Below are 60948 nucleotides of genomic sequence, written 5' to 3'. Positions count from 1 at the left end.
ATTGGGAGGATGGATGTGGGCGCTGGGAGGATGGGGGCACCGAGAGGATGGATGGGAGCACCGGGAGGATGGATGTGGGCACTGGGAGGATGGGGGCACCGGGAGGATGGATGGGGGAACTGGCGGGATGGATGGGGGCACTGGTGGCACACGGGACGGGGCACTAGGTAGACGAGGGGATCAGGCCCCGCCCCCTGTCTTGTCCCCGCCCCTCCAGAGCCCCCGCCCCGCCCCTCCGCCGCCGGCCCCGCCCCTCCCGCCGCCGCCCGGCCGCAGCCGGCGCAGGGAGCGGAGCGGCGGGATCGGGCCGGGGCGGCTCCGCCATGGTGGGTCGGCTCAGCTTGCGGGAGGTGCCCGACCTCCCGGACATGAGGAAGCGGGGCGACGCGGGGCTCGATAGCCCCGACTCCGGGCTGCCCCCCAGCCCCGGGCCCGCCCCCGCTCCCTGGCTCCTCTCCTCGGGCAGCCCCGACCGCGCCGCGACCAACGGGCTACCGGAGCCCGACCCGCCCGCGGCCGCCGTGGTGAGTACCGGCACCGGCCGCCTCCGCCACCCTTCCTGCCCCGGGGCCGGCGGGACCCTCCTCCCGGGGCCGGCAGCCCGGAGAGGGGCGAGGGACCAGCAGCCCCGGGCAGCCGCCGCCGCTGGTCCCGGTCCCGGTCCCGGTCCCGCCGCGGCGGGTGCTGGGCCCCGCGCCCCGGGGGCTGCCTGCGGCCGGTGGAGCGGAGAAGCCGCTGCTCTTCGGAGCCTGCCGTGATGCATCGCCCCGGGGCGGCTTCTCCTGGGGCTTTCTGCCCCCGGGAGCCGGCGGCGCTCCAGGCCCCGGAGCACCCGCTGAGGCAAGGAGGGTGGAAAACCAGTCCGGCGGTCCTGAGGTTACTGGGGGGGCTGGCAGCGGGGCGGGCAGCGTGCGGACAGGCTGGAAATTGCTGAGCCCCGTTTCCATCCCTTCCACCAACGTCTCCTGCTGCTGTCGTGTCCCTCGACGCACCCCCACCGGGAGGGAGCGCGCTGGGGAACACGTACAGTTCGTACGTTAAGCTGGTTGATAGTACCAGTTTTTTGCAAAATGATTTTTGGATGCTGATGCAGAGCTGTTGGTACAAATACTTTGGAAATGGCAGGTCTAGAGGAAAGATCCCTTTTCTACAGGGGTGCTGCCATGCAACTGGAAAAGGCCGTAGGAGAGCTGTGGGTTGAACAGGAGGGATGCTCGCAGCACCCTCGCCCCTGGATGGTGAAGCACGTGGCTTCAAAAACACCAGCAGGTTGCTTCCCTTCGGGGCCGCTTTGGTTTCCTTCTGGCTGTGGGACGTTGCCAGGCCAGTGTTGGCTCACGGCGCTGCCCGTCCAGGAGAGGAGCACGGCGACGCTCCGTGATTCGCCGCTCGGTGGGAATGAGTTAATCCTTCCCAACAGGTTGTGTGTGAATTAGGTTGGATTTAATGCCTTCAAAGAGCGGCCACGGTGTAGCTGTGGAGCAAGGAGGTTGCTCAGGGTGAGATGCCCTGCAGTAATTTCCTGCTGTGATCTGTCCGTGGCCATATCTGATGAATCCAGCAAGGCGAGCTCTCTCGTAGGTTCCTACGTTAGCTATGAACTGAACGTGAGCTCAGCCAGCGAACGGGCTGTAGCTCTTGCTGCAGAAGCTACGCTGTACCGAGGGGCTGTGTTTCTCTTTCGTTTCCTGGAGTGGCTCCTCTGAAGTAAACTCCCAGAGCTAGGACTTTCCCTTCAAAAAAATACACCTTGACACATCTTTGATGCTGTAGACCAGCATCAGGTCAGACCTGTGGGTGGCACCTGTAGGCATGTCTTGGACTAGCAGATCCTCTTGCATGTAAATGTGAACCTCAACAGCTCTGTACCGAGGGCTAAATGAATGCGTTTTCTCGAGAATGTACTGAATTGTAACATAAAAGGGATTATTTTTGCATTTTTTTTTCAGAATTCCGTGTTCTCCCCCAGCCCTGTTCTCTCCAGCTGCCCTCCAAGATTGTGTCCTTTATCCTTTGGCGAAGGAGTTGAGTTTGACCCTTTACCACCAAAAGAAATAAGGTAAATACTGTGTTGGAGTCATCTAGTTTTGAAGGAGTTAGCATGTAAAGGAGTAGTTAGGCCTTATCGGTGCCGGTGAGTCAAGTTAATTTATTTGCAGAGCTATTGTTCCACGCAGCTGTACATTCCTGGACATTTGTACAGGCTGAAGGAGTGTTCAGCCTCTTCTGGTCCCATGTTTTTTTTTTTTCCAGGAAGACTTTCTGTATTTTACTCTCCTGCTCTTACTTCATTGCACTGCTCCAAAATGTTGCCTTTCAACTGATTAACCAGAAGGTAATCATGAGGGAAGATCTTCAAAGCACCCATCTTTCTAGGGCTGTTTTATTAGGGGAAAGGAATTTTGCTCTCGTAACCTCATGGTTTTATAATAAGCACTTTCTATCTTATCAGCTGTGGCTGGTTGTGTGAACTAAAAGAAAAGTTAGTATTCAGAGAGCACATAATTATTTTTTTTAATGCGCTGCATCACTTCAGAGCCTGTGAATTATTCCTTTGAACATCATGCTTTGCAGTAATGAGAAAGGAAGACTCCCAGTTGATTACTGTGCCAGCAGAGGTAGACTGATACAATCAAACGGAAGCCAAATGCGGGGGAGGGTAGAAAGAGATGGTGCCCTGGTGGGGGGAAGGAACCTGCGCCGTGGCTGGAATTGAAGGTAGTTCGTGCTGTGGAGAAACTAGCACAGAGTTGTCGCAGGGTGAAGGAGATGAAAACTTTCTTTTGCAACCCAGGCACAGAGGGTTTTCTTGCCGGCAAGGTCTGATGTGCAAATTGTAGTATTTTCCTGCCAGTTGAATCTTCAGAAGTTTGCCTTCAGAGAGTGCCCCATGCCAGGAGTGGTAGCAGAGAACTCCTCTGTGACTCTTGGCAGAGGAGAACTGAGAAGATAATGTGTGCTTCCACAGACTTGGCACTCCGAGGAGTTAGGATGCTTATGTGCAAAGCCTAAATGTGGATCTAGGCCTCTGGGTTTAGGCACTGGAGTTTGAAGGAGAACTCAGAACAGAGCTCAGGCTTAAAATGATGGACATGAGGATTAAGATGTTTGGTAGTGCTGGCAGCTGGACAAAATGGTGACAGTGCCGGGCGTGCTGCTAACGTAAGGCTTTTTCCTCTTCCCATAATTGAGCGAGACACCAGCAGGTGGTTTGTGCGTGATGTGGCAGTCCCTGTGTTGAGGTGGCAGGTGTAGGGCTGAGGAGCCATCCCAGTACCCAACGGCTCTGCTTTCTGGAAAATGCAGCCTGCTATTCCAGAGCAGAGCTCCCGCACGTCTCTTGTCTTTCAGATACACGTCCTCGGTTAAATACGACTCGGAGAAGCACTTCATCGACGACATCTATATGCCAGTGGGCTTAAGCGTTTCCTCTTGCAGTCAGACGGTCATCTGTGTCCCAAACTGCACGTGGCGCAACTACAAAACAGAGGTGCGCTTCGAGCCCCGCAACAAGCCCCAGCGTTTCACCAGCACCACCATCGTCTATCCGAAGCACGCCAAGACTGTGTACACCACCACGCTGGATTACAACTGTCGTAAGACCGTGCGGCGGTTCCTCTCCAGCATAGAGCTAGAAACGTCGGAGTACCTTGGGAACGACTGTGTCCTGGAGGGTTGCTGACTGACGGCTGTCTCTCTTGCTCTGATCCATCCCAGTCCCGTCTGTTGTACTGTGCTAACTCTCCACTAGCGAAAGTGGGTACAGACCCTAACTTTCCGGTCAGGCTAAGGGAACCTTACCTGTCGCCACCTCTTTCTCAGCTCTTAATTCCTGCTTTAAGCGTCAGAATGGCCTGAACGCGGTTTTCTGTGGGAACATAACTTAGTAAGGAACTTGTTTCTTCGCCTTTAAAGTCCTGAGTTCCCTCCCCTTCCCTGCAGCGCAGAACCAGGTGAAAATAACGGGAAATATTTTCCCAGAGAAAAAAGACTTGACAGGTAAGAAAGAGTGTGGAGCAGTGCCTGGCAGGTGGAAATCCATTTGACGCTTTGTGGTGATGTGCAAAAACCAGGGTGGTTCACTCTCTTGTAGAGAATCCACCGGGTCATTTGGTTACAGATAGCCAGAGCTGTCATTCGTTTCTGTTTGGATCGTGAGGCTGTTTTCTCTAGAAGAACCATCTCCTGGAAATTGCTAGAAAAAGCTAACAGAAAAAAATCTGGAATTGTGCATTTAACAGATACAAAAATGTTATCCTGTGGCATTCATGTCTGGTTTGAAGGTGTGAGTTGGAAAGAGGAGGAATTCTGAGTAGAGCAGGAGATAAGCTGCTTTTGCAGCTCCAGGCAGCAGAGAAAGGATCAGGTAATTCAAGTTTGTTAGATGAATGGTGCGAGGTATCTTCTGTACTTACGATGACTTCTACAGCGCTGTAGTCTGTGTAACGCGCTAGCATTTGTGTGCGTGTAGTAGGACCTGTAGTGAAGAATATCAGGCCAAAAATTATCCCTGTATTGTAAAGTCGGGCCTTGACAATGTGGTGGTGGAAAAACACCAGTGCCAAGTTTTTACCGACATGGTACTGTCTGCACTAAGGGAGCTGTAACTAGGAAAGCTTCAGAGAATGCGCCGTGTGTGGAAAAGGAGCTGCCAGGATCGGGTGTGAGCTGCTGTCACGGTGGGGCTTGTGAAGAGGCAGATGGTAGTAGTGAAGGACAGACAAGTTTTTACTGCGTAGCAAAATCCACAGCTGTAGCTCTGCTTCCCTGTTGAGCTTCTCATTGCTAAGGTCCGTGTCCTCTCTGGGCTTTGGTTTTCGAGATGTCGGTGGGATGGGGCAGCATTTGCTGAATAACCCCTCCAGTCCCAAGGGCACGATTTAGGGACCAAAGGGAATAACTTCGGCTATGGTGAAAGTCGATCTGGATGTTACATGCGTTGGTTTATAATGTGCTTTGATGAAAAGAAGACCGAGAGGTTTCTTACTTTCCTGAGATGGTTTTTTTAATGTTGACAGAGAGCAGCGTAGTGTGGAGAGCATCTGCTTCTGGGAGTGTGGCTTACGTTGGTGGCTAGTGTGGTGTAGCAGCTCAGAGACACGTGGTAGACTTGATGGAGATGGCTTTGCCGTGTATTCCAAAACTCCTCTGAGGTGTGGGTCACCTTCTGGTGCAGCGTCAGCCCTGGACCTGCTTTTAAAGAGGGCTTGGCTAGCGCCTGGCGAACAATTTCACCCTAACCAAGGATGAAATTTGCCAGTGGTGAGTTAGAAACCAGGGAGCCTGTTCTCGAGATGTACTTAGTGCGTGTTTGTGCAAGTGTGATGAATGGTGTGGAAGTGCACTCTAGTGTGAACTGAAATGATTTGGGAGGCTAAAAATGCAGCAGGAAGGAAGGCTTCAGTTTGTGTGGTTTGGGGTGGGGTTGTTTTGTTTTTTTTTTTTGTTTAATTATTATTTATTAGCTCGGAACAGAATGTCCTCGATCTAAGCCAGATCCTAAAAATCCCAGGGTGACAGAGGGTGCCAAAGCCAGGTAGGCATTGCTCCAGAGTTGTTAAGAGCAGCGTGGTCTTCTCATGAAACATGGGGGTTTCAGACCACAGAACTTAGGAGGTGTGTCTTGAATACATGTTGCATTTCTCCCCTAAACATTGCCCCGATACATACTTGTTGTGTAACAGAAGGCACAGCTCGGCCCCCAAGTGTGTGGGGTTTCAAATGGACAGAACTCTTCTTTGGGAAAGCTGTTGCATCGTTGCTCGCTTCGCAGTTTCATGTACCTTGCTCCTGAAACATCTGGTGCTGGACACTGTTGGACACAGGACGCTGGAAGAACACGGACCCTGGGTTGCTCCGACCACGCTCTTCCAACAAATTCATTTGCAGGAGATCTAAGAGAAGATTATCTTAAGTTGTAATCGTTAATTGTCCCTAGTTAGAAATTAAATGACCCTTACACTATGGTTTTAGGATAAAGCACCTGATTTTTATAAAGCAAACAAACTTAATTATGTACCTCTTAAAAGTATTTTAATTGGTAGAGATGCCTTTTAAATTATTTATGTTCCAACATTTGCAAAGCTCTGATTAGCTCTGTGCAAGTGTTCTGATGTCTGTGACGTTTCCCACCCCCCTTTTTAATTTTCAATTTGTCTTTTACTTTATCGATAATAAATGATCTGAAAACTGTCAGAAGTCTCTTTATTTCCATTCAAAGCTTTTCAGTGTTTATTATGGTATTTACTTAGAAATAAATACATAATATATCCTCCAAATCCCAGCTCCCCTCTTGTTTCTCTTGTGTCATCTGTTGCTGCTGTTTACGTATTCCAGGAAGGCGTTTCCCATATAAAACTGTCTGTATTAAAAAAAAAAACCAAAACCACGACACCAAATGTTGTGGTTTTATCAGTTTAGTAAGACATTGAAAAAGTGCCTCGAAGACAGCTGAAAATCCTCTCCAGTAAGTATTTGAGACGTTCATCTGGTATAGTTTTATTTTTAAAGAGTTTCTGGTATGGATTTCAGCGTATCCTACAAGTGAAGCACTTAATCCTCTTCAGATATAACACGTATTTAACCAGACAGGAATTTCTTTTTAATTTTGGTTAAAAAAAGTAGGTGCTCAAATGCTACATTAGTAAATACAGCATAAAATAAGACTAGAATGTGTTATCCATTAAACTTTGTAAAAGCAAAATAGATGGTTACAAACTATAGTTCTGAGAGAATCGCGGTGGTGTTTTTCTGGATGCTTAATCTGCTCTTTAAACCTTTCTGAATTTGCAGGCGTGCTGATATTTTTTAGTATCTCTAGCAGAGTAAAGTGGATGGAATTGCACATCAGTTAATTCATAATGGGATATTTTGCTTACTTTTATTGTTCATCTGGTTATCTGCTTGCAAAAGCTCTAGATTTGCATGTTATGACATTATTGGAATCTAGGGAGCTTTGAAGCTGTTCTGAAGCATGCTGCTGCTCTTGCAAAAGTCTGTGCAAGCATTTGAGTATCATGCAGTGTTTAAAGTATTAAACAGGAGAAAAGGCATATATAAACATTAATTGCTGTAGAAAAGACAGTCCATTTGAAGAGCCATTAAGAAAAAGCTTTAAAAATCAGAACAGTATCTTTCAGGAAGGCTTCAGGAAAAACTTTCTGTCCTTTCAGATACACCATGTAGCTTCCAAATACTTCCTTTAGCGTGGCCTGGGCTGTTTTCCTTTAATGTTGTGGTAACACTGCATGAAAGATGTTCCTTTATCAGGAGCAGTTGATGTAGGGGAGGACGAGGCAGCCTGATTGACAGGGTTTTTAATTCATCCTGTCCAAACGGGCTTCTAGTTAGTACATACCATGACAAGGATAACCCCATTGCTATAGATGTGCCCCATTTTCCTCCTATATATGCTGTGCTTCTCCAGAATGTCGAATCTGAGGGTCTGATACAGTGAACTTTCACAACAAAGTAAAATACTGAATTCAGGATTCCGATCCTGATTTTGCAGCTCACTCAGTTTCAAGCACTGGGTAAGTTTGTGTGCCTGCAAACCATTTTAGCCTCCGAACAAGGTATCGGGTCATTCAGCTGCCCACGCTCGGTTTCCCCATCTGCCACAAGGGCTCTGCTTGCTGGTTTCAGGACCAGCAATTCACGATGTGAATACCTGAAAAGCTCAGGTGTAATGCAGCGAGCATTGCTTTGAAATAAACTAACAGCAGTAACCAGGACAAACAGGCAGTATGGAGCTGCATCCGTATTTTAACTAACAGGTTGTCTTGTTTTTAAAATACAAATGTCCTGTTCTCCACACAGATGCAAGACAGGGAGTAATCAGTAGAAAGCGAGAGAACTTGTTGAGGATTTTGGTTGATACCACTGGTTGCAGCTTGGATACTGTGCTAGCTCGTTCAGCGTTCACGACCAGTTCACACTTGCTCCTCTGGAGAACAGCTGGAGCAGTTCTCCTTACATACTGTGTGATCGCTGCTTGTGCACGACGCCCTGCGATGAAGTAATGGAGAATCCCTGGCAGTTGGGCACGGCTCAGGGGGCAGGTGTTGTTGGATATACAATTCGTACCGTTTCCTTCTGTTCATCTTATAGATACGCAGCCTTTCTGCCTCTGCTACGGGATCTTCAAGAACCCCGTCCCACCGAAGGCTGTTGTTAAGTTGGGCAGAAAGACCTTGATCTGTTTGACTAGGGTCCAAAGTGGTGGAAGTTGATACTACAACCTTGTTTGTTTCTGCATCCTTCTGCTTTTCTTCTGTGTTATTTTGGGCTGAGTCAGGGTTCCTCCCAGGACTTGGGATTTCAAGCAACGGCCGGGAGCAGGCCTGCTGCTTTCTGGTTTTGTGGTGGTGTTTATCTGTTAAAAGGATAAACGCTGTTAGCAAAAATGTATGCATTGCCTCTGAGGCTTTCCTGCTAATTTCATAAAGAGGATGATGAGACAACTGCTTGCTGTGCCTTTATGTGCCCATTAATAAGAAACCAAATTTATAACAAAATATTAATGGCCTAAAAATCTTAGTGGGAAATACATATTTATCTGACTGGCTAACGTAATGATTCTTACACCTGTAAAATGTATTTATTGAGGCTGTTAATGCGTTAATAGCACTTCTACGCTGGCATCAAGTTCACCGTGCTTGCCTAACTCAACTGAGGCAGGAAATTGATTGCGGATTTTTTTTTTTAAGCTGTTACCCATTAATACTGCCAGCAACGTGATTTTTTTTTTTTTTAATAGTACAATTTCTGGAAACTTTCAGGCACCTTTTGTACTAAGATATTGGAAGTGAATGGCTGTTCCTTTACATGGAAGATTTTTTTTAAATTAACCTCCCCTTTCTGTAGCTGTAACAGCAACTCAACCCCACTGATGGGAAGTTAGATCAGTGCCGTGACTCATGTCCATGGAATGGCGAATATTTAAACAACTATACTGTAGCTTACCAAGAGAAAACCACTGAATATTTACAGCATCCCAAATCTCAGGCGGTTTAGGCTATTTCCTACTTCGGGACAGATGTCTTATGCCTCCTACTGGTTATGCTGTGTAGTTACATGTACTCAATCTTTTTCCTTTTTTTTTGGACAGATTTGTGGCTATGTATGAAACTACATGTATAAACAGGCTACAGGTTCAGCGAAAGGTTTCGAGGTGCCATAGATGATTTCCTAGGGAAGGTTTTTTTGTCTCTCCACAGCAGTTGTCCTGCAGGATGGAGGGAGAGCTGAGCACCTCCGGCTGACACGGACTCCGAGCTGCCTTCCTGCCGGTACACACGCTCCGGTGTCAACTGCACAAACACACAATATGGCACAGCAGTCACGTACCAGCCTGGTGCACACGTGGCTTCGCCAGACGACCCCCTTCCCTCCCCAGGCCTGCCCAGACCCTGCATGGGGTGTTTTGGGGCAGCTGCGAGGAGCGTGGTGGCTTTGGCGGGGACGGTGGCCCTCACCCACGCCTGCTGCACGGCCAGCCCAGCTCACCTGCCCGCATGGTGGTGGTGGTGGTGGCGGCGGCGGCAATCCTGCGTGGCAGCTGCTGCTGCTTCTTTCTCCGTGGTGGCTTCGTGCCGGGGGCCTGTGGTGGAGATGGGCAAGGGCAGCCCCTTGCCCCCTGCCGCCTGCCCGTGCTGCTCTCCTGCCTGTGGGGCCCTGCAGCAGGCCTGGCATGGCCCCCCATGGCCGCCCTTGAGCCTGGCAGGGAGTAAGGGAAGGAAGGTCAGCAGCCCTGGTGCAGCCTCGCTCCTTATCTGTGATCCCCTCTCCATCTTCCGCCTCCTCAGTGCCTTCCGCCTCCTCAGTGCCTTGCCCCTCCATCTCCCCTCAGGTTTTGCCCTCCATCTCCTCTCCGCTCAGTCCCTTCCCCCTCCACCTCCCCTCGGGTTTTGCCCTCCCTCTCCATCTCCTCTCTTCCCTTCCACCTCAACTTCCCCCTTCACCTCTCCTCCCTGCAACACCTTCCCCTCCATCTCACCTTCCCCCTTCACCTCTCCTCTCCTCAGCACCTTCCCCTCCATCTCGCCGCTGCCTTCCCTTTCTCCTCCACTCCCCTCAGCACCCACCCTTCAGCGAGGTCTCCAGGGCAGCCATGGCGCAGCGGCAAGCCTGGGCCTGCCTACTTGGCCAAGAGCCCAGCGCCATTGCCCTGTGTAAACAACCCTGTCCAGCACAGGTTTCCTTCCCTGTGCCCCTCTGCATGTGTAGGTACTGGGGCTTGCCCGAGGTAATACTTTCTGGTGTGGCCATATTGGCTTGTCCAAGGTAGTACAGCCCTGGCAGCAGGTGAAGTATTGCAGGGCTGCCGGGTTTGCAGCATAGTGCTGCTGCAGAGGGAAAAATCAAGCCTGACTCTATGGCAGGGAGACCAGCTATCAGAGTCCTTTCCACCCCTTTGTAGTGCCTCAGCCCGGTAAATGAAGGTGCTGAGGGAAACTCCCCTCTCCCTTCCCTCCCCTCTGCCTTTGCTTCCATCAGAGCAGCGAAGGTTCACGTGAAACAGCTTCTGAGGTAGCAAGAAATCTCCAGAGGGTTTTGGGGCTGGTGCGATCCACAGATCCCTGCCCTTGCTGCTGTGTTGTGGTGGTGAGCCTCTTAATAGCCTCACCAGCAAAGGACATTAGTGCATCTCCTTCAGAGGTGAGCCTGGACAAAAAATATTCGCAACAGTTGGTGAAGCAATGCACAGCTTATTTGTCATTCTCTCCCTGGAAATAACATCAGGTTTAATCCTGGTTTGGTTGCTTTTTCCCCCTCCCTGCCTGACTCTTTCTTTCTCTCCTTCTGATCTATTTAGATGAGAAATTTGGCAGACGCCCGCGGTTGCATTCAGACAGGTTGTGATGAAATCAGGCTCCCGGGAGGCTGCTCCCACGGCGGATCCCCGGGGCTGCAGGCAGCACTTCTCCGACTGCCGCTAATGGTCTGATTTCAAAGTGTCAACAGCAGGGGTTTCACAGTGATGGTTATTACTAACACTGTACAGCAGCCAGCAGGTCTCCAAAGCCTGCGTGTGGATGAAAGGGATGGTGACACGGGGCAAAAAGGCAAGGAAAATGGCAACAGCAGTGATGGGATGTAAATAATTCATCCAGACTGAAAAGTGAGTATAGTATTTTTGGAGAAGAGCTGAAGGAAGGGGATTACTTGTAGCTAGTGGTGGCTGTCATTAATTTTATTATGATAAACCCTGACTTGCCAGCCAAAATTAGAGCCCAGTGGTAGAGGCTGGCCCGAGCTACACACAAAGAAAATAATCTTCTGACAGCTTCTCCCTGGAGTACCAGGATGGGTAGGACCAACATTCACCTGGTTAACCTGCCCCTTCTGCTGCTGCAGTCGGCTGGGTAGTGAGGCGGTCCCCAGCAGCAGATAATTTTGTTCTGAAGGGGCATCATCCCCAGGCAAATCCCTTACCTTCTCACTGCTTTCTGTCACTTTTGTCCCCCTTTTTTGTTTAGACTGAGAGTCTCAGTCTCTGTCGTGACCAGCGCAGCTCATCTCGGTGGATGTTCTACCTGCAATTTGCAGTAAAAATACTAAGAACAAACTTTTCCACAATCCCCTGAAGGTTTCACTGCATCTTGGAGGCACATACAGTTTGAAAATAAACGTATCATGAATTCATGAAATGGAAGTCCAATTCGTAAACCCTTGCCAGGAAGGGTAATTGCATTCAAGCAGTAGATCTAATCTATATGTGTGGGGATTGTTAGATTTGTCTTTCAATTTCCTTGAATATGCCTACTGCCCTCTTTAATTTTCACTTGAGTGTAAAATGAAGTAAAGGTACGGTTGTATTTGCTTCCTTTGGTGAGGGGTGTTATGATGACCCCTAATTCAGTATAAAATCTAGGTAATGCAACAGGCAGGTGCTTCTGAGAGGAGATTTGTGAACACGCCCTACATCCTGACTGGAAAAATTAGTAATTTTATAAGCAATTATATAGATCTGGTGACATAAGGAAGGAAACTTGCAAGTCTTAAATTCAAAGCCCAGCCTAAGCTGGTGTCAGAAAGTGAATTGTCACAGTTGTAGTGTATATGTTTATGTGTATTTTTATCAGGACACCAAAGTAATGCCTAAATCTATGTAACCCATGGCTGCTGGGTTCTAACTTATATGGCTTTTCTTTGGAGGGGGTGGGGGGTGGGGGGGATGTTCTTGGTGCACATTTTGGCTTCAAATGCAACTACACTGAGAAACTCCTCTAGATTTCCCAGTGGAACCAGTTCACTTCAAAATGTGCGTAATTTTCCTGTCCCACAGATGCACTGAAACTGCATGTAGACCTACTGCACTGGGCTGCTAAGGAAGTCTTCTTGTGAAATGCTATAGTTGATGCTGTAGGCTTACCTTGGACAAGGAAAAGAGAATTAGACCTGAGACTTGTTCGTGCAAGGAAAAAGAGCAGTGGATCAGAATGGGGAGTTTATCTTTAAAACAGGTAAAAAAGCAGCTTAACTTGCTATGAAGCATCAGTATTCTTTAAATGCTTCTCTTGTCTTACACATTCTCAAGCAGGTGTGCTCTATAGGCAAGTTGGGGTTTTTTTTGTTCAGATTAGGGACTGAATCATTGACCTTTTTATTGAGGAACAGTAATTACAGGGACGAATAAAAATCAAATCAAATCACTGAGGACCAAATAGTAGAGGATTGCAATCAGAGTAACAGCTTGGAGAAAAATCCTGGCCTTCTTGCTGTGAATTGTAAAGCAGCTAGACAGAGCTGGAGCGGCCAGGGTGATGGGAAGGGCGTGCCAAACATCTCTGACTGTGGCAGCTCCTTGCCAGTTGTCAGCCTGTGTCCCTAGGAAATGGTCTTTCAGAGATAAGCAGCCAGCCAGTTTGGCTGTTGGTTATTCTAAGTGTTTAAAATTGCTCATAATTAATACTCTTATTATTATTTGTATATTAAAACATTACTTGTCCATCTCAAATTCTTGTGTCAAATGCTGGACAGATAGACGACAAGAATCCTTACCCGCAGGAACCTCTGATCTAACCAGAAACAGCAGCCGAACTGTGGAAAGCAGACCAGCAGCGCAACGCCTCAGCTCTGATTGCCCGGCAGCACACGGCTGAGAACGGGAGCCCAGACCCCTGCTTACCAGTCCAGTGTCCAAACTGGGAATCATGTCCTGTAGCACTCCAGGATAGTTACAGTTAGGATTGCTGTGCTGTACAGTAGGGCTGCTTTAAGGCGTCTGTAGTTCTTCTGGAGGACACCGTCATGCCCACGGGTTTAGCGTCCCTCTGAAAACGGTGGTCTTTATTTTTCATTTCTTGAGAAATGTGCCTGTCCGAGGGCGACACAGAAAGGCTCCTCCAAGCGTGCGGTTACGTGCTGTGCCGTGCTGAAAGGAGACTGGATCGGCCTGGGGCATCTGCGGTGCAACTGTCAGCGTCGCGGAGCGGCCTGCAGGAGAAGGTTGCTATCCGTTACAGTCCTTGTCGTGTGTATGTGTAAGACCTCTGGCAGCTGTGATCTGGTGAATAATTCAGTGAAACCTGTCATTGATAAAAGAGAGATTTTGAAGGGTTCTTCGGGTGGAATTGGAAGTGCCTGCTTTCTGAGAAACGAGTATATTAAAAATCAACTTCAAGCTACCAAGATAAAACTCATATTTAGCCTTTTTAAATTTTTAATGTAATCTCATATTTATTCTCTGTGACTTCCAGCTATCAAGGCCCAGCCTTGCAGTTGGACTCTGAAGCATCTGTGGGGATCCTGACGAGCAAATTCCACAGCAGAAGGGACACAGGCTCTGAGATGCATTTGTTTCCTGTGCTTATTGCTCCTGCCAGTACAGCTGGTTAAATAAGGTAATTTATCTTTTTCCTGAAGTTGGCTGAACCGTGTGCTTAATTTATTTATATTATTGACTGTGTGGAGGACTGCCCTGCTGCGAAATGTCATCTTCAAGTGCTTTCTTCCACAAAAACACAGACTCTGTATTAATGCAAACACTGCTCCTCTAATGTATTTTTCAACACTTGCCTAAACCAAAAAGCAAAAATATATACTCAGACTTGAACTCGATTTGACTAAAAGGTGGCTTAGGGTCCCTAAGCTTGTCCTGTGAGGTCTCGTGGATGTGTGGAAGTGATGGGGCTCGCACGGCCACCAGGTTTCTCAAGAGCAGGCTCTGAACAGGCAGTAAAAGCACAGGCTGCGGATTTCTTTTCCTTTCTCTCCCTCCCTTCCTGTCACATGGCAAATTTACTCAGTGCGTACACTGGACATTTAGCCAGTAATGAGCCCTAATTTCTCTATTCACAGGCTAGTGCAAAGGAATAATTGTTTTCCTGTTATTTTCTCTTGGCTCACTGTATGATCCCAGGCTGTCACCTCACCAAGTGCTTTGCTCCCCGCTCCCCACCCTCCCTGTGCTGCATGGGACAGTCATTAGCACTCGTGCAGCTCTGCAAAATGCAAAGCAAGACGTGTCTGATTCTGATGAAGCCTGAGGGAGCAGGCTACAAGCAACTGTTGAAAGCAGAAGAAAAGCCACACCAGCCCCTTGGTCCCTCACTCGCTGTACAGTGGGTTGGTTGAAGCAGGTTGGGTCCACGTTGGGTCCACGTTGGGTCCACGTTGGGTCCACGCTGTACCTGCTTTGCAACCCTTCCTGCAGACTGAGCTTCTACTGCCATGAGCAGCCTGTCCGCAGCAGCCCTGGGAGGAATAGCTTTATTGTAAAAAAAACGAGACCAGATTTTGCTGCTGATCCCAGGCAACCTTCAGTAGCTGGTGTCTGTTACTAGGACCACTCTGCAGATTTGGGCCCTTAGTTTTTAAAAGCTATGAGCTCCCTGCAGTTGTCCCTGTCCCAGCAGGTCACCTTGCCTCACTACGGGGTGCTCCTGTTTGGAATTATTTTGGTTTTCCCCTGCAAAATCAATTATTGTGGTGGGGCTGTTTCTTGCTGTGATTTTTGTTTTGTTTTGTTTTGTTTTGTTTCTTAGGGTTGGGGTTTTTGCTTTGGGGTTTGGGGTTTTTGGTTGGTTGTTATTGTTCTGGGGTTTTTTTGGTTTGGGGTTTGGGTTTTTTTTTTGGTTTGCGGGGGTGTTTTGTTTGGGTGGGTTTGTGGGATTTTTTATTTTGGGTTTGCTTTTTTGTTGCTTTGGGGCTTTTTTGGGTTTTAGGGGCTCATTTTGTTTGGGTGGGTTTGTGGTTTTCCATTGTTTTGGGTTTGGGGATTTTTGCCATTTGAGGGTTTTTTTGGTTTTTTTTCAGGGGGTTTGGGTGGGTTTGTGCTACTGGCTTTCCTTCTTTGTAGTTTGGAGAGGTTTTGGGGGGCGTTTGTTTTATTTAGATGGGGTTTTTTGCTTGTTTGTTTCAGGTTTGGGTTTTTTGTTGTTGTTTTGGCTTTTTTTGTTGTTTTAGGTTTTTTTGTTCTTTTGAGTGGGTTTTTTTTAGGGACTTGGGGTGTTTTGTTGGGGTGGGTTTGTGTTTTGGTTTTCTCTGTTTTGTTTTGGAGTCATTTTGGGTGATTTTTTTGTTTGTTTGTTTGTTTGGGTTTCTTTTTGCTACCGGCTTTCCTCCTTTGTAGTTTGGGTCGGTTTGCGGAGTTTTTTTAGTGTGTTTTCACTCTGCTTTGGGGCTCCGGGCCGCGGCCCTCCGGTCGCACCACACACCTGGGCGCTACCCCGCAGCCCTGCCGGGCCGCCCCGCTCCGAACCCCGCCGCTCCGGGCCGGGCTTTGGCGGCAGCCGGCGCTGGCGGGGCGGGTGCGACGCGGCGCCGCCAGGGGGTGCCCGGGCCCGCGGGGGGCGCCGGGGGGGCGGCGGCGGCGGCGCCGGGGCTGGTGGCGGCGGCGGCGGCGCAGGTGCGCTCCGTTTCCGTGTTGTCCCGGGAAGGGGACGGGGAGGGGGGGGGAGCGGCTCCGTGCCGCGTCCCAGCGTGGCCCGTGGCGGAGACGGCGGCGAGGTTTGCCGGGGCGGCGGGGCCGGGCCGGGCCGGAGGGCAGGTGGGTGCGCGGGGAGGAGGCCGCGGCGGGGGGAGCGGGCGGTGCAGCTCGCTGCCGGGAGGTCGTACGGGCGCTTCGAGCGGAGTTTGAAGCAGAGTTTTAGGTGTTGGTACGTACAGGCTGCCCGGATACCTGCAGGGAAACCGCTGTGTCCGGGGCCCGTGGGGTACGGCCCCTTCCCCTGGCGAGCTGGGGCAAAGGAGCAACTTTTGGGGGGGGGGGGGCTGAGGCACCCAGACCCAGAGCTCCACAGGTGAGAGAGTCTTACCTAAAACGGTGCTGAAAGCAGTCCAGAAACGCAGCGAGGTGAGCTGCGCAGGTGGAATTCAGCCTCCTGAAGGTAACCGAATGTGACAGAGGTGGGGGGGGGGAACAAGCCAGAAGTGGGAGGCTGAATCCATCGAAAAATTATCAGCCCCGATAAGCTTTTGCAAGCTGTTGGGCTTGTGCATGTCATGCTGTTTGCATGGTGGGAGCAGCCACGTGCATCCCGTGGAGGATGGATTGCCGTGGTTTTTTCAGGCGCTCTGACACTGGGTGATGGATGCAGTTGTATGTGCAAGTAAGAATGACATGCAGTGTCCACCCCCAGGGTTTTCAGTCTGCTGCAGCTTGGGTCAGGTACTCCCCAGTGTCTGGTCAAAATCCATGGCTTTCTTTTTGCTCATACCGACAATGTTCAGGGTGATCGAGGTCTTGGAGTAACTGCTGGCTGTGCTTATGTGTTGTTCAAAGGCTACCTAGGATGCCTAAAACCAATGTTACAGCTTAAGGATGCTGAGAAAGGCTGTTTCATCCTCCAGATACGATGGCAGGCCTGTGGCTCGGCGCCATGCTGGATAGCAAGTTTTTGGCAAGGCCTGGGGTCAGGCTGCTCGACAGAGTTTCTGCACCGGCCATGAACTGTGCTTTTCCTGGTTCACTTGAGGTTACTCACGAAATAGGCTGGCATGCGGTTCTCTTGCAAGGGATTCCTTGACAAACCCTGGCCCGTGCTCAGCACTTCCCTGCTGTGTCCAATTCTTTCTAAGAAACTTGATGCTTCTCTGGAGGCTGGGAGGTGCTGATTCCACCCTGCCAGCCTCCAGCCGCAGAAGGCCTCCTGAGCTTTTTAGCATATCAGAATAGTGAAATGATTCCCTCTAATTGGCCATTTAGATGCTAATTTGCTTCTCCTAGGCCTATGCCAGATCAACCTGCCCCAAAACGTGAGTCAGAAAGAGCCTGCTGTCTTCATGAATTATTCACGTTGCACAACGCACCTGCCTGGCTGGGGATCAGAAGGAAATAGGGCCAAAGTCTGATAAATAAAGATACACCTTGGCAGGTGGAACAGTGCTGGCTTTCCTCCCCAGCATCGTAGGGTGCTGGGGAGCCAGAAGACTGCTTTGCTTGGGCAAAAACTGGTTCTTTATAGCTTATCATCTATCAAGTAGCCACGCTAATAAGCGCTTCTCATTAATACGGGATTGTTGGAACCGTATGTCGGTTTTCCTGTAGAGCTGATTTTATCTTCCCACTCATAGGACTGGCATGGACCTCCAGGGCATTGTATTTTATAAGCTGTTTAACAAGCTCCCTCTTAAAAGCAGTCAGGCTTTTTGCCACTGCTGCTACGATTGGGAAGCAGCTCTGGTGCATTGGAATCTTCTTTGTTTTCCCCCCAAACCTCATCCTCACTTGCTCCTTTTGGATGGCCGTCCGTGATAATGACACCTCTCACTTTCTGTGTCCTGTGGCCGGTTTGTGTTTAATTTGGGTTGTGCCAACCAGCTCCGAATACATGGCTCTGAATGTGGTTTTCCCTATTTTGCTGGCGCTGGCACTGCTTAGATTGAGCTTTGTTGGCGAGACAGACTGGAGAAGGTCTGTCTGATTGGGTTCTTAAGTTGTTGTCCCACAACTTGCCAAGGTTTTGTGGTGTTTATTTGGACATTGTGTTTTACTTGTCTCTGTTGGCCCAAGCCGCAGAGCTGCAAGTCAAGTCTGATCATATTGGATTCCTTGTGTTGCTTGGCTCTCCATCTGCTACTAAGGGTTTACACTGATTGTGGGTTTGTCACAGTAAGAAATGGCAAAAGGCCATTTCCCCGCTGTGCCCCTGTGCGCTGGCCCAGCTCTCTCCCTTCCTGAGAGTGGGGAGCAGGAAGGTGATGAGGATCTTGTGGCTCTCTTGGGCTTCCTGGCTGCTTAGCCCTACTAAATTGTCAATGCTGACAGCAGGCTCCTTTGCCACTGGAGGGGCTGACAGTCCAGCTGCTAGATGTAGGTGTGAAGGGACAATTCAAAGTGGTTTGTGTGCGAGAAAAACTTTTATAAAGCCCTGATGCAGGCCAGCACTCGCACAAGGCACAGTTACTCTCCTTCTCTGGCTCTGAGACTCGGCTGTATCTTGAAAATCAGGTGTCTTTCTACCACGCTTCTACAGCCCCAAGGGTTATTCTGTCACTTTAAAACACTTGTGTGCTTCACACTGTGGCAGCAGGGTCTTTAAAGCATGGGGGGAAGACTTGTGTCTGGACTAAATAGCCTTTCCCTGCCTGCTCACACTTGTCTCCCTGCTGCGCGACTGGTGTCTGGGAGGAAAAGGCACTGGCCGGCAGTGGGTGGGAGGCAGAGGCTGGGTTGACCTTATCTATCTACGGTAGTCATTTATCCTCTGTCATAGCAACAAGAGCAAACACTCACTTAGTTGCTAAGGTTTCCCAGGGATAATGGGGTCTGGTGTACGGAGCAGAGAGTAATTACACGGCCTCTTTGAGGGAACAGCAGCCAAAAGGAAAACCAGGCCAGCACGGTACCTGGTGCAAGCCGGGAGTCCTGGGGGAGGTGACACTCTCGAAGCAGGCGAGTTAATTACACCGGCACAGCTCGGCTTGGGAATTGGGAACTCGTCTCCGGCCAGCTGTTTAATTTTTAGTTTTTAAATGAAGTATTTAAAAAAAATTGCCTAATTAATTTCCTATAAAAACAAATTAATATAGACATGAGTTGCTTAGCTGAAATAACCAGGGAAATGAAAGCTGGCTGGAGAGCTCCTTGTGGGCCTGTATAGGACATTTTTGTATTTGCAGGGCTCCAAGGAATTCATGCTTTCTGGGCACCCGTAATCAGACAGCTGCAGGAGGGCTTGTGCAGGCTGTGCTTTTGCTGCCGTGAGGAGGTGTTTTCTAGTGCAATGACTACCTCAATGTCAACAAGACCCTTTAGTTTTAACTTTGATGTAGTCAAGGTAAAGTCAAAATGTGTTTGAGGTGGAGGAGTGGGGAAGGGACTTGGTGTAGCGAGAGGATGCTAAAAGTGTACATGAGCTGAAAAAGCAAGCTGATAAATTTGGGACAGAAAAATGTTGAGGGTATTAAATACAGAGCTACAGCCTGGCTCAGGGAGTGCATGATCCAGGAATCTCTGGAGGTTGGGAGGGTATTCTGGAAAAGTATTGCTGTGTTGTGCTCTATTCTTATTCTCTTTTTTAAGCATCTGCTCTTTAAGTGTACACTCTTCTTTAAACATCTCATCTACCGTGCTCACTGGACCTTTGCCATGACCCACTACACTGTGCTGTGTTATTAAGGTAAAGATACGTGATGTTCATGTTGCTATTCTGCTGAGGAAACTGGCCTTCTTTCACAGAAGAGCCTGAAATTCTTTGAAGAGCATCGTGTCGAAGGGCTGTGCCTGCATACTGCTGTCAGCGGGCGCTAGATATGGAATGTGCCAACATGGCACATCGCAGTCACTGGTTGTAGTTGGTGCCGAAGATTGTGGTTGTTAGAACGTGGATCAGGAGTACACCCAGAAACACCTCCTGCTGCTGTTCTGCTGCTGCTTTGGGAAGGCGTGCCTGCTGCAGGGTCCTCAGCTGTGTGGCTTGGTGGGGTGGGGTGGAAGGGTGCCCACCTCTACCCAGCCTGTGCCTGGGGGCCATGCTGCCACACAGCCAGCTGCAGCCCGCCTTCATCCTCCAGGCCAAGTGGGGACTGTCCAGCGGGAGGGATCCTGCTCGCTTTGCTCTCTTGTGGTCACTCTGCAGGGCTGCGGGGCCAAGTCAGCAGCGTGACCCTGCTGCTCTTCCCTTCGCTCAGACCCTACCAGCAGACTTCTCCCTTGCAGGCCGAAGTCACGTTCTCAAGTGCCCTGTTCTCTGGCTGCAGTCTCATCATGGAGAGAGCAGAAGGAGTGCTACGTCAGAGCTGCAGGCGGAGATGTGCTCAGTTATGCATCCTCCGAAATGCTCCTGGCTCCATGCGAACGTTGGCTCGCTGCGGGGCAGCGCTCCTTCCTTGCAGCGCTCCCCTTAGCTTCTGTGCCAAGGGCAGCCAGGTGGACTCAGATTTAATGAGGTTTTGTTTCACATGACTTCCTCCATCACAGGGAACAAACAGGTGGAGGGGTTTTTAAAGCAGGTCATAGAGTATCGATAAGAGCTATCTTTTAATTCTTAATTCAAGTAACAAGCAGAATCTTGGAGTGGGAAGTTTTCTTTCTGTAACACTGAGTACTTGTGCTTCTCCTTTATTCTGTATGCAGTGTACTTACAGCAGGGCCAAGAGCTGTGGATTTCTCTTGCTCTCTGACTGCTAGACTGGCTGCTTCTGCCCTTTGCTAGCTTGTTGAGAGGAGCAGAGGACAGGGAGGGGTTGGCTTGGCTTGGTAAGTGCTAACTGGAGCATTTTTGAGAGAGAATACAGTGGAGGCTGACTGCAAGAAAGGGATGTTTCACCACAGCCGTAGAAATGACTCCCTAGGCTGGCGTGGTTTTGCTATCTTAGTCTTTCTGATTAGGCCAATTCCACCGTACTTCTTGTCCTGTACAGAGATAAGAGGGAGGATGCTTCATGCCTTCCAGATACTGGTGCCATTTCTCTGGCATCGTTCCTGTGGCCATGCAAGATACTCCTTTCCCTCTAGTCCTGCTAGTGCTCCTGTTTCCACCTCAGCAGACTGTGGCCAGCAGTCCCATGTCGTTCTTGTTTCCTTCTCTGAGGCAGTTGTGTCAAACCACACCAGGCGTTTTTCAGAGGCGAAGGTGCAAAGGCACCTGCAATGCCAGTTTACATCAGAGGGAGCAGCAGATACCCAATGCTGCCAAAAGAAAATGCTCCTGTAAGTATTTTAGGGAATAATCTGTCTGAAGACTATTTTGGGATATGATGGATCTCTAGTCTGTGTTGTGTTTTCCTTCTCTCTTTGCAGATGCTGCTGAGGGAATGGTGGAGAACAGAAAGCGTATGCTGAGTAACAAGAGGCAAAAGAGCATGACATTGCTTGTTTTTGTTCAGTCGTGCTGAGAAAAGCGCACTGTGGCATGAGGCTGGAGAATGTGTTTAGGTCCCTCCTGAGAAAAATGCTTAGCTGATGTGCTCTACTCTGACTTGCCTTCAGCTCTGTTAGAGCAGATAAAGCTCTGCGGAGGACGGGCAGATGTATTCAGCACTGCTTTCCACCCTGAAAGCACAGCTGCTGGCAAAGTAAACTCCTCTGCCCTGGCCCTGGTATGGGGCTCATCTCCAGCTCTACGTTTTATGCTAAACATCCCACAGCTGCCAAGCGCTGGTCACATCGGTCTGGATGAGTGCTTCAGCCTCACCAGTGGACGCTGAGTGTGTGGGCTGTGCTATTCTTTAGGTGTGCATGAGTGGGTGGGAAGAGTACGTGGTATATCTGAAGCGTAATGTAATATATGCCTTTGGGGGGGGGGGGTACATGTGCGTGTAATCCTGTTAGCAACACGTCACAGGCTTGGAAAATCTCTGGAAAATCCCAGGTCATCCGTTCTGTGTGAAATTGTATGTTCTCTCTGCTTCCAATGCTGGCCCGGAGGCGGGAGGCTCTGTATTCTTTAGCTGTTAATGCTTGATTGCTCGCCTGTGTGTGAGCTGCTGTGGGACGTGTGCGGGGACTGTGTTCTCTCCTCGCTTGAGATCGTGAAGAAGATGAAAAGAGCAGAAGATGTTCTGGGGCAAAATGGAAATGCAAACCCACAGCATGCGTGGTGCTGAGCAGAGCAGGGAAAGTAGTAGGTAAATCGAAGATGTCAGGGTTCAAGGATTTCTTTTAGAGATGATTCCTTTCAAAAGCGATCACCTTATCTAATGTAGTACAGGTTTAAAAAATTGTGTGACACTTCTGTCTGTGCTTCCTATCTTAACCCTCGTTCTCTGCCAAACCTTCCCTGCAGCCTCCCCTCTCCTGCATGCCTCACTTTGCTGTACAGTTGAACTGTGCTGCTGAGCATTATGCTGAATTGTTAAGAGCCTTCACCCTTTTTGTACATTTGTTCCCTTGCACTGAAAGAAATCTGTGCTTTGTGTGGAATTCCACCTCTTCTCTCCTGCCTGTTGTAAGTGCTGAGTTTTCAGACTCTCCAGAAAGTGGATGGTCACAGAGGAGGGAACTGGTTCATTGTTTTAACCGTTTTGGCTTTCAAGGCTGACACGGGGTTTGGCAGGAGATAGCTGTCAGTTCTCTAGCATGGGTTAGTGTTTCTGTGCCGGGGGGTGAGTGCAGCATGTGTGGCACATGTGAGCTCAGCACAGGGAGAGAGAGATTGATTTGCACAAGTGTGTGCCTGCCTGTGTAAGAGGGCCAAGGCCATGCAGCCTGTGATGCCTCCGTGCCTGGCGCAGAAGCAGAAAGCGCTGTGTGTCGGCAGTAGATAGCAAGTGTAGGTGCAGCACGCTGAACCATGGGCACTGCTGGGGTAAGTGTGCTGTGGATTGAGACTGGAAAATGTGTTTTCTTGGGAACTGCTGCACAGTTGGCAGGTGGTATACCTTGCCTGCTATTGTATCTGATTTGTGTTTGCCAAACAGCATTGAACACGTTATCTCTGCCCAGCAGGTATGGTTTCAAAGCTGGCAAGTGTCTGTTCTGGGGAAGGTAAGTATTAATACCTGGAAATCTGTGCATTAGGGCTTGGGAGACACTTGCTCTGCTGAAGAGCAAATCCAGCTGGAGAAAAGCTCAGTACATCAAGACTGGTTTTGCTTCCACCAAAATCTTTTGTCTGTGTCTGTCCCTTGGTGCTTTCTGTTCATCTGAGCTGCTGGTGGGCCTCAGAACTGCTTAGCTGCAAGGTCTCTTTTGGGGATGTGTTTCTCCCATGAGCACGTGGAAGTTGTTCCTTGCTGCCTTTACGGATCAGTCCACAGTGAAATTGTCATTGAACACAAGGAATCACTGGTGTGACCATGCTGATTACAGGAGCTGCAGTAGGAGATCTGCTGCAAGAGGTGCTGTCTTAAACATCAGAGAATGCAAACAAGCTGCTATTGTAGGCTGTAGTTATAAATATCAGGCTATTATGGAGGCAGTTTTAATGAACGGAATGACTTGCCACTATTCATGCTGATTGTTGCGTGGGTTTTTGTTTGTTACCCCATTAAGAGTTAAAAAAAAAAAAAGCAACTGTCACTTCTTTGTGTTCCTTAGAGTGGCTTTCTTTGTCAGTACTGCAGCGTTGGGGCTCTAGAGGTGATGGGCAGATTATTCTTACAAACTAACGCTTTTCTCTAGTTTGAAATGAAAAATCAGAACTGACAAAGAGTCTCTGGCTTTTTTTCAGAGTACCATAAAATATAAACTTCCAGCCTTGTCTTCAAGATATTTGAAGGCATTGGCTTATATTTTAGGAGGATGATGGTATGTTTTTATTGCTGTCTGTGGGCGAGAGTCTGTCTGCTTCCACTGTGTGCGACGCCAGCAGATCACCTCTGTTTACTTGCCAGAAGAGTGGCCTTTCAGGATGGTTAATAAGGCTGTGCCATGTGCTGCCCGGTGCTTTTATGAGGGTGGAGTGGCAGCTGTGCTCAATGCTGGCATTTGCTTCTTACAGGTGTGATCCCTGCCTCTCCTCCCCAGCCTGGTGCCATGGCCGACACGATTTTTGGCAGCGGGACTGGCCAGTGGGTGTGCCCCAACGACCGGCAGCTGGCACTGCGTGCCAAGTGAGTCCTTGCCACCCTCCTTTCCTCCTTCCAGCCTCAGCCCTGGCCTGGTATCTATGTGGAGCACTGGCCCACCAGCCTCGTCCCCAGCCTGGCTGGGAGGCAGGAGTTTGCCTGTCACACAGACCCCTCTGTATCCTAGAAGTGTGCTGCTGGGGTGGGACAGGAGCCTGCTAAGCTGGGGCTCGGTGCTTGGCTGCTGCTTGGAGCTGCCAGCCTGCAGTGGAGTTTGCAGCATGGCTGGTGTGTGGTGGGAGTCCATCCCACCAGCCCTCCCCTGAGTGAAAGGAAGGGCTTGGAGGCAGGCTTGTATCTCTCTCTGCAGCACCCTAAATATAATTGATAGCATTCCCCAGCTGCCAGCACTCTTGTTTTAGGAACTTGTCATTTGATCTTGTTTTCCCCTGAAGTTAAATTACTGCATAACCTGAAGACAAAAGGGATGGAGATGTGTCAAGCGCTAGAATTGCATTTGTTTTTTGGATGCTTTCCTTCCCTGCTGCTGTCACCTCTGCTCCTGTCTGAACCTCTGGGGTCAGCCTGCTGCAGAGTATTAGAAAACAGGAGGTTGCCCTGTGTCTGAGGGGACTGCATGATTGTGAGCAGTGCACACCACTGCCACTTCTCAAGCCTTCACCTGAAAGCCTCATTGAGACATCTGTGTCTGATAGTGCCCTGCATTCTGCTAGCAGCCGTGACTTTATCCAGTGACCTCTAAACCCCTACTGAATGGTAATTAATTGAGCTGTGAAAGCTCCTGCCTGTCCCCAAGTGAGCTAAGGAGAGATGTCAGCTGCTGTATGTGAGGCACAGAGGGAAATAGCTTGCTAAAGTCCTCGTCTGGGCCTGGGTTAGATCAAGGGAGGAAGTTGCCAAATTTGTATTTCCAAGTGTGCCTGGTGATGTGTGTGTTTGAACTGAGGACCTTAGAAACGTGTGATCTGGAGGGAGGAGGGTGCGGGTAATCTCTGTTCAGGAGTCTGCTGTTGGCATTTCTGGTGTGTGGCATCAGCACCCATCTCTGCAAGGTACCCCCAGGACAGCCAGCCTAGGTGTGCTAGTTTTCTTTATGGGCAGAGCCAAACAGGAGTGAGCACATGGAGGGGTAAAACTCAAGCCGGAGCAGAAAGGGAAATGAGAGGGCAGCGCAGCACTCAGTGCTGCTGGAGGAGCGATGTGGTGATCTGGTCAGTGAGAAGAGACTCCTGCTTTGGGTGTTAGCGAGGGAACAGACTTCTCTGGTGGAAGACTGACGTGGGCTCTGTGTGCCTGGCAGGTTTGGCCTGTGCAGCAGAGAGGGGTTTTGTGCTTTCCTTTCAGCAGCATAATTCTTCCCTCCACCCCCTCCCACAGGCTCCAGACGGGCTGGTCGGTGCACACGTTCCAGACTGAGAAGCAGAGGAAGATGCAGGCTCTAAGCCCGCAGGAACTTGAGGTCATTCTGGAAGTCATCCGCAAGGCGGAGAAATTGGACATCATTGAGCAGCAGCGCATCGGGTACAGTCACGTTCATTTGTCCCCTTCCCTCAGAAGGAAAGGTCAGCGCAGACAGAGGAGTGGCTCTCCTGGCTGCCTGAGCTCAGCCTCCATCAGTCAGAGCATCCCTTAGGTCAGTTATTGTCCCCTCCCATGTTGCTTGTTTGGAGGCGATGAACATAGGATGTGTTGTTTTCCTTCTCTCCATGTCTCAAGCCTTTCTCCTGCCTTCCTTGAGCTTTGGGGCTTGCTGTGGTTGCAGCCACTGACACAGTCCCTGGTAAATACAACCTGTGCTAGGGCAGTTGCCCCAGTGGCTCTGGAAGAGGCTAGGGAGGATGCCAAGCTGTGCAGCTACACTCACTGCTAGTGGACAGCATGGCTCAGAAACCGCTGCTGGCAGCACAGTTAGGTTTTCCCTTGTCTGCAGCAGCCCCCTGGGATTTTTGCCTGGAGCATTGAATGAGTTTGTTCTAGTTGGCCGAGCCCTCTGGAAGGGGTTTGCTAGCTTGAGTTATTTAATTTACGGGCGTCCTTTTGCTGCTGCAGATTTCCATTTGCTTTCTGTCCTGACCTCGGCTGTGTCTGTGGTCATCCTACCCTGGCTGCCTTTAAAGCCAGGGAGCTGGGCGGTCCTGCAGCATTTCCCAGCAGTGTTTCATGCTTGTGAGACGGGAAACCCCAGTGACTCCCAGCCCATGTCCAGCAGGCCCAGCTCCCTGCCCCTGCCCTTCACTCTGTCCCTGTGCAGTGCACATTAGTGAGGGCTAACGAGAACTGACAGTGATGTTTATGTGATGCACGAGAGACCCCAGCAGCAGCCACCGACCCCAAGGGGCTGATCGTTCCTGTGCAGTTGTTGGGTGTAGCTGCAGAAGGCTATAGCCTTGCTGCTCCTGTGCTGAAGCATTCTCTGAAATGCCTTTGTTAACTCCTGGGAGTTCTCTTGTGCTGAAATCAAGGATCATAAATCCACTAATGATGGCTCAGCCTGGCTGTGCTGCCTGACCTCATCACCATAGGCAGCACCTCTTTCAAACAGACCTTGCCGCCTTCTCAGTACGGGACTTGGTTGATGGGACATTAGTGCTAATGAGCGTGGGGTTGCAGGGAGAGCAGGATGGCGTTTCCTCCCCGAGCTGCATGCAGGCGAGTGGCTGCGGCCGGTCGCTGCCTCTGATAAATGGCCTGGCTGTTACTGTCCCTATCTACAAATGGATGCCGGGCAGTGATCTCAAGACAGCAGCCTTGCTCTGCATGCTCTCCGCGTCCTGCATCCTAATTGCCTATCCTGCCTTCTTCCCTTTCGTAGTCCTGCTGCTATGGACATTGTGCATACATATGTGCTTCCTGTCTTCCAAGCGGGCTGTCGAACGAGGCGGCGAGCAGTTACTGACATTCCTGTGCTGCAGCCGGGCTCATTTTGGTCTGATGACTTCAGCCTGGCCTTCCTGCTTCTAATGGGATGTGGGCAAGTCATGTGCCTGCAGTGCTGCTTTCAGGGAGTGTATGTAAAAAGGGAGCAGGGCTTGGCAGGTCTAACTCCTCTGCCCTTTCCCGGTGCTGTCTGACTTGCCCTGAAGTGAGCACTAAAGGCTTTCCCTGCTCTACAGGCAGGAAATCATTGTGCTGAGACTGTGTGGCCCCAGTGACACTGCACTTCTGAAGGGTGTTGGATCAAGCCTTTCTTGTGAGTTGTCTGCCCTGCACCCCACTAGCTGAGTCAGGCTTCTCAGCTGTAGTGTCAGTAGACGTGGTGAGTGTCAGTACATGTACTTAGAGGGGTTTGTATCCCCTGAAGATCAAGAGCCAGCTGATAGGAAACACTGAGTGCAGAGGCTGAATTGAAAGTACATATGGTCCCAGCAAGGGGCCCAGAACGGCACGGAGGAAGCAAAGGTAGGCTGAGACTGGAGCTCATGTCTGCGAGTTTTCGGCATGCCTCGGTGCCATATGCTTCAGTTTCCAAGGTGAGTGCTGTGACCCCTGCTCTACCTCTTCCCCCGTAGGCGCCTGGTGGAGCGGCTGGAGAACATGAGAAAAAACGCGATGGGGAACGGCCTCTCGCAGTGTCTGCTCTGTGGTGAACTGCTGGGGCTGCTGGGTAGCATGTCGGTCTTTTGTCAGGATTGCAAAAAGGTGGGTTTGGTCACACAGGTTCCTGCCTGTTTCTGGTAGCAGATCTGTCTAGGAAGGGCCACCAGGCCTCTTGGAAGCTAGATAGCTCTGCAGAGATAACTTATCTTAGCCTCACTTGTCGGTGCTGTCGGACCATCAGGCTTTCTTGTGCACGCTGGTTATCCTATTGCCTAAACTGCACTTACTGCTGAGATGGGGTGCATCAGCCCCCTCTGCATCTCCCACTCTGGATTCGCAGAGTGGGAGAGGGAGCAGAAATGTATGGCCATCAGAGGCAACTCGTAAAAAAAGTCTGTGTGTTTTACTGTTATTTACTGCAAGGTCTGCCCTTAGGCCTTCCAGTAATGCCTCTCTTCAGAGGACTCACGTCCATCGTCAAGTTCCAAACCAGTGGAAGGTTTCCAGCCCTGATACATAAATTTGCCGGTGCATCGATGACCGCCTGTGTTTGTGTGTGGTGTTGGCAGGACTGCACAGGTGCTGTTCGAAAGGCAGCATCGGTTTTCAGGGATACTGCCGTTACGCCAGCGCTCTGGGGAACGACTGTTGCTTGCCTAGACTCTGCAGCCAAGGGGTTAATCTGTACTGCGGTGGAGATGAGGATCTCCAAGGCAACCACCTTATCCTCCCTGTGCTGGGAGGCTGTTTTTCCTGCACTTGAAGCCCATCTTTCCCTGGGGAGATACCTCTGTAAGTGACTTTGCCTCGGAGTGTTGCCTGTGGAGAGGTGAGGGTACCTGCTGGGTGCAGGAGTGTTTCTGACTTGCTGGCGGTAGGGTGGAAGGAAGAAGTCTGTGCTGACCCTGTCCTGCTGGGTACCAGAGCTAAGGAGACACTTGCTGATGTCACCCACCCTGTCACGGAGGACGTGTCTGGTGGAGCACACAGGACAGCACTGAGTAAAGCCTGCTCCTTTACCGTGGAGTGGTGCGCGTTGGCACCTCTGTGGTTGAGCAGCCATGCAGGCCATGACAGAGAACCTTTCGTGCTGGCACTGCTGGAGTTTGTGAGATGCAGTTCTCATGCAGAGCAGGCTGCCAGGCTGGGCCTGCACAGGTCCACAGCTGGCTTCAGCACTGCTGGGTTTAGAGGTCTTGTAAGAGAGGGAAGGGAGGTGGGTGCCCCTTGCAGTCAGAACTGGGGTCCCGGCATCCCTCCGTACGTGCTTCCTGGGCAGGGAGCTGCTGTGAGCTGTGCTGCCTTTGTCGAGTGAGTTTCTCCACTGGATCCAGTTTGCAGAAGTAGCTTGACTGAGGCAGGGGTTATGCAGAAGATTGCTTGTAATGCAGTGACTGGGAAAGTAGACGCAAATCTTTGAATCCCTGGGTCCTAAGCCGGGGAGAAAGTAGCTTGTTAGGAAGGGGTGGGGAAGGAAGCAGCAGTAAGGTACTGGGAAGTGGAAGGTCGGGTTTGAATGGGAGCTGTGGGGCAGGTCTCTTGGAGAGGAGCATGGGCTCTGCGGACACGCGCCTGTGGAGAATAAAGGGCTGGATGGCAGACAGGAGACGGCTGTTTCCTGCATTTCAAGCACGCAGAATAACAGGATGTGCTGTATTCTTGCCTTCTTCCCTTGGCGATTCTGCTCTCACCTTGTCCGAAGCCAGCTAGGTCACATCGCCACAGTGCTTCCTAACCTGCTTCCTGTGAGCCCTGTACACTGAAGGGGAGGCAAAAGCTGATTCGGACACTTCCCCTGCCCTGTCTGTTTGCAGTTGCAGGTAGTAATCCCCCAGCTAAGAAGGCTGCATGAGCCTGAGGCTCCGGGAGGGCTGTGACCAGAAAACTCCAGAGAAGGGCTGTTTGGTTTGGTTTGGTTTGGTTTTTTTTAATGGTTATTCCCTTTTTGTCTTCAGTAGGTTGGGCAGTTCAGGAGCATTCATATCCAGGTTGATTTAAGGGGAGACCCTACTTGCCCAGTGTGCATTTTGCAGCTGCTTTCAGCTTGGCTGCACTTTTCAGCTGCGTGTGAGCTCAGGGTAACGCTGACTGGTGGGCTTACTGCTTTTTAATACTGTGGAGTGAAGTCAGGGAACAGTCAACCCTTCAGCAGAGTACACAGACTGGATTGTTACTTTAAGCTTGTTCCCTCTCTTCCAGGGATATCCATCACTCATGCAGTGCTATATGCAATAAACAATTACTTGTCAGGGAATTATGGATTTTTAAAGTTCGTATTTTTCTTGCTAGCATTGCTCTGTTACCATCTCATTGCAGCCCGTTTAATTCAATAACAGGAATTGATGTAATGATGTATCTGAAACACAGCAAAGGACTTACCTTCACTAAGTCCCTTCTGCTGAATAGAGGTTCTGTATTTCTTGGGGCCTGATGGATTTTCCAAGTGCCACTTTCTGTTTTATGAAGAATGTTTTTAATATTAGTTTTTATTATATTAGAAATAAATGCATTATGGCAAGACAAAGATGTATGTGAATCCAGATGTGTTAACAATAGCAGTAGTTAGACAAAGCGTGATGTGTCATTTACCATGCAGAGAGTATCAGTATCATATGTAAATGGTGAAGTAATTAGGAGAATAAAGTGCTTTATCTTCTATTTAATGAGAAATGGGGCTGCGTTTAATGTCCTCGATTTTTATGTCTTCTTCTGAAGGGGTTGTGAGTGATGCTTAATTTTCCAGCTAGTCTGCAGAGAAGGGGAGGAGGAAAGCCCCGTTTTATATCGGAACTTTCAAAATTTATGGCTAGGAATAAAATAGCTTGGAAGCTTCCACTAGAGGGAGTGTTTGAATGTGCAATACGTGTGGGGATTGGGATCTTTGAGGGTATTTAAGACCGAGTTGCTCCCTCAGATTTTGATTTGAGGGAGAGAGAATTTGGGGTACTTCAGGAGGTGTCTACTATTTCCACATGCAAGCCCTCTTGGCTTGGGTAGCACCATGTGGAGTATTGATGCACCAGACCCAATAGGTTGTTCCTTATTTCTCTGGGAAGATGAGGGCGAGGACAGGAACCAAGAGATGGAGAGAGGGGCACCAACCTTCATGGGGCTGCTGGTGATGCCTCCTACTTTCTGTGCAACATGAGTCAGGAACAGACCTGCCTCTGGACTACGATAACCAAAACAGTTGGATGCATTTATTCATATAATGAAGCCATTGCCTCAGATACCATCGTTCTTCTGCTCTCCTCCTCCAGATGTGGGCACTGAGGTCTGAGTGAGCCACTGAGACTTTTGCCCCTGGACACAGACCTCCTGGCTCAGAGAAGGAGCCGCCTGGCTAGGGGAATATGTAAAACCTTAGCTGGGGAGATTAAATTCACATGTCTCTCTAAGCAACGTTTTGCTCTGCAGGGCCCTCTTGTGAGTGGCTTTTGCTCTGTGAGGATCAAAGAATTCATCCAATTTCTCAAACTGTTAAGCCAAGCCTGATACACATCACTTTCATTACACAATATTAGGTGATTCAGGTTGTAAAAGGCTTGTAATGCCAGCAGAGACATGAAAGTTCCCTTGTGCAGCAACAGAGGCCGTGCGGCGCTATCAAGCATTCTGCTCAGGAAGAGCGCACGTAGGCACGGCTGTGCCCACTTCCTAAGCAGCCACGAATCAATAGCTGCCGAGCGTGTGCTGAAATGGAGAGGAAGCCGCAGGGTTTAAGACTACATATGTGAAGGAAGGGAGGAGAGGATTTCCAGTCTTGCACAAACCCGCACTTGTTTTGTACTTGGTTGCCGTTGCTTTCCATGCCACAGTGATTGAGTTTTAGGATTTAGAGGAATAAAAAATCCGCTGTAGAAATATGCCTGTTGGTCATGGGGTTTGATTTGTCCAGTTCTCTTCTTGCCCTGCAGTCAAGGACTATGCTGGAGATTTGTTTTTGTCTCACATCCATATAGGTTGAAGCAGCTTCCTGCGATCAGTGGTTCTCCAGGAAAAATAAGAAAATTGTCCATGTTTAGATTTTTCAGGAAAGCAAACCAGAACTGTTGGGACAGACGCTTCTCCTCCTTCTCTCTCCCAAGGGCTATGTGGCTGTGGGGAGTTGCTAACGCCACCTTTTTTTTTTGTTTTATTTTTTTCTCTCTTCTTGTTTCAGAAAGTTTGCACCAAGTGTGGCATAGAAACCTTTGGAGCCCAGAAACGTCCTCTTTGGTTGTGCAAGATCTGCAGTGAACAGAGAGAGGTAAAATGCAACTGTGGAGAGATGGGGTTCAGCAGCACGCACCTACCTGCCCTAAGTCTGTGCTGAGTGTGTGTGGGCTCTTCCCTGTGCCTGGGCACTTGGAGGAGAGCTTGGGATGGGGTTTGGGAGGCTTGGCTGGAGGACAGGCAGGCTCAGTGAATGCTCACAATGGTGACAACTTTGGTTTGTGACAGGGTGGAGGGGAAAGAAACCCACCAGCCCCTGCAGCCAGTATACCTTTGTGGGGTTTTTCTAGCTATGGTCATAAAGAGACTATTACTTTCTGCTGCCAGGCTATTTCCCTCCTATCTCTGTGGCAAATAAACTTGGCTAACACTGGTTCTTCAATACAGCTGGAGAGATCTGGAGAAGAGCTGCAATATTTGTCCCTCTAAAAATAACTAGGATTGCAGCTTTTAAGTCTGTTTTCCTCTCTGCCTGCAAAATCCCATGTCTTGCCAGCGTGGGAGATTTCTAATGCAGGTCTCCAAATTTTTATATCCTTCATCCTTGTCTTTACACTGCAAAAAGTAATAGCCTGCCTCAATTCTTGTCTGCCAGCCAGCATCCACCAACATCAGGGCTCGCTGCTCTACAGTGAAGTCAGTGAATTTGTTCTGTGATTACAGAAGGATTTTCACTTGTTCCCATCAATTTATTTTGGGCTTTTGCTTGTGGTCCTTGAACATCAATCCAGTGCAGCTGTTTCTGACCACTGCAACCAACTGTGAAACCTGGGTGCTCTGCTAAATTAGTTTTTGAATTGTAGTGAGAGCATTTGTGCAGGTGTTTGAGATGCTGAAGTTTTTTTATTCTAGTTGTGGAAACTTAGCATTGCTTAGGTTTTATGTAGGAGGGCTTTGTCTGCGTGGGAGCACTTGCAAAGTTCATGTTCAGGAAGGATGAGGGGCACATGGATGCTGCCAGTCTTCAACTTTTGAGCAGCAGTGTGGGTGTGGGCAGGGCAGGCAGAGAGCATTCCAGCTGCTTGGGTATTGTTAATAATTTGATACACTGAATCATCCAGGTATTTTGAATTCCAGATGGAGGTCCCAAAATGGAGAGCGAGGCAGGTCAAGATGTTTTCTGTGTTCTGCAGGGAGATGGGTATGGGACTAAAATTGACTTTTATTTCTTTTATTCTGTTCTTTGTTTTGTTTTGTTTTCTCATCTCACACTGTACAGTTGTGGTTTTTTCCTATTTCTTATAAAAATAATGAAGAGCTGTGGTCACTGGACAGAGAAGAATATTAACCTGCCCGGTAATTGTTATGTGTGGCCAGTGTGTGAGGGTACGGTAACCTTCAGAGGAGACTTGCTTTCTCTGTGAAACCTGAGATACGGCCAAAGTGCTTCCCTAATGAAAATGGATGGAACTTACTTTTTTAGACTTAACTAATAAATAGCCTCGTCTTACCTCCCAACTCTAAGCTTCGTCTTTATTTTTTTATTCTCTTTAAGGTCAGTTCAGGTCTGTCTCCTCTCTTGTTTACGGTGGTGCTGGTGCCCTGACCAGGAGAAGGTTGGAAGGGTCACAGGGTGGACACGCAGCCAGGCATCAAGTCATACGTCCCCTCTGTCTTCCCACATGCTCTACTTTTGTTTTGGGAGAAGGCAGGAAAGCATTGAGAATTAGCGGAAACCTTGAGGCATGTCAGCCAGGGCAAGGAAGTTGAGGCAATATCAGAATAAATGCCTGGAAAGCGGCTTTGATCGGGTCTTCCCTAAGAGCCTGTGTGAGGAAAGGATGAGGCTCTTAGGCCTCAGGCTGATGGCTGGTACTAGTGCAGTCCCTGAAGCTGGTTCAGGTGTCATGATATTACAGGGCACGCACTAAATTACCAGGTTTGTTTTCAAGGGCTTGTGTTCACAACCAGTTCCTTGTTGCTGTCTGTTTCTGTGAGCTGGATCTGTCTTGTATTGCCATCTGCTCTGGACCAAACCCCTTTGGCCATGCTCTTTGCTGAAGGTTATGTTTGCTATCAGTGAGTGCAGATGGATGTCTGCTGTTTGGGATCAGATATTCTTCTGTCTAACCTTGGAATCTCCTGCATCATGAGTAGGTATCAGCCCCATTTTATTTCCTGGGATCCAGGCAGAGAGATTGAGGAACTGAATAAGTTTAGTGGCATGTGGCAGTCATCTTCCCCTTTTTGCTGTGTGGACAGAATCTGTGCTGGCTTCAGTTATGATTAAATCATCAGTATACCTGGGTCAAAATGTAACCACCTATTGTTTACATTAGTTTTTCAGTTGGAGTTGAATGTTTGATGCCATAGATCCCTTTGGGAATCCCAGCCTCAGCCATTCAGAAGTGTTCTTTGCTGCTTTCCGTTTCCTTCAAAACTCCACTGGGAGGGCTGTGCTGCACAGCAATGAAGAAAAAGTTGCTCTGACACAGTCTTATTTCTGGACAGTGGAGGTGATTAATGGATTCTGCCTGCTGCTTGTGTCCCAGCCATCCAGAAGCAAACCAGTGTGTTTGGCAGCACTTGAGCTGCCGAGCGTGATGCGTACATGCAGGGTGAGGGGGTCTCCAAGCTACCAGAGAGGTGCTGGGAGGAAAGTGCTGTGTTGTAACACGGCCGGGACCTGACAGAGCCTGGATGTTCGTACTGGCAAAGAGAACATCCCCAAGGACCTGCAGACACCGCTGCATCATAAGTGCATTTCTTCTTCCTGAAATAAGATAGACCTCAGCTGAACTGGCCTGTTGGAGATGCCACTTGTCCCAGCTGTTTGCAGAGGCATCTATTGAAAACCCCCTCCTTCCACGATTCTGTGGATGTTTTCCTTTGCAATGTCTTCTGAGGGCAGTGGAATTAAAGCAGATGTGGATCGTGTTTTATTGTTCCTGCAAGCAAAGATAGAAGCAAATTCAGTCAAGCTCATGTTCAGTTTGGAGGGCAAAAATCTCCCTTCTTCCCTCCTCCACGTGCTGCATGGCCTTCCTTGGCTTTGCGTCTTGCATCGCCTTTCTGGAGACTGAGCATGGAGGGCTGATCCTCCCTAGGGCCGTCCTGTTTCTGCATGCGTAGGAAGTCCCATGGCGTGATCAGGGACACTGGTCCTTGGCTGCAGCAAATGTTGGCCACGGGTTTTCAGGGAGCCTGTTTGCTGACTTGGCAGTGAAGCACTGATGCACCCACGGGGATGACAGTGCAGGGCAGAAAGGGAGCAAGGTGGGGGCTTATTGCAGTAGCTGTCAGAGGAGCAAAGCTTCCTGGGAGGAGCTGTGGTGGGCACGTATACAGCTGAAATGATTCCCTGCTGCCAGGCCTCTCGCAGAGCATGTGAGCTTAATAACAGCTTGGGCAGCAATGCCCGTGTTGAGTTAGTTGGGCATGGCTGAAGTCTGCCTGTCACCTCCTGGCCTGGGCGGGGGGGAAGGGGACCTGCTGTGTTTTGTCAAATCCCTGCCCAGCCGTTTAACTCTCTACACTGCCTTGTTTTGACTGATAGCACCAGGTTCTGCAAAGTACCTTTGTGAATTACCACTTTTTATATATATTTTTTTTCTATATCCATAATTAGCGATGCTATCATCGTAATTAAAATCCTCTTGGAAGTGTTCATGCACATTTACATTTGAATTGACACATCCAAAACTGTAGTGATAATGAAAACAGTTTAAGTAGGGTGGGGGGAATATAGATTTTTTTTTTAATTTTATTTTTTTTTTAAAACCCATTGGCTATGAAAGAGAGTATCAGCTATGAGGGACCTGTTAAAGTTTTGATTTGCCCTCTCTGCTTCACTTTCCCTTTAATTTCTTCTCTTCGCTAAACAGTGTTTTCATGGCTGGCTGCATTTCTTGGTTTATCACAATAAACCACACTGAGGATAATGTAACTGCGCTGGGGGAGCAGAGTTGTCTCTTCCCCTTTTGCCCCCAGGACTTCTCTTTTTACATATAGACTCATACCTTTTTGAACATTATAAACCAACATAGCCCAGGGTTATTCCTGCCTGGCATGATGATTTCTTGGCAAAATACCATACTGATGGAGGGGAGTGTTTATTTTGGGTGACTCTGGGTTGAATTGAAGTGATGTGCACCTGTTTGCAATTCAAAGAACTCATCAATAGCCTGCCATATTATTTTAGGGGGTGGTAGCAAGTGGTTAGACTCAAAATAGTGTCCTCTAGAATAGAGCCACAGGAAAAAAAGAGGCCTGATTGAGAGGGGAATGATAAATCGTTGAAGGCTGGCAGCCATTGCAGCTTGAGAAACGTTGGGGTCAGAGGTGCGATAGATTTTGCTATTCCGGAAACAAAGCTCCGAATAGCAATTTCACTGCCTTTTAATTTTCTTCATCCTCGAGTGCTGAATGTGGGAGTTGACAACAGATTGCTGTAAATAATGTAATTGGAAATCTCTGTGTTATGGAAAAGCAGATGAATGCAAATAACGAAGCTGAAGAGCGCTTGCTCTTTCTCCCTGCCAGTGGTTTGCAGCGTGCCAGAGCCATGGTGGAGAGCTGGGACAAAGTGAGCGTGTGGGCCCGTGCTGCATGAGGGCAATGGCAATGAAGTCCTCCCTGGGTGGCTGCATTTGCAGGTGCCTTTCTCTTCACTAAGCATTGTAGCCCACGAGAACCTGCTCCCCCGCCTTTTGGCTGCTGAGGGGGATTGAGCCAATAATGCTGGTGTCGGCATGGGAAGCTGAAGGTAGCTGTTTTCCTCTTGCACAGCCCAGCCCCGGGCTGCTGTGAAGGAAGGGGGCTGCAGAATGAGAACAGCTACTGTGTGGCAATCGAGTGGGTGGTAGAGCAAAAGGCGGCTTTGCAGCGAAGATCCGTTCTGAGCATCTCTGTTTAGGGGATTTGTGGCTTGGCGTCACCAAGCTGGGTGAACTCTGGGGGGCGGCAAGCGTTTTTTATGTCCCTTCGTCACCAAGTCCTAATGTTTTCTTTGTTTAGGAGCTTGTTTTAGCACTTGTGTTCAAAGGAGGAGAAAGAGGAGGGACAAGTTTGAGCAGTAACATGTGTTTCACCAGGGCCCAGTGATTCTGCGTTAGGTCCCATTTATGGGCTGCACTTGGATGTGCTAGATAAAAATACGCATCTGCTTCTGACTGTCTCATCCTGTAGCTATAATGATGGCTTGATACAACTTTATTAGGCACATTATCAGGGCTGTAAAAGGCATTGAGCGCTCTGGGCTTGTCATGCCCATGGCTGTTAAATTGTTTTGAAGTAATGAAAAAAGGAGTCTGTTGCTAAAGTAGCTCTTCTCCCTTGTGTCCTCCCCCACTTTTCTTTAGGGTAGTTTAGGTGTCAGGGGAAGCAGAAGGACAGGAGCCTGAAGGAAGTCAATATTTAGTGTGGATTTTGGTTGTGTATGGCTGGGCCAGTTTGAGCACAGTGGGCTGGGGACACCTGCAGCCGGTGAACTGTGGTGTGCCTGCTCTGTCCTGAGCCACGCACTGGGCCACCACATCCTGATCTGGGATAATGCAGATACAGATCTTTACTCCTCTCTGTCAGGCACTCAGAGCAAGGGATGATCTATGTTACTTAAAATTGGGTTGTTGCAAGAGACTGGAAGCAGCTGGCTGTCCCTCGTGCTGATGAAATTCTAACTCCACCCAAACTCAGGCTGCTGTGGGGGCTGGATTTCGTCTTAGGTGCCAATGGGACTAGCAGGAGCAAAACTCTCTCCTCCTTGGAAGCAGCAAACTCCTGCTAATAAACAGGAGTTTTATTCTTGAAGCACTGTTATAGATTTATTAATTTAAAATCAAGCAAGAACTTTGCTGTCAGGCCACTCTTGCAATCAATGAAACTACCATCGATAGCCGTCAGCAACATCGATTTGTTTTGATGCATGGACGCTAAAACTAACCTGTGTGCCCGCCTGCAGAATAGAACGTGAACCGTGGTCGTTTCGGTTGGGGCATGCTGGTAACCCTCGGGGAGCAGAGGTACTGAGTCAATATAGAGGAGAGCATCTTCCTGCAGCTATTTTAGAGCTGATCTCAAAACAATTTCAGTACTGCTGTAATGAGACCAAACTCTTATTATTAGAAGCACCAATTTAAAGTGAATGTGTATGCATAGAATCAATTTTATACTAGTATTACTACATCACAGCTGGGTGTATCATATCATTAACTCTTTCTATAACTGGACTTGCTTTGGCGTAGTGAGAAACCTGGGAGTGACCAGCCTTTTCTTACAGCAATCCTTGCTGTGTCTGATTGGTTTTATGGTGTGCCTCAGTTGTAGCTCACCTGAAGATAATAGGTCTCTTCAGTGCTTCAAATTAAATTACAGATGTTGCAAGGTCTGTTCAGAGAACGACTGTAAGAAAGGGTTGCTTCCTCCCTGGCTGTTTGTGTGGGGAAGCTACGTGTGCCCCAGTGTGGCAGGGGATGGGCAACCTCCTGGTGCTGATCAGGATGCAAACCCCATGGCTGCAGCAGTCCCGGTTCTGCCCGCTGTGTCCTGCGTGTGCAGCTGCTCCCAAGGCCTCCTGCCTCCCTGAGACAAGGGAGACAAGGGCTTGCCCAGCCTGCAGCTCCGGCATTGTGTGTGTTTACCTGACTTGCAGTGGGCTAAGCTGCGTGTAGAGACGTCTGTCCCAGATTTAAAAAAACTGCATTTCCCAGTTCTTGGTTTTGCGGGAACAGCAGAGCACGTTCCTCCAGGGTCTCTGTGCTGCACTGACGTGTGCTGTTGTACATGCTGTACCAAATGCTGCGCAATCCCTACGTGCTAGCAGCGGGCACAGAAGGAGCTGTGTCAGCTTGTGCCTGAATGGGTCACTGTTTTGGCTGTTTGCATGCTGATGGAGGAGCTGGTAAAGTGTCCTGCCTGCCAAGGCCCCCTCTGTAGAAGAAGAACTTGCAGTCTTCTCTCTTTCAATGGATTGGCTTACTAGCTTTTCACTTGGATGGCAGACTCACCATCCTGCTGGGCTGTTACCCAGCAGAAAAATGTTGGTGTAACTGCAGGGTGCTCTCACCTCTTTTTTTCTAGATCCTGCTGTGGTGCACACAAGCATCTCTCTTGCACTCTTACAGTAACTGATGTGTGTGCTGTGTCACAGTGATGCTGTGCTTTCTGCTGCTGGCTGCTCTTCCTTTAAAAAGCATACCACCAGGTTCCCCTGTGAATTCAGATTGCCGTCACTTGGCTTTCAAGACCCCAGCACAGAGATTTCAGTCCTCTGTGTTGGTGGCTCTGGATGAGGAACTGGGCAACCTGCTGAGCAATCTCCTCCCATCAGTGAAATGGTGATGGTGGTGTCCTGCTTTATGTGCCTGTGTGAGAAGAACGTCTCATGAGTGCCAGGTGTTGTCACTGCCCTCTGCTTTGATTAAGCCCTAAATGCAAATTGCAAACGTATTACTGTAATTAGGGATATCTGCATTTACATGCATTGCCATCATGGTGATACTATATGCAAAATGCTTTTGAGAACTTGGGAGTAGAAACACTGATGATCTCCTTCACTCTGAACAGAAGTGCAAGGTTTCTACCCCCTTGCACAAAATAGAAAATTATATTTTTACGATATTAACTTATTTTTGCCCTGGCCTTCTCATTAGCTCATTATTAGACTGCTGGAAGGCACAAAAGAATTAGGTTTTTAGAGGCCATTTCTCCTTGTCTAAGCTGCCATCCTTTTCACTTCCTCTGGCTCACAGCAGGCATTATATTAAATATATTTAATAAAGCTCCTTCATCATAAGCTGCATTAAAACTAAATTGGAGAGTAGAGGGTGTTCTTACAGGAGATACTACAGTTTAGCACTCACAGTCTATTTTGTGCTGCAGGTTCAGGTTATTTGAGTGTCGTTCTTCTCATCTGGGGTTTTTGAGCACGCTCATTAAATGATCTGGCTTAGCCTGAATCGCTCTGTGAAACGAACGACAAGGTTGTGCCATTTGGTATGGCATGAGGCAGCATTTCTGCTGTCCTGGCATTGCCGCTGGCATCCCCCAGCTGCTGCCAATCTTTGACTGTCTCAGAAGTAAAGCAACCCAGGCTGAGGGACCCGGCCCAGGAGAGGAGAGACTTGCCAGGGCTTGCTGCCCCTCCAGCCAGTGCAAGACTTGTTTCACTGTAAGCAGAGCATGTGCTTGGGGCTGTTGTCACCCTTGGCAGGTGCCTGCCCTCTCCAGGAAGCTTTTCTTTTTGTGCGTTCCCAATGGAGAAGCAACAGATGCAGAATCTGAACTGCCTGCTGCTTAGTGCAGGCCAGGGAACTTCATCTCAGTATCCTTGGAGTAAGCCTGGGAATGTGTGTTTGACTCAAGCACAGCATCAGAGAAACAGCTAGTCTTGACCTGGGGAACGTAAGAAGGTCCATGGTTTACATGATCACCCTCTGCACCTCCTTCAATCTGTGCCTGCTGCTCATTCAAATTTGTGATTTTTCTTTTTTGGTGGTGGAAGAAGGACGGAGGTGAAGCTGGGCTGACAAGGTGTGGGGAGGAATTTGGGGTGCTGCGGTAGTTGCAGAGTGCAGGGGAACCGTTGGCGTCTGTGAGCTGGAAGGCTTGACCCAAGTGTGAGCGGGGTCAAACTCGGAGTGGCTGGGCTGAGCTTGGTGGGGAGCTCGTTTGGTGCTGGCTGTGCTCTATTGCTGTAAAAACCCAGTCTTAAGGTGTTGCATCTGTGTCTCCTAACAGGTTTGGAAGAGGTCTGGTGCATGGTTCTACAAAGGACTGCCCAAGTACATCGTGCCTTTGAAGAGCAGCAGCAAATCCAGTGAGCTGCCCTCGCAGCCTTGGCAAAGCGAGCCAGCCGTGCCGGAGGCAGAGAGCGTCGGGACCAGCCGATCCTTCACCTGGGCCAGGGGAAAAGGTTGGTTGTCTGCTCCGTGCTCAGGAAGCAGGTGGGGAGAAGGACCTGGCTTCTGCTGTCGCTAGCAGGATTCAGCTAATAGGGGAGGCTCTCTGTTAGGTAAGGGGTAGCCCACATAGTAGCCCACACAGTGTTTCCCATGTGGGCAGTGTGGTGGTTTTTTTGTGCTATGGCATGTTTTCCAGGTTTCGGTGTTATTGAAGTGCACACTGGTGGCTCAGACTAGCACCGATCGTTCTGGACTCCCTGGCTTTCAGTCCAACCTGGCTTTCCTCCATTCCTTGCAGCCCCTGCTGTTTTGCTGACTCTGCCAAGGGAGGGATGAGCCGTGAAGCAGACACCTGTCTGCAGTCGGAGCCCAAAGAGCTCCTCCTGCTGAACTACGTAGGATGATGCCACTGGTGAACCTCGTTGTGCAGCCAAGGCTGACAAAAGGCTGGTCTCATTCCCTCCCTCCTTGGGGCTGCTTGCTCCTTGCTTCTGCTGCTCTACAGAGCACCATTGCGCCGATACCTCAAGTCACTTTGGGTTAGAAATTACACCTCCAGCATCTCCCTGGGGTCTTCCTGGGGCCTGGAGCAAGTGGACAGAGATACTCTTTGACAGTCAGTGGGCAGGAGCAAGCTCATGCTGGCTGTGTCCTTTTGTGCCTGACCCCCCCCCCCCCGAGCAGGTGAGACTGGGAAAGGGTGAAACTTCTTCTGCAGGCCTTGGAGAGTGGGCTGAGGTTTGTGGTATGGATTGCTCAAGGCTGAGTTATTCTTTAAATGTGTCTCAGAGAAGCTGTTGATTAACTTAGCCCTGTGCAGGGCTTGGGCCAGAGCCCTGACAAGCCTGAAGATTTATGAGCCTCAGCACTCACGTCCCTGTTCTTTGAGGGAGACCTTGACTGAAGTAGACCGTCATATCACATGTGGCATCTTGGATCGCTGCCTTGTCAGATCCCATTCACAGTGGTGCCTTGTAAGGCTTTTTTTCCCCCCTCTCTTCCATCTGCCTACCCTGTCGTTGCTCGTATGCCCACTTCAGTGCTGTGCCTAGGGCCAGCTGGGGGGAAACAGGAGCTCGGCATTGAGGAGCTGGGCGCTCAGGGTCATTAGCACGGCAGCGGGTGGATGCTGCAGAATTAAAGCTGCTGCCAGTCTGCTTTGATTTCTCTTCGTTTCTTTCTGGTGTGGATTAGCAGAACTGTCTGGCCTCTCTCCCCTTCTGTCTTTTGCTATTAGATCTCCTCAATTGGAGAAGACCTCTTCAGCATACCGGCAGCATTCACTCTTCCACATCAAGACAAACCTTCTCAGTACTGCAGGGGGAAATAACCTTTTAACAAAGAGGACTCAGGAGAGTCGGATTTACAAACCTTCTCTCCAGGCCCCAGCTAGGAAAGCACTCCCAGCCCTACTGTAACTTTTGTAATTAAAGACAAATTAGATTAAAAATAGATGGTTGTGTTTCCCTCCAGGAGATGCTTGGAAGGAGTTGTCTTAGCAAATGAACTGATTGATGAGGTATTTTCTGTTCACATGATACAGAAAACATTACGAGTCAAAGATATTGAGCCCAAAGCTGGCCTGCTTTTTAGTTCAGCTTTTTAGTTAATTTTTTTCTGGGGAGATTGCCTGCCTCTAAATGCTGGCAGGAGCAGCAAAGGAGCAGTTGGAGGACAGCAACGTGGCCTTTGGTAAGCTTTGATGTGGATGTTGAGCTGCGTTTCTCCCTGTGCTCTGATTTTTGACTGTCTGCTGTTTTGTGGGTTGGATAATATTAATTTATGGGTTTATTTTCTGGTGCTTTCTTTCCTTGTTGCCCTTCTCTGTTAGGCTGTCTGTCCTCTGGACAGCGTTCAATGGGCACAGTGGACTGTAATTCATCTCTGAAGCTGGGAGCTTGTACATCTCACCCCTCCGTTTAACTCTTTTTCACCTGCCAGTGCTGGGACTTTGGCTGTTTGTCATCCGAAACCTCTGCAATGTGCAGAGCAGCCGCCTTCCCCCGTGGAGGTGATGTAGCTGCGATATTGCCGGCGTGAACCTGCAACTGGGCTTGGACTGAGCTTTACAAGGTCGTGGCTGACAAGGCAGCCTGCCTTACCTCTGCCTGGCTGATAGCATTTGTCAGCTCACACCTCGTACACCCTCATCTGGACACGTCCTTTCGGCACTGAGTAAAGCCCTGTTGCTTGTTTGGCAGGATGTTCTCGGGAACGAGCTCTGGCATTTAACAGGCCTGACTCTGACAGGCTGCTCTCGGTGGGGTTTCTGTTATCTTGGCCAGCCGTGTGTAACCCCACCGCTTGCCTCCCGAGGTGCTGGAGGAGCCATCTCTCAGCATTCAAGTCGGGTGGGACCAGCACAGGCGCAACCATGTCCCGGCACAGCCCCCAGAGAGCCTGGGAGAGAGGAGCCACCGTTGTCCTTTTGACATCCTCCATGCCAGGAGCAGCCTTTCAGCAGGGGGGGACACTAACCTCAAGTGTCCCCTTTTCCCCTTCAAAAGAAAGGGATCAGTGCCAGGCCCTGGGTACCAACCACTCCTGCTGCAGGAGGGCGGGAAGGCAGTGGGACTGAGGGACCACAGGAACGTGCCTCTTGGAAGAAAAGCCAAGCCCACCAGGAAGAAGTTTTATTTTTACACACCCATTATTTCTCTTGCGCTTGCTAACACGGGGATTTGCCGTTGCCTTTAGTTTTTCTGTAATAAACAAGCAGTTGCCATGGGAACCCTGCTATTAGTTAAGGCACAAATGTATTGTCATGGGGAGAATAGCAGCAATATTTCTTGTGCTGGGGAACAGCTCTGCTCCATGTGGTGGAATGTGGGTGGGTTTCTGCACCAGGTCAGGCGGGACAAGGCCGTCAGGGGGTGGGGGGCAATAAGCAGCAGGGCTTTCCTGCTTCCGAACTCTGAGCTCTGCAGAAAAAAATGTAAAGCATCTGGGTGGAAAAAAGAAGTGTGATCCCTGAGCGATTGCACTGTTTGGCATGAGGGCTGCCTGCTGCTCTGCTCGGTCTCCGGTGGTTTCTCCTGTTGCAGTGTGCCCTAGTCCTGTTGCCAAGCAATGCGACGGTGCTGTCGGAGGCACAGGAGCAGCGGCTGAGCAGGGGGATGCAGTGGGGGGGAGGCCAGATCCCCAAGTGATGGAGCAGAGAGGAGCGTGCTGGGGCACGTCAAGCGCTTTGCAGGCTGCTGAGCAGGTCATCCAACTTCTCTACAAGTTCGGGCTGTGCTGAAGCTGCACGTGTGCTGCTTCTGAAAGGGAGAGCAGTTGGGTCCAGTCCCCTCCTCCTGCTTGGAGATGTCCCTGCAACTGTGGGAAATGCTGAGCGTGATCCAGCGTAGGAGGTGCACTCAGTGAGACACTTGGGTTGTAATAGAGCTCTTATTAATATAAATCTCTGACCCTCCCACCCGCAGTGACCAGGAGCTATTGGCCTCCCCGCTCCCCGGAGGTTGTGTTTGTAAAGGCTGATGGTACAGGTCCTGCAGGGGAGCTGTGTGCTCCAGGGCTCGTGCTTAGCTCATCCAGCGTCTCTTGGCTGCGTTGGGCGTGCGTGGCTGTTTGGAGCTGTTGCTACAGGGTGCCCATGTGTGCCCGTGTGCTTTTTCTGTACTTTTGGCAGCTGCAAGAAGTGCCAAGCTTTGTGCGTGCAGGGACTGAGCTCTGCCCTGCGATGGGCAGCAGGAGGGAGTGTGGCTGGCTCTTTCCATCGCAGGCGTCCCCATGCCAAATGCACGCATTTAATATTAGAGCTCAGCCCCAGCCAAGTGCTCCTTTTCCCTTGGCTTCAGTACAGCCTCCCCCCATCCTGTGCTGCTGGGGTTAAGTGCAGCCCAGCAGCCCTCCACCATTTCTTGTGGCTCTCTGTGCCACAAGGCTCTGGTACCTCTGGCTTGGAGGTTAACCACATGTCGAAGGGATCATGGGCTCTGGCAGCAGCCGCAGGGATTCAGGCCCTCAATGAGTGACCCATTCCCTGTGGGAATATTGCTTTTCTTGCAAGTTTTATCTCAGCTTTTTTTTTTTTTATGGGCTTTTTTTCAGTCAGCTGGAGATGGAGAGGGATAAATCTGTTATGTTCTGTGAAAGTACAGCTGTCCGACGACTCTTATTGATATATCAGCAGCTGCTGGAACACCAGATTTACGAGTTCTGGGCTCTGGAAAGTGCCAGCAGAAGGTCTGGGTGTTTGGGAGAAAAATTACCTTAAAGGGAAACATCGGTGCAGTGGGTAAAATACATTTTTATTGGCAGCAGAGGAAATGAGAGCTGACAGGGCTGCTCCTGTGGTGTGAGTGCCTTCGCGTCATTAATATTTTCCTCCTCTTGTGCTGGTCCTGTCTGAACTGCTGAATGGCAGAAGGGAAGGCAGCTAAAGTCACCTCCACTGATTCACTGGGGCCTTCTCTGAATAAATCCTGACTTCCAGCGTTTTTAAAGGATTCATGGAGGAAGGAGGCCAAAAAAGGATGATGACCAAGTGGGACAGGAGTGCGTTTTCTGAGGGAATTGGGCAATGGGATGGTCGGAATGATTCTCACAGCTGAGAATTGGAGTTTATAGCAAAAAAATACATACTGGTACGTATGGTTTGTTACTAACAGTATTTACATATAGTCCCCCACCTCTCCCAGGGAGCTTTGGGGAAGTAGTGAAGCTGTCTTTAAGACAGCAAAGCCCAAAGCCAAACCTTCACTTTGAGGACTCTTAGCCGGAATTGCAGCCCCCCTTGCTTGTAACGGGGCTTTGCTCTCTGCCCAGCTCAGCTCCACAGCCCTGCTCTCGGCAGGTGAGAGCTCCCATTCCCGATGGTGCTGGGAGGGGAAGGCTGCAGGCGCAGGAGGAGCCAGTGCTGGGGGGGAAGGCTGCGTGGGAGCGAGGAGGGGGCCTGGCAGCCTGCCCCCCTGCGCAGCGCTTCCCAGCAGCACGGCGTGCGTGGGGAGGTGCCTGCCGGGGCAACTTCAATAACGCTCTGCAATAACCCCGGCAGACACCTTTAATATCCTCAGAGATGTTAACTCCAGAAAAGCGCTATTTTAGGTATTAATTCTTTTTTTCTTTTAATAAAATATTTCGTGTAGTACAGATCGCTGCCTGAATACAGGAGCGTCTGCAGAGTTCCTTGGCAGAAATGTTTGACAGCTTGTGCTCGCCTGTGCAAGGGGAGGGATACCCAGGCAGGAGGGGAGGGATACAGGGATACCCGTCCTCCTGCCCTGGGCACTGTTAAAGGGTTTGTAGCTCTGCAAACTGTGTGTCGTGAATTCTAGGGCTGATACAGAGACGAAGTGACAGCTCTCTGCTACCCCACGGTTGTCACCTTGTACCACCGCACCCGTGTCCCTGCTGCCCCCAGCAGCACCGTGAGGTTGGGCATGACGAGTAACGTGGCATGGGGGCAAAGTGCTTTGTTCAGTAGCAGAACGGGGAACTCATTTCTCATGTGAATGTGAGCTTATAAATACATACTGGTGAATATAAAGAAATAGTTGGGGCTTCCTTTTTCTACAGTAAAGGCTGTAGGTTGCAGTGTTGCCTTTTTTGTATCCCACATGAGTGAGTATTGTACACTCTACCAGGAATTGTGACCCACTGTTTGAAAGTTTTCTGAGCTGCCAGGAAAGCTGGTGTCTGCCTTGGTTAGACAGAGAAATGCTGTAGGTGCAATCCCTCAAACAAAAGACAGTTGTTTTCCCATTACCTTCCCCCTCAGCCCCATCATTTCTCTTCTGAGATCAGGCCATTACAAAACCCAAGGAATTGGAAAAACACCTTTCTCGTTTTACCCAGAGCACCTGTCAGTCGAGTAATCTTTTACACTGATAGAAGCGGGAGAGGTGCTTGCATAATTGCACGGAAAAGTGGAAACAGCCTCCCCACATTGGAAGTTGTGTCTGGCAAAATGAGGCTCCTTCAGCTCTTGTGGAAACTACAGAGGGTGGAAAGCAGCAGGATTAGGGCTAGGATTCAGGGGGGCAAAAAGAAGAAAAAAAACCATCCTTGAAATGGAGAAACAGTCGTCTTGAGGAAGAGGAGTGACCCTTGCCTTTTAAGCCTTGGGGGCATAGGAGTAATATAGTTCTGGGCTGTGTGCTGATAGGGATGAACGCTGAAGGGATGATGAGCTAAGGCGGCTGGTTCTTTGTGTAATGGCTGCAGGTTTTTTATTTGATGTGCTCAGTAATTATCTGGTGTTTTTCTCATAGATCCTGGAGCCTCCACAGAGGCCCTGCTGCACTTGAAATGTGGCTTGGAGGAAGGCAGCCCCTCTCCCCACATTACACAAACGTGGATGCTCTTACAGTGCAGCCAGGACCCCTCCACCTGCAGCTGAGCAGGAACCAGCTTGTACCCAGACCAGGCATGCCACAGCGCTCTTGGCTTTGCAGCAGGGAGCTTTGGGTAACAAAGCGTGGCGCAGGAGCAGTGTGGTCCCCATGGTCCCAGGCAGGTTTAGGAGAGAGGCACTGGTGGTGTGTGCATCTGCTTCAGGTGCTGGCACCACTGGAGTGTATGGCAGTGGAGTTATAAATCATTTGTAAAAAGTAAAAGCACATCATGTTTGAGAGGAAGAGCGAACAGCTGTGGGGGAACTGCAGGTAGGGCTCCTTTTGGAGAGGGAGAACGTGATCAGCGAGTCAGCATTTGTTCATGTTTTATTTGGATCCATCTGGCACCCTCTCTGGTAAGTGTTGTGAACATTGTGAATAACTGTCTCTCTCCTCTCCTCCCCCCGATCTTTTCTGCAGTGGTTTCTAGCGACAGTGAAAGCGACTCGGAGTTCAGTTCCTCCAGCCTGGATGACAAGCCCTTGCCTGCGGGGTCAAAAGGCTCACAAGGCAGAAAGCACCGAGCAGGACTGGGTGAGGAGTTGCTGTTCCTTGTGGCTGGAGGGTGGAAAGTGTAAAGTGCGTGAATGTTGGGCTCTTTGTACTGTGGGTTTTGGCTCAGATGCTTGCCTGTCCTAGGCCAGTGCAGCCCACTGGCTGTAGCTGTGCTGGGTGAGGGTCTGATTCTTTCTTTCTGGAATAGTATCCGTGGGTCAAACAGGTGGTGGGTCACTCCATTGCCTGCAGCCTTTCAGCATCTGCCCTTGCAGTTGGGAGCTGCTCCTGGCCGCCTGGCAGCATGTCTCTTGCCAGCTCCTCACTCCTGATGGGAGTGGAATTGCTGGTGCTGTTTTAGAGGTGGAGCACAGGAACTGGGTTTTGACCCTGCTCTTGAGGGTGCCTGACTGGGACTGGGGAGGCTGCTGCTCTCTTAGGACCTGGTCCAGCATCTGCACCCACTTCTCCCTCCCACTGCAGCATCTCTCTGTTGTGTCTCTGCAGCACCCATCGGGGGACCCAGCCAGGCCACGGGCAGGGCGCTGGGGAGCACCCACTCCCCTACCCTCTCAGGGAGCCGCAGCAGCCTGGGCAGCGAGCAGGGGGCTGCCCTCAGTGCCACGGAGAGCTGCCACAGCGACCAGCCGGCGGATGGGCGCGACAGCGACATCGGCAGCAAAGTCCCTGGTAAGCTGAACCTCCTCTGGGCAGATCTGTGCTTTTGGGGCTGACTTCCCTTGAGGCACAGCCGGCAAAGCCGCGGCCCGCAATCACCTTTCTCTGCTGCTTTTCTCATGGCAGATGCTGTCACAGCATTACAGCTCACTCTTTTCCCTCTTCCCTGAGTGCAGAATCTATTCTGCAACATGAGTAATCATCTTGGGTGGGAGCTGCTTACACCCACCTCTGAGAGCAGTCGTAGCCTGGGTCTGTGCCCCTGCAAAGGCCTGGAGCTCCTATCTGCCCTGCAGGGGCAGCAGAACAGATTGAGCCTTTACTGAAGCAAAGCGTAAGTCCAGCAGCTTTATGAGACGGAATAAAAATTTTCCTAGTGTTAGATGGCACTTAAAGCCAAGCATGGTTCTTCCCAGAACTCTGCAGTGCAAAAAAAAAAGACACTTTTTTCCCCCTTGACAACCTTGGAACAATTAAGTGACTGTGAGAGCAGAGGCTGCTATCACTTCTGATCTGGAGCAGCTGAAAGAGATGCAAATGTGTTCTCTCTGCAGTTCCCGCTAATCTATTCAATAACCCCCGAAGTTACTGTTTAGCACCACTCCCTCCAGAGTGTTCCTGCTGCCCTGTGAACTGCCACTCCTTTTGTTCCTGAGCCTGTTTTGTGCTGTGCATGTTGAGGCGTAAATTGGATTAGAGAGAGCAGGTTTATCCTTTAGTGCAACATGGAGTCACAGTCCACCTCCCCATGCTTCCCACTGGAAATAGCTGGCATAAAATTGTTTCTCTGCTCCTCCCTCCCTCCCCAAGTTCCAGGGATTTGTAGTTTTCTTTAATTTTAGTTTTTCACAAAGCAAAACAGATGAGTAATACTTCTGCTCTGTCTGTCCTCTCTCTGGACTATCGTGCTGCCCCGGACTGGGTGGTTTATTTTAAGCCCCTGTTGGCTGTGGTGTTAGAGGCAGCTCGTTCCTGTTGTGTGTTGGCTCTGCTGCCTGCCAGAGCGGAGCAGCAGGTTGTCCTGCGGGACTGAAGCGGGTGGTGCTGGGTAGCAGGTGTGACCCCTTAGGTGCTTTTTCTGCTCGTGCTGCATGGCCATGACAAAGTCTGGATGGGTGCATGCCCGGACGGTGTGTTTGTACTTTGGAGCTTTCCTGCCAGCTGTTCGAATGAGCTGCTGCAAGGCTATGACAGTGCAAACTATCTCAGAGGCAAAAAATGCCTTTTCCCAACTAAAAACTTGTATGCAGAGTTTGGCATAAGGTGTCAGCGCTTTCTGGTGGGATCTGTCCTTGCTAGGCGAAGGAGAGCTAAAAATGACAGGCAGCATGGACATGTATTTAAAAAATGAAAACTATAGCGATCTCATGAGCCCAGTTAAAATAGTCCCTGAGATGTAGAGAAGATCTTGCTAAGGAAAAGGTTAAGCCAGGTTGGCTGACTAGAGAATATCTGTAAAGATCTTTATTATGTCTGGGGTCATTTATTTCCCAGTCTTCCTGCAGAAGGGGGTGCTTTATTCAGACGTGGAGCTTGCAGCAGCGAGTGCCTTGGTAGGAGGGCTGTGCAGCCCCCAGAGCTGGGGGAGGAAGGCAGGGAGACAGCAGCAAGTACTTCTGCTTGCATGTGCTGGGGGGGAATGAAGCTGGTCGTGGCTGCAGTTGGCAGGCACAGGCTTGGGAACTAATGGAGGTTGGCAGCTGGCAGGGTTCTGTGTGTCATGTCACATCAGGGAGCCAGCCACTAGTCAAGCATCCTCCTGGGCCAGGGAGTTGCTGTGGGTTGGCAGGGAGTTAGGTGACACTACGGCTATGGCTCTGCGACCACAGGAGGTGGCAGGATGGGCTGCAGAGCCTGGCCTGTGCCGGCAGTACGGGCTTCTGCCACGTTGGTGCTGGCAAGGGCTGGTGTGGCAGCATTAGAGACTCTACCACAGGTCTCTGCAAGGAGGCGAAGCTGGAACCTGAGCGTGTTGTGGGAGTCACATGATGTGCCCGTGTTGTGTTTGCCGTGGCTGTATGCTCTGTCCCTTAGTGTGGGTCATCTTCAGGGCTTCAGGGTGGGGAGGAGAGAGGGAAAGTGAGTTTGTTTTCCCTCCAGTGCGTTTGGGATGTGATCTTGCCTCCATGCAGCGAGTGAACAGCAGGGGTAAGCATGGTCGGTGTTCGTTTACTCTGAGAGCACTTAACACGCCCAGCTGGAGAGATGCTGCCGCAATGTGATCTGTGCAGCGAGCTGTTGGCAATCACAATCCATTACATATTAATTTAGTAATCAGCATTATGCAGCGATACGACTCGTGTGGCCTTGTGTTCCGTGCAGCTCTGTAGCAGGTGGTTTGAGCAGATCAGAGATCCAGGAGGCTGCAATGCTGAATGCCCCCATGCTTTGCCAGGAGCCTGGCAAGAGCGGAAAATAGAGAAGAGCAAAACCAGCGCTGTAGTCCCCTAGGAAGTGTTGTGCTCTGCACAGGGGTTCACGTGCTCTGGGATGCTGGAGGTCTGGGGTGTGCAAATGCTGGGAGCCTCGGGGCAGGTGGCAGTGCCTCTGTCCATCTTTAGGTAAGAGCTTCTTCTGTCTGTGAGGGGCTTTTCACGATGGGTTCCTCTGGATGCCACTGTTTGCCAAAAATCAGAGGCTGCTCTCGCTGTTCATCTCTTTAGAGAGTGGTGGAGGCGATGGGTGCTGTATATCAAGTGGCAAAATTCTTCACTGCATCTCGCTGCCTGTGGGACTGTCCCTGTGCTCTGCTCTGACCCAAAAGCAGAGCAATGGGCAAAGATCCTTTGTCATTTAAATTGCTGATCCTCAGCTGCAGAATGGGGAGATTTTGCTATAGTTTTTCTGAAGGGCTCTGCAACTTTATAACACTGTGTTGGGAGCAATTTTTGCTTCATATTAGCACCTCAGGTGTTGTTCTACTGGTGGCTTTCTTTTCGCTTCTTTTTCTCGCCTCTGCTCTAATTCCGCTGTCAAGTGCAACTTTGCAGAACACTTTAGCATCCTTAAATCCCAGGCCGCTGCCAGAACAGGGAATTAGGGAGTGGTACTGCAAATGCAGCTGCTGTCATAGTCCTTAGCTCTTTAAGTCTGAAGGCCAAGATGACAGCATGGTCCTGCAGCCAAGGGAAAACAAGGAGCTATTAAGAAGAGTTTGTAGGTTTCCAGTGTGTTGCTCCAGCTCCGGCTGGGGTTTGGTGAGGCAGATAATGAAGCCTGGGGTTTGTCATAAAATGAGTCATTGTCAGAGCTGCATTGGGATTTAGGCAACCTCAGCCCAGCCAAAGTTTCAGAAGTGAGCAGTGAGATGAGAAGCAGCCAATTTTTATTTTTTTTTTTTTACCACCTCCTTTCAAACCTTTTCAAAAGCGTTGTTTTCTGAGGGTCCGGTGTTTTTTCTTCTTCTGAAGCTCTGATTCCTGGAGGTGCCCGCTCTGATGTGATAAGAAGAAGGTCATATGCTGGTTTTCCTGGAGAATGTTTTCTCCTGAAGGGAATGAAATTTGCAGATAGGAAAGAAGCACAATCTTCCTTTTTCCCCTTATTTGTCTCCAGCTAGGGAGGTGACTCACCTTGTTCTGGCTGTACAGCTGATATGTTAAGAAGTGCCTCAGTTAAAAAGCAAAATCCTCACTGTTGTTAATTATGACATTTTTATTAAGGAAAGGGGATATTAAGCAGAAGTAAACAAAGAAATCATCAGTATCTTATGGTGGTTTTCATTAGCCCATGGTGAACTTTTAATGGCGGTAACTTTTGAGCTTGGACCTGGCTGCTGCAGGGGATAAATTAAGAGCAAAAGACCTCTCTCCTCAGACCAGTAGCAAGTTCTACTTTGGTGGGTCCCAGTTAATGGGGTCCTCAGTGTCTTCTGAGGACCTTGTCTCAGGAACTGGTCAATCCTGCTTGGCATTCTGTGTGTCACCTGAAGAGCTTGCAAGTAGGGAATGATGAGTGAGCTTGGCATGGGCTGTGGGGCTGGAGAAGGCTCTAATTTATGCTTAAAAGAGGAGGTTTGAAAAACAGCCACAAGATAAGCTGATGAATGAGTAGCGTACATCTGATTGCAAATCACAGTCTCCCCACCTCTGCTTGTTTGCCAGTGTGTTGTCTAAATCATTAATACTTAAAGAGCAGTACAGCAGCTGGCAGTTAAGCAGAGCTACGTTAAACAGTGGTGTTGCTGAGTCTGGGAGGTGAGACAATGATGGCAGCACCTGATGTGGTATAAGAAATGTTGTGGCTTCCAGTCACAGGGTGAGACCGGCTGGAAGGACCTCCAGGGGTCAGCAGGTCCAGCCTGGACCCTACTCCCAGGGTGCTGAAGCTGCAGCTTCTGGATACCTCCCTTTGGCTGCTTGTTTTGTAGCTGTCATGCTGGGAGAAGCTGAGCAGAGCTGAGAAAAGGGCCTGGAGCTGAGAGAGATGGGCAGGACATGGTGCTTCCAGCTCTTAGTTTGGCGAGATTTATGCCCTGTCTTTCAGGAATTGACTGGATTTAGAAATGAGGTGGTGTCACTCTCTCCGTGGCTCAGTGCCTCCCTGGCTGGGGTAGGCATCAACTTTTGCTCATAAACATGCAAGCTGTTAATACATGAGACAGGCAGAGCCATTCTGCATTATTTGTGTGGCAGGAAATTCTCAGGGCATCTTTGAAGTTAAAGCATTAACTTCCTTTTTTTTTCTTCCCTTCTGTTTCTCAAATGTGTTTTGCTCCCTCAGGGACGATGAGGAGGTAACATTTTGCTTCAGTGGGTCTACCTACTCCATTCCATGTAGGGAAAAAAAAAAAGTCCTAACAGTAATTAGGCTTCTAATGGGACAGTAATTTCTTTAATGACTCTCTTCATGGCAGTCTTTGAGGAGGTGACTTCTGTTTTCCTGCACTTGGTGAGAAAGTTGCTTAAATGTTTTCAGACTGCTCGCTCCCTTGTCTGTGTGAGCTACAGCCAAACAGCGTAGCCTTCCAGGGCTGGCTTTGCAGCGGGGTGAAAGAGGTGGGTAACTGCACAAGGGAGCTGTGCTCGTGACGCCTGCCCTTTCTCCCTCTGATTTTGGCCTCTGCTTGCACTGAGGGCACAGGATAGGAAGGAAGGGGGGGTCAGGTGTGGAGGAGAGACCCTCACCCACACCCAGCCTCTCCCCTCCGAGCCTCTGCCTTCTCCACTGGCTGCCTCGTCAATCTTTGGGCACTGCTGTTTGCCCCCTTTGCTCAAAGCTTGCTGCCACTGCCATGGGATTGAGTTTTCCTCCTGCCAAGGAGGATGAGTTATCCCTCTTCCACAGAGTGAAAAAATTGAATTGTGCCTTCATGGCTGAGAAGATTTGAGCTGTCTCTGCCTCCTTGTATTGGTACTGCAGAGCACCGAGTGGTCCAGCTGTATTTATAAATAAAACATGTCTTTCAGTATGGCAGCATTAGGAAATAATTCAAGGTTTGCATTCTAGATAGAAGGTATTTGTAAATATGAACCTCAGAAGAAGCATATACCCCCTTCCATGTTTTAAGGAATTAAAATATTTTCGTCCTCAAGTGGTAGAACCAAAACATTTCAGTTCTTTTAAGTCTGCCTTGAAGTTAAGCGAATAAAGGCTGCAGTACCTAAAAAATAAATTACTTTCACTATTTCTGTAATTCTTTATGGAGTTTTAAATTGAAGACTTTTTCCTTGAATATAGAGGACTGACAAAGACTCATTCTCTTGCCTCTTTCACTTAATATATCTGGAAACAAGTCTGCTGCTGAAGATGAAACTCCTATTTTTGTGCTGTCTTTCACATTGCAGAGGTCTGTGCTTTGGTCTTCGATCAAACAGCCTGTCTGGCCTCTTGCCCCCACATCCTTAGACTTATTCTCTGCCCTTTGCAATACGTTTCCTTCTCATGCTTCCAGCTTTCTATTCAGCATTTTGCACAAAGCACTCAGGGCAGTAGTTGATGTCATCTTTCAAAACAAAGCATAAAGGAAAGAGCATGAGAAGTCATTAATATAGAAGTTAAAAGTCTGGATTTTGGAGTCTTTGTAAACACATGGAGAGGTTTTATGGCTCGGGAGGTTATTTTTCAACTGTGACGTCAGCCAGTAGCTGGTGGGAGGAATTTGCAGGACTCCCCATGCCTTGAACATTTCACGTGAATACAGTGACTGGAAACGTCCCCTGTCCTTCCTCCAGGAGTCAACGTAATTTGTGTCCCCTTCAGTCCCAAGAAGGAGGAAAGAAGTTAGTACTGACCCACCGCTGCCTTAGAGCACTCCACATCGCCAGCAGATCCTGAGTTTTGCCAGGGGCTGCTGACGTGATCAGCTCAGGTTCGTTTAGTTGACATGAGCCAGAGTGCCTTCTGCAGCAGAGCATTGCTGTCCTGCGCCCATCCCCAGCCACGGGCAGGAATACATTCCTGCTGTGGCTCCTGTCCATGGCCCAGGCACACAGAGGGCAGGAGGGTCACGTGGAGGACCTGCTCTGTGGCACATGGGTGCTGTCACCTGGTTTGGAAACCTCTGAGAGCTGAGGCTTGGCTTTCTGTCTGACTTGGCCCTTTGAGGGAAGCGTGTACCAGAGGACCAGTTCTAGCAGTACAACTCTTTCTTTCTCCTTCTTTCCCCATTTCCTTCCCCTGTCTTTTCTTTCTTTAATAAAGTTTAATGGGCCCTGACTGCTGACAGACTGTGGAGTAATGATGCATAGACGTTCTCTTCATTATTATTTTTCGGAAGCTCTTAAAATGGCACTGAGAGTGTAAAAGCAACATAAAATAACTTTGTCAAGTCTCTCCCCTTCACTGCTTTCCAAACAAAACTTTTGTCTTTATGTATTTTGAAGGTAAACGGCACGTCCACACCAGAACGCGGTGCTGACGAAGGTGAAGATGGAGCTGCTTTGCCTCAATCCAATGCTCGCCCCTTGCCCACTCCTGTAGACCTCACTCTGGACAATGACTGCTGCTGGTGGTGACTTTATGATACCGGCTCTTGCACAGGCGTTAACGTGATGGCACCTGGGAAAGCACCTGCCTGTCCTCCCTGCCTTGCTGACCTGGTTTATGGTTTGGTCTGGTTTCCCCTTCTGCTGACTGACGTGCACTTCGAGGTGCTGCTTGGAGAAGGTGCCGTGCTGTGTGGTGCTGCTGTGGGGTCCAGACCCATGTTTCTTGGAAGAGGCACACGAAGTGCCCACTGAAGCTGAAGAAATGTGTGCTGCCTCTGCTGCTCCTGGCTTGCCAAGCCCAGCCCTGGCTTCAGCTCCTGGCTTCGCAGTCTTCAGGAGAAAGGGAGATTCACCCCTATGTCCCTGAAATGGGCTGTGAAGAGACTGCAGCCCTTCTACTGCTTCTCAGCCCAGGGGTGAATTTCCCTCTGTGAACCCGAAGAGTGAGACTGGGGCTCCAATTTGCACTTGACTCCCATGGGCCCACAGTGTCACCCTTTGTATTTCTGATCGTTGTTGTGCTGGTTTGAGTTGGTGTGAGTTTGGTGGGGGCATCCTGAATTGGCTGGTGAAGTTGTGCTCCCATTCACTTCCACTGAGGTTTCTCTCTGTGATAGGGCTGTCTGCTCAAGGAGACACTTCAGTTAGGAAAGAAACACTCGCAGAAGTTTGCTGTTAATTTTTCAGTCCTGGTTGTGTACTGCCCTGTGGGTTCTGTGGTGAGGGTGATGCTTTGGCAGTGGGATCATGGGCAGTGCGTGTGAGCTGCAGCTCCTGGTGGGAGAATGCCCACCACCCCACGGCCCAGCTGGCTGCCTTTGCGTACCCCAATTGGATAAAAGCTTTCAAATTACTTCATCTTGTTAAGCTCTACAGATTCTCCTCCCACATGCACACCATGTCATCTCTTGCATGAGCAGGGTCCTTTGGTTTACCTTTTTCCTGCAAGTCCTGAGCATCTGGCTGACTGTGATGGTGTCATCACAAGTCAGGCTGTAGAAAGCTACGTGCCCCGGTCCTGCTTATTCTCCAGGATGGACAATTTCCCTCCAAGGCCTGACAGATGAGAAAAATCAAATTACCTGACATCTCTAGAGCAATTAGATCTTTGAAGGCCTGAACAAAACCCACACTAGGCAAGTAGGAGTCTGTGGATTTTATTAAATGCTTTAGATCTGACCTGTCTTATGCTGAAGAAACAAACGACTCCAAAAAGTTCCCTCTGAAATCATGGATTTAAAGGCGATTTGTGCCTGTTAATGTCTGCCTTTTCCCATGGTTATTACTCTTTTGTTCTGTTCTCATTTGCTGCTGGGCGCTTTGTGCGCATGTAGTATATGCTCTTACAAATGGCTGCAGTATGAAGATAAATGAGATTGGGTGCTGGAACACTCTAACAGGAGATGGAAAATCAATCCTTAACTTTCTTTCTAAATGAACATGGTCCAACAGAGGACTGTTCCCTTACTGCTTTTCCAGCTAACGCGCTACGGCAGGTTGCTGGGAAAATCCTTCCAGCTCTTCCTCTGTGATCTGTTTCTGCCCTTTTAAAAAGGAAAACAGAACCTTTGGATTATGTGGGCTCTTTGACGTGGCATAAAGAGAAACCACTGAACATGGGCTTCACAACATCAGTGTTGAAGAGACCAAGGGATGAGCTTGTTCTCCACTGAGGGATACTTTCTGTCGTGGTCTGTGTTGTTTAAACCTTGAGACTTGACCAGCTGCATCTCTGAAAGGGCTAATGCCAAAATTATTAGCTGTTTCTGAAAAAGTAAATCCAAAAGTCAGCTTTTGCAGAAATGCCAGTATGCTTTCAGAGCTGAAGTTATGTTGTTTCTTCTGAGAGCTGTAGAATCTTCAGTTTCAGAAGTGTTTTGCCACCAAAAAAGTCCTGTCTTGCCTTGGAGCTTTTGACAGTCCTACTGAGGCTGTCTTGCTTGCGCTGTCATTACTGCAGTGCCTCAGACAGCCTGGCCCGCCAGCCTAAGTTTATTCTATAGAAGAAGGGGAAGGAAAAAGACATGTAAAAATGTACTCCCATCCTCTTTAAGACTGTTACTTTCTCATCAAAAACTCTACACTCAGATGGAAAGAGTTTTTAAAATTGAGCTTGTCTTTTCTAACTCTGCTTGACAGTTTTTAGTGCTGCTTTCCTGGGCAGTGCAGGCAGGTCAGTCATGTTTTCACCCCTACTCTCTCTTCCCATGGCCGTTTACCACGCTGTGTGTTGCCAGCTTTGCACAGGAACCTGGTAATCCTTGCTGGCTTACTGTGCCTCTTTGAGGCATGAGTCTGATTTTTAACTGAGACTAGGTTTTATAAAACACTCTCAGATTTAAATTTGGGACTGCTCTTGTACCAGTGAGACTGGAAACCTTTCTTTCTTACCTCTATATTTTATCTCTATGGAGTAATTCCACCTGAGTTCGAGCCAGTTCAGTCATCTATGGAAAGACTCCTCTCTTGGGTTGAGGGAAGGATCTAGCCCAGGAGAGTGTGATCTAGCCACATTTGAATGTGATAGAGGAACATCTGCAGCTCTGTGCACATATTTGCTGTTAAAGACCACTTTTCCCTTTGTTGCATCTCCCTTGGTTGTGTTTGTGGCTTTTGTTGGAATATTATTCTAAACCTGTACCAGTTGAGTGCCTTTTGAGTTGGCTCAGGGTGGACAAGAAGGGCTCAGTGAATAGTGCTCAGTCTGCTCTGGTTGTTTGTGTTTCTTTTATTGTTTTGTTGTTCTCCTCTCCATCCCTTACAACTTTTATGTAGTGTTTTACTACTGGAAACAATAAAGCTTTGGCTCAGTAACAACTGCTTGCCATTCTTGAAACAGCAAAAAGGTTTTTTTCCATTCCCAGGTTGCAGATACTCCAAATCCTTGGGCTGGCTCCAGCGAGGAAAGAAAATAATCCAGCCAGTGGAATGGTGATTCACACAGCTGGAGCGTAATTGAATTCTGCACTTGAAAGTCATCTTTTGTCTTGCCCCTCTTTGGTACCTTGTGCTGGCGGTGGCAGGGGGCACAGGTGTGCTCCTCCGCCCCTCTGTGAAAGGTTTTCTGTGTCATAACCACTAACCATAAAGCAGCACCAATTGTGCTGTCAAGAGGTGTCCCCACAGCCTCCCAAGGCTCATCCCTCGCTCCAGTTTGACAGTCGGGTTCCATTTAGCTTTGCCTACGGAGAAGTGTCTCCGCATTGTTTGCCGAGTGTGTGCAGCCCTGGCTGCTTTGCGTTCCCTTCGACTTGGCATTCAGCTTCAAGGTTTCAAATGGCCTTTTAATCTGTTTTTGCTTTTCCCATTTTAAAAGCACCTCGATAATTGCTGTTGGGATTGTTTTGCTGGGGATCTGCCATTACTCCAAGGATGGAGCATGTCAAGGACTAACCACCCCTCACGTTGTTCGTTCCTCCCTGCGCTTGCCATGACAACAACCAGTATATGGGAAAGTCAACTGTGGGATCTCTCTGAGTCAAAAACACCAGCCATGAATTGCCAAGTTTCCATGTTTGCTTTTTACAGCTATGGTTTGAGGGGGAAGGGGTTGCTTTCTGTGTGGGAGCTGTGTGTGGTAGTTCAACGCAGCTGAAGCAAATGGGCTACCAGCTGGTGTTTAGACAGTGTGTTTCTGGCCAGTACTGAATCAGACAGCAAAGCCCCTGGACTATCAGCTGGAGTGCTTGGACAGTGACTCAAAATGGCAGATAACCCCTGCAGATAGCTGGAGTTCATTTGTAAAATGAAACTTAGCAGCAGTCGCTCTTCTCCCTCCCTTACTCCTCCGAGAAGATGTTACCTTCCAGGAAAGAGGGCTGGTGGCAGCGATGTCTCACCAGCCCACCTCTCCCATTTCTTCCTGCCACTGCTCCCGTTGCTTTGTTCCTCTCCACGATGGAGACTGCTCTTCCAATCATAATGCCTTGTTTCCACAGGTGGGTGGGATTGACAGAGAGTTCAGGGAAGTTTTTTGGAAGAGCTGGTGCTGCAATCAAATAGTGAGACTTTCAGCAGTGCAAGGTGGCAGGTGACAGGTAAGTATCTTGTGGAAAACTTTCATCTCGAGCGGCTCATTCACATTCCCTCGTGACCAGTGCCTCTCATTAGCAGTATATTCAGGTAGTGCTAGAAATGCCTGCGATGCTTGAGAGGCATGAGATGAGGATCTTGCCGTGTGTAGCTCCAGTGCAGAGACGGGACACGATGCGTGCTGCCTGCTAGTGACATGTGGCAGCGTGCACAGGCAGCCACACACAACCTTGTACACCCTGACCTGCGCCCCTCTCCCTGCAGAAATATTTCCTCTCGTTATCGTTGTAGCAAAACTGAAAGGAGCCAGCCCAGCCCCGCAGCTGCTGCTGGCCTGTGCCCTGCTGCCAAGCGATCCCTGGAGATGCCCATGCAGCACCCAAGGGTGCTGCTCTGATCAGTACCTGGGGGCTGCACCTTTGAAGGACAAATTCAAATCCCCTTGAGAAGGAGGGCTGTCTGTACACATTCATCTCCATGCTTCGCAGAAGTTCTGCGTGTTTGTTTGAAAGCATCCGTTGCATTTCTTTTTCCTTCCACTGATTTCTTTCTGGCACTGGAAGCTGTTTGTAACATCTTGGAGGGATTATTGCTTTTGTTTCCCCTCTCTGGAATGAGTGGGTCTACAGGATATATTCATATTTTGCCAGGAAGGATGGATTGTGGTTTTAAAAGTATTTTTGTTATGGACTGTATCAGTTTAACAGCAACTGTTATGCTCTGAGCCCTCTCTCAGCCCCCAGCTATATGCCATTTCCTCCCAGGTGCTTCCCTGTTCCTGTGTAGTTGACCAAATGCAGCAAACAGGCGTCACCGCCTCCCTTTCTCATCAACTCTTCTACCAGCCTAATCACTGTAAGCAGTTATTATCTGGGGCTGGAGACTTGCTGCTCATCAGGGCCTTATCAGGGCCATCTGGGCAAGGGGTGCTGGCAGAGACAGCTTCCCCCTCCTGAGCGTGACCGAATTCTGCTTTCAGAGGTAGCGCTGACTAATTATCACAGGACTGTGGCTGCTTTTAATTATTTGCAGTTATACACCTCCCCTCCGGCTGTCCTGTCCTGTCCTGTCCCGTCCCGTTGGAGCAACCCCTCATGTGTGGGAACTGCCCTGGCGCAGCCTCCTTTCAGGCTCTGTTTTTTGGGCTGGGAGCTGGGAGGAGAGCTCCTCCAAAACTGGTCCTTGCTTTGCAACGCTGCGCTGCTCTGTCGTGATCACCCTGCACGCAGCGAGCATCCCCCAGCTCAGCTGCTAGTGCTGGCTCTGCACTGGGTGTTTCTGAGGCTCGTTCACCCCCAAAAGAGTCCCCAGACTGATACATACCCAGCCCCTGGACAGGGGCAGCAGCTGGATCACTGAGAGTGGCTGAGCCCAGCGTTATTTATTTTTCTGCTGGTGAAACCAAGCTCAAGAGACCAAGAAAATCTCGGTGAACAGCTGAGCCCCGCGGCGGGAGAGCAGGGGGCAGGATCTGGGCCCTGGGTGAGCAATCATCACGCTGCTGATGGGACAGACCTTCATCTTCAAATGACACTCATGCAAAATTAAACTTCTCCAAGCAATCACACCATAGCCATTAAAATGGTGCCTTGGAGGACAGAAAAATAAACTGAGAAGCACAAATTAGGGATATAAATCTTTCTGACTATGTCTGGGAGGTACCTGTTTAATTAGCATCATTGAGCAGCCTTGATGTAGTAAGTGCTAAGTAGGAAACTTGCCAAATTTTCACTGTTTTGATAGCAGGTGACTCGTGTTCTGTTTGAATTTCCACCTTGTGATTGTTTTTCTGTACTTGCCGGAGTTGCTGTGTTGTCTGTAGCATGAGGAATTAGCTGTTGTCACCTGGGCTAATCGGATGCCATTGCACTGGGGAGGAGCTGCCCGCACTGTCCTGCCTGAGACCTCTGTGGTCGTGGACATTATTTGCATCTAAGGCCTAAGGGACTGCAAAGCTATTTCAAC

The 60948-nt window shown here is 49.5% G+C and overlaps 2 protein-coding genes across 4 annotated transcripts; both read left to right on the top strand.

Moving 5' to 3' along the window:
• The first annotated feature begins 323 nt into the window (after window positions 1-323).
• Window positions 324-3682, top strand: RFLNB (refilin B). Of its 3 annotated transcripts, XM_086475353.1 has the most exons (4): window positions 324-515; window positions 627-674; window positions 1950-2059; window positions 3352-3682. In XM_086475353.1, the coding sequence occupies exons 1-4, from the start codon at window positions 324-326 to the stop codon at window positions 3680-3682; spliced, it is 681 nt and encodes a 226-aa protein (XP_086331479.1). The 3 variants fall into 3 exon arrangements, with proteins under 3 accessions (XP_086331479.1, XP_086331481.1, XP_086331480.1); XM_086475355.1 differs by lacking the exon at window positions 627-674 and having other exon boundaries at window positions 324-521; XM_086475354.1 differs by lacking the exon at window positions 627-674 and having other exon boundaries at window positions 324-524.
• A 20184-nt stretch (window positions 3683-23866) lies between these two features.
• Window positions 23867-54881, top strand: RPH3AL (rabphilin 3A like (without C2 domains)). Its single transcript, XM_009958640.2, has 8 exons — window positions 23867-23943; window positions 25297-25440; window positions 27429-27558; window positions 31619-31705; window positions 40348-40522; window positions 47270-47383; window positions 47852-48034; window positions 54847-54881. The coding sequence occupies exons 1-8, from the start codon at window positions 23867-23869 to the stop codon at window positions 54879-54881; spliced, it is 945 nt and encodes a 314-aa protein (XP_009956942.2).
• Window positions 54882-60948: the final 6067 nt, after the last annotated feature.

This window comes from Leptosomus discolor, chromosome 18 (genome assembly GCF_034619465.1).
Source record: "Leptosomus discolor isolate bLepDis1 chromosome 18, bLepDis1.hap2, whole genome shotgun sequence".
Lineage (NCBI taxonomy): Eukaryota > Metazoa > Chordata > Aves > Leptosomiformes > Leptosomidae > Leptosomus > Leptosomus discolor.
This window is presented reverse-complemented; position numbering and strand designations above follow the sequence as displayed.

Bases quoted from the DNA above. Each gene is read 5' to 3' on its own strand.
- RFLNB (XM_086475353.1), top strand. From the start codon at position 324: ATGGTGGGTCGGCTCAGCTTGCGGGAGGTGCCCGACCTCCCGGACATG. The intron at 675-1,949 runs GCGGCGGGTGCT...TTTTTTTTTCAG, and splicing joins GTCCCGGTCCCGGTCCCGCC to AATTCCGTGTTCTCCCCCAG. The intron at 2,060-3,351 runs GTAAATACTGTG...CTTGTCTTTCAG, and splicing joins TTACCACCAAAAGAAATAAG to ATACACGTCCTCGGTTAAAT.
- RPH3AL (XM_009958640.2), top strand. From the start codon at position 23,867: ATGGCCGACACGATTTTTGGCAGCGGGACTGGCCAGTGGGTGTGCCCC. The intron at 25,441-27,428 runs GTACAGTCACGT...CTTCCCCCGTAG, and splicing joins ATTGAGCAGCAGCGCATCGG to GCGCCTGGTGGAGCGGCTGG. The intron at 47,384-47,851 runs GTGAGGAGTTGC...GTGTCTCTGCAG, and splicing joins AAAGCACCGAGCAGGACTGG to CACCCATCGGGGGACCCAGC.